This window comes from Rhodamnia argentea, chromosome 8, assembly GCF_020921035.1.
Source record: "Rhodamnia argentea isolate NSW1041297 chromosome 8, ASM2092103v1, whole genome shotgun sequence".
Lineage (NCBI taxonomy): Eukaryota > Viridiplantae > Streptophyta > Magnoliopsida > Myrtales > Myrtaceae > Rhodamnia > Rhodamnia argentea.
The window spans coordinates 1285267-1356175 of NC_063157.1; the positions used below are offsets into that span (position 1 = coordinate 1285267).

General features: G+C 39.6%; 6 protein-coding genes and 1 non-coding gene across 7 annotated transcripts; 3 read left to right on the plus strand and 4 right to left on the minus strand.

The window, feature by feature from the left end:
- Positions 1-4484: 4484 nt before the first annotated feature.
- On the minus strand, positions 4485-6850 carry LOC115738132 (gibberellin 3-beta-dioxygenase 1-like). The gene is made up of 2 exons (XM_030670664.2): positions 5500-6850; positions 4485-5329 (listed from the first exon to the last, which is right to left on the minus strand). The coding sequence occupies exons 1-2, from the start codon at positions 5973-5975 to the stop codon at positions 4702-4704; spliced, it is 1104 nt and encodes a 367-aa protein (XP_030526524.1). The 5' UTR covers positions 5976-6850; the 3' UTR covers positions 4485-4701.
- A 7978-nt stretch (positions 6851-14828) lies between these two features.
- LOC115737920 (katanin p60 ATPase-containing subunit A1) lies at positions 14829-18961 on the minus strand. Its single transcript, XM_030670335.2, has 7 exons — positions 18654-18961; positions 17564-18038; positions 16900-17097; positions 16237-16481; positions 15960-16118; positions 15734-15821; positions 14829-15319 (listed from the first exon to the last, which is right to left on the minus strand). Exons 1-7 carry the CDS (start codon positions 18773-18775, stop codon positions 15038-15040), a joined length of 1569 nt encoding a protein of 522 aa, XP_030526195.1. The 5' UTR covers positions 18776-18961; the 3' UTR covers positions 14829-15037.
- A 1475-nt stretch (positions 18962-20436) lies between these two features.
- On the minus strand, positions 20437-21849 carry LOC115737922 (auxin-responsive protein IAA1-like). The gene is made up of 5 exons (XM_030670340.2): positions 21458-21849; positions 21184-21365; positions 20980-21091; positions 20804-20865; positions 20437-20663 (listed from the first exon to the last, which is right to left on the minus strand). Exons 1-5 carry the CDS (start codon positions 21712-21714, stop codon positions 20626-20628), a joined length of 651 nt encoding a protein of 216 aa, XP_030526200.1. The 5' UTR covers positions 21715-21849; the 3' UTR covers positions 20437-20625.
- An 8443-nt stretch (positions 21850-30292) lies between these two features.
- TRNAS-AGA lies at positions 30293-30374 on the plus strand. The gene has a single exon. It is a non-coding gene; the product is annotated as a tRNA-Ser (tRNA).
- Positions 30375-35586: 5212 nt separating this feature from the next.
- On the plus strand, positions 35587-36853 carry LOC115737921 (F-box/kelch-repeat protein At1g80440-like). Its single transcript, XM_030670339.2, has one exon. It carries the CDS (start codon positions 35711-35713, stop codon positions 36779-36781), a length of 1071 nt encoding a protein of 356 aa, XP_030526199.1. The 5' UTR covers positions 35587-35710; the 3' UTR covers positions 36782-36853.
- Positions 36854-48597: 11744 nt separating this feature from the next.
- On the plus strand, positions 48598-50051 carry LOC115738114 (F-box/kelch-repeat protein At1g80440). The gene has a single exon (XM_030670633.2). It carries the CDS (start codon positions 48815-48817, stop codon positions 49883-49885), a length of 1071 nt encoding a protein of 356 aa, XP_030526493.1. The 5' UTR covers positions 48598-48814; the 3' UTR covers positions 49886-50051.
- A 630-nt stretch (positions 50052-50681) lies between these two features.
- On the minus strand, positions 50682-56026 carry LOC115737981. Its single transcript, XM_030670447.1, has 5 exons — positions 55728-56026; positions 54137-55256; positions 52410-53311; positions 51599-51655; positions 50682-51333 (listed from the first exon to the last, which is right to left on the minus strand). Exons 2-5 carry the CDS (start codon positions 55116-55118, stop codon positions 51094-51096), a joined length of 2181 nt encoding a protein of 726 aa, XP_030526307.1. The 5' UTR covers positions 55119-55256; positions 55728-56026; the 3' UTR covers positions 50682-51093.
- Positions 56027-70909: the final 14883 nt, after the last annotated feature.

The following is a 70909-nucleotide window of genomic DNA, read 5'->3' on the forward strand; positions in this document are numbered from 1 at the left end:
TGTCGAATATTCTCTTGTTTGCAATATTCATCAAAAGGTCCAATATACTCTTCCCTATTATCAATTCTGATGCATTTCAACTTCTTTCCAGTCTATCTCTCAACCGAAGCTTGAAATTGCTTAAAGACATCTAATACTTGATCTTTAGATTTCAAGGTATAAACCCAAAGTTTTCTTAAATAATCATCTATGAAAGTAACAAAATAAAGAGAGCTACCAAGTGATTTTGTCTTCATAGGACCACAAACATTAGAATGCACTAAATCAAGTATACCTGACTTTCTCGAAGGAGGGGAGCTTTTGAATGCAACTCTATTCTGTTTTCCTGTTAAACAATAAGCACACTTCTTTAGCGCTAAATTTTTCATTTTTAAAAGGAGCTTCTTCTTGGATAATATTGACAAACTATTCTCTTGTGTCATAACTGAACTATCTCTTTGTTGTCTACTGCATTAATTTTGTCTATGGATAATTTTGCTCGCATAATGTACAACAAAGAATATTTGTTGCCTCTAGCTACAACCATAGAACCTTTAATGAGCTTCCACCGACCATCACTGAAGGTATTGCAACACCCCTCATCATCCAGCTTACTTGTGGAAATCAAATTCAATTGAATATCGGGTATATGCTTAACATTATTCAACACTAACCCCGGTGCTATTGCTGGTCTCTAGGCACACATCACCAATGCCTACAACTTCAGCTAGCCCATTGTTTCCCATCTTCACAGATTCAAAGTCAAAGTCGTCTACCCCGTAAGATGTAAAGAAATCCTTACAAGATGTAGCATGAATAGACGCACCACTATTGATTACCCAACTAGACTCATGACATACAAGATTCGCTGCATCACCATAAAAAACAATGAGAAAATCTTTAGAAAGTGCAGTAACACAATTGTCATCGCTATTGTTTTCACTTTTCGTCTCTTTACTTTTCTCTTTCTGTTTCTCTCTTTTCAACCGACGGGAAAACCTCTAGATATATCCATTTTGATGGCAATAATGGCACTCAATATTTGCAAATTTGTTAAATTTGTCTCTGCTTTTACCTCGACTTTTATCGCTATTCCATGAACCTCGAGTCTCACTTCTTCCGCTTTTCTCAACAACCAAGGCATCGGAGTTTGAAGAGGATCCCCGTGTCTTCCTTCACATATCTTCATTCAAAACACCACTCTTGGCCAAATCCATGGCAATCTTACCATCCGGGGTTAAATTATACAAAGACGTTCGAAACATTTCCCACGAATTTTGCAAAGTACCAAGCAACCATAATGTTTGTATCTCATCATCAAACATAATTCCCATTACAGCCAATTGATTTATAATTCTTAAAAAGAATTTTAAATGGTCGGTCAAAGGAGTACCATCATGATATCTCAAAGCCATCATATGTTTAATCGGAAATAACTTGTTATTTCCAGTTTTTCGAGCATATAATTGTTCGAGCCTATTCCACAAACTGCGTGCATGTGTTTCTTCAATAATATGATTCAAAACATTATTATCCACCCATTGCCTAATACAACCACACACTTAATGATGGCATATAGACCATTCAAGATCAGATTTATTCTCTGGTTTCTCATCAGCAAACATAGGCAATTAATAATCCTTCACATATAAAAGGTCTTCCATTTTTCCTTTCCAGACATAATAATTTGAACCATTCAATGGAAACATCAATGTAACTATTCTACTCGTATCCGTTTCCATCTTTAACACAAGGCACAAGAATCCATCAATAACCAACGCTCCGATACCACTTTATTAGGAGATCAGCGATAGTCCAAACAATAACGAATTAGCGCAACGGAATAAAGAAATCTCTCTTCTTGTGCAAACCTAATAGAAAACAATATAATAGAGCAATATATATATGACAGAATATATAAACACCAAGCAACCACGAACACAAGGGAATTTTTATACGGAAAATCTCTCCGATGTGAGGAGATAAAAAACCACGAGATCGAAGTCCATCCAAAAACTTTACTATCAACAAATTGGGTAGACAATGTTCTTCTCTAGTTAATACTAGAGGTACATAACAGCAAATACATCAAGAACACCATTCTTGGTGATACACATGAATTCGCAAGAGATCAAGGATAAATCTCACCAAAACGCAGGTGTAGTTCTACCTACGACAAACCCAATGAAAGAATATCTAGGTGAAAATCAAACCAATCAGATCCGAGAGCAATGCGTCGCGAGCAATTGGACCACGAATCAACCTCTGATGTAAGCTCGATGAAATCCGGACGGCACCCTCTTCTAGATTTTCTTCACTCTTCCTCTCTTGCTACTCGTCTGAAAAAGAACATCTTTTGCAACTACGATACATAAAATAGTGAGAAACCCTGCTTCTTCATATATAGTATTATATAGGCTCAAGCCTACAGGCTTGCAATTCATTAGGCTTACTCCATATGGGAGTGAACCCAGCCAACAACTTATACGTAGATAACTTCTCAATCGCCACGTCAACGAATTTGAAACTGCAACTGATCGAAGATATTACGTTGAAATTCCGTGCAAAAGTAGAGGATCACGTCAGCAAAATTGGAATGTATAGGACCGTAAGGAATGAATTTTCCAACTATATCAGAGACCGAACGGCGCCACTGGAGCTTTTTGTATAATATTTTACGTTTTCGTCGAGCTCGTTGGTGAATTCTTCAGCTTCAGCAAAGTTACGCAGCTTCAAGTGATCTTCTCTCTCTATCTCAGCAACGTTTTGGGGTCGTTTCTGTTTGCTCATTTATAGACTTGGTATCCAAATTGTAGCTACAAACATCGGCTTTTCTCACGCACTCGGCATCGATTTTAATGCGTAGTTGCCTTTGTCTTCTCGTGATTGTCCGAACTATGTGGGCTCTGGAGTTAAGCTTTCCTCATTCGCTCCTTTGATTTGTCCGCACCTGCACGAGTATGTCCCCATGGAAGAATTGTTCATGATCCCTTGAAATTGATGTATGTAATGTGACTGCTCATCGTTCTGGTTTTTAGCAGCTCGAAACCGCATAATGTCAGCTAAGGTAAGGATCATATAATCGGTTAGTTTTCCCAGTTTTTGGTCAAAATTGGTTTCTTTCAGTTACCAAAATGTTGGGTGGCTAACTGAGTGGGGGATCAAAAAGTTGATGTTTTGCCATCGGTTGGGCAGGTCACAATGAGAAACTATCAGATGAACTGGCCAAGGTGCTTCGCGGTGTACATGATTGAGCAAGCCAAGCGAATTATGAGGATGAAATTGTGTTTTGTTCAGAGTCGCTTTGTGTTTGCTAGGCCGAGTCATGATTTATCTGCTGCGCTGCGGCATTTGGACATGGCATAGACACTCGGTCTGACATGGAGTTGATCAGGAGGAGCAAAAGCCTTTCTTGAGAACAAATTGAGCAGATTTGTTGGACAACAACGGGTGCGGAAGGAGCAGAACTCTCTTATTGTCCACATTGGAAAGAAATCAGTGGCCAAAACCACCACAAGGTTGTGTTGCTTATGACTTATGCTTCTCTAGTCATGAATAGATTCGCCTTTTTGAATAGCATAGCCATCAACCTCAGAAGTAGCACAAAGAAAAAACCTTAATGAATAATATGCAGAGGAATCTACTGTTTGTCATCAAAAGCCTTGGTCCTTTTTGAATAAGCTAGCAGAGAATACTTACATTTCACAGCATTCTTTTCAGAGCTTCTTATTTTCTGTGATATGCTATCATGGCCGGAGCAGCTGGCAATTTTCAATCTGTGGAGGATCAAGACTGAGACCCCTGAGCATGGAGAGAACAAGAGAAGGACAAGAATTCGCTTTCTGCGCCTCTATGAGGTACTTCTTCTCAGATTTGGAATCTGATGTGTGGTACTTCTCCTAGATTAGCAATGGCATATCCGTGTTCCTCGTTATCTTTTACCATGGTTAGCAGTTTGCTCTATGGATCTAGTAGTAATGAAATTCAGCGAAGTTCTCACAAACTCATTCATTTGGATGATGGAGTTAGTCAGGTAGATTAGGTGAAGGAAAATTTGAAAGCTTTTTGTTTCCGCGAGCGCAGCTTAGTTTATGCAGGTGAGAAACAAAAAGAACAAAAGAGTAGCAAAATGGTAAACAACTGCCTGATGATCTCTTGAGTAGACAAAATGGAAAATATTGCACATGGCTTCAACTTCAAGAGAAAGAGAGAGAGAGAGAGTCGTGATCTGTTGCTCTTGCTGTCAAATGTCATGGCCTCACATTCTCAGTTAACTTCTGATTGAAAAAATTGTCATTGGTCAAATTCCCCTTTGCAAGAAATACTTGTAATTATCTTCATTTGTCCAAGCTTCATTTGATGGACATTTCGTCCTACACTTTTTATCTTGATCTTTGTCATTTTCGTTGGGCAAAAAGCTGTCTTTTTCTTTTCTTTTTCTTTTTTTTTGTTCCTTGACCTGAATATTCAAATGGGCAAAAAAGCTGTCTTTTTTTTTTTTTTTTTTTGTTCCTTGACCTGAATATTCAAATGGACAAAAAAGCTGTCTTTTTGTTTGCATCTCGCTTTTATGATTCGACACAATTTCTCATTCCTTGGGGTCATTCTCATGGGAGCTCATCCGGTTCGTCGTTTAACTTACACACTAGAATCCTCAGGAATTCATTTCCTCTGATTTTGCCGACCAATACACACTTCGAGGTGCAATAGCTAGAGAAAAATTTAGCGGACTTTCACGGTACCATCACTTACATCAGGTAGTCCGTTTACAAGAGCACATAGCCGAACTAATGACAGTGCTTTGTTGAAATGTTTTGCCTTGGTCCCAAGGTACTCGCTCCAAGTCACTGGCTTGTAAAGTGGAGGATGATTAGAGTCTATTAGTTCTGGTAGAGGCGAGACTTGAACCCAACTCGGGGGTCCATATAGATACGCGACTGATAACCGGTGCTCTGCTCGGTTAACCATTGCTCGATGGAGGACACTCGGGTATAAGCCATTTGATAGTATGTGAAAGAGGTCCCCCACATTAACGACAAGTGCACCGGAAAGTGGAGGTACTGTGATCCATCCACTGCCCTCTTTAAGCACTTGCAAGCCACTTGTGTTATTTTGATAAAGAATTGTGAGGAGCGTGGAGTCTGTGTGAGCAGCAAGACCCATCGCCCTGTCTGGGTCCGGGCAAGCAGGGTAAGAATTCAATTGCAAAGCAGCAACTGCACCTGTGAATTCTCCTTTTGGGCCGCTCCATTTGATGTCTTCCTTTGTCAACCCCAAAGAGCCAAGCATAAGCCACATCAACCTTCCTGCTAGCTGCTTCATCTCTTGCTGGTACTGTTCAATCACATCACTGCAGCAAATAACGGAGAAAGTTAAGCACTTCAAAGATAGTAAAGGAGCTAGACAAATGAAGGTTAAACAAAGAGTGAACTGGGAGATTTGATCTTTAGACACTGTCCCTCAGTAGCTTGAAACAGAAAATTTGTGAGTTGCGACATGTACATGGTCATGGATTAGTACCAGAATAGGCTGTAACCCTGGGGCCAAAGTTGCCGAGCATGTTCCATTGGTGACCCCATAATGGTGAAACCTTCAGACCACATTTGCTTAGGGAAAAAGGTAGAAATCCGTGCGACTCCATAACCCGAGATGCCTTCTGGGGAACGAGATGCCTTGAGCTTTTGCGGCACCGGCAGAGAGAAAAGGTTCTTGGCAGCGCACTTGACATCGTGAAGAAGTTCCTCTGGTATGCCATGGTTCGTGACTTGAAACACGCCCCAACTTTTGCATGCATGGCCTATTAGCTTTAGGGCATTCGGGTCATTGAGATCGACGACCGGCAAAGTCTCTTTGCTAGGACAGTGAGAAGAAGGGTACTCATCAAGTTCTGTCCATGCATACGAGTCCGGCAATTCTTTCACTGAACTAAAGTCGACTTGTTTATGATGGGGTTCGACAGGGTACGCTCTGAAGGTATCTGAGAGCCTGGAAGGCATAGTGGGGAGAGGGAAACAGGGCAGAGTGCTTGCGGAGAAACAGGGTGTGTGTTGGATGTCGGGTTTTCGGTTGAGATACAGTTTACAAATGGACAGAGTAAAGTGAACGTAATTGTTATTCGATATGAAATGGTATAGTACTAAGTTTATATAGAGATGATGGAGCTCTGGTTTCTCAGTGCTGCGTGGTGCTGGGGCTATGGCATTAATTGGAAGGAGACAAGAAATGAAACAAAAGTGAGCATTTCACATTGGACAATAGAAAGAACAAAAATGGTGAGGACAGTCGTTGTCCTTTACAAACAATATAACTGAAGGAAAGGAAAGGCATCTTAACTTCCCAAGCCACAGAGCTTCCATGGAAGGGAGTCTCTCTCTCTCTCTCTCCATGTGCATTTGTTTTGTCCTCAAGTAGGAACACATGCACATCAATATCCACCCCCATTTTCGTCGTGATCGACCTTTTCCACCAAAGTACAATTCCTTCTATGACCTGGATATAACTTCAAATTGCCCTTCCACTTGCCCTTTTGAAGTCTGTGAAATTGGCTTTGAGGTTTATAGAGATTCTTGTCCTCAACTTGACCTGTTTAAACTGAATGAGTTCCTTCATGGAGGTGCACAACATTCGCTTGCAGCTTATTCTTGGTACTGCTCTGTTTCCATGAGTCTGACAAGGACATGGTAAGTCAGGTCTTTGATCAGTTGTTCTCAACTTGTTCTAGTCTAGAGATTGGCAAGGAAGGGCATTCTGGTCTGTCCACCAGTTAGTGCTCCCATTTATATCTTCACGTATATTCGATCATTTCCATGAAAAGCAATAAAGCCTCAGTGCACTCTGAGATTACATTAGTGTTTGATTGTCCTAGATGTCCCACGTGGGCTACCAAACACCCTTCAAAGCCACAAACATTTTGCATTACGTGAATGGGTTTCTGGATTTTCTGCTAAAGAATATTTGACTGTTGCTTGTGGTTTCTCCATTTTGCTTGTGGACGAGGTTGGATTCTTGTCCTCTGGGGAAGTATATGATGAAACTGTAGCTGATATTTCTGTGAAAAATACAAGTGTTTATTGGCTTTGGTTAGCAACGTTCCTGAAATATTAGAGCAGCATAGATGTCAATCTCGAACAGGAAGTAGAGATTTTCGTTTGGTCGGTTTTGTCCCTTTGTTTGGCCTTCTCTCTGTATTCTTTATGGTAGGCATCAAATGACAGAACAGAAACAACACGATAATTTCGAGATCATCATCGGGCGAAACCGATTGCAGGATTCATGGGATGAGCCTGACACATGGGACGAATGCGAAACGTGCTGTTACATTTGCACAATAGTCCTGCAAGAGTGCACTTCAGAGGAGACACACAACGAATTTCACATTATGGCTGTGGTGAAACTCTGTTAGTTTCGTGGAAATTGAACGTTTAACATTCAATATGCTTTCTCCCCGCCTTGCGAGGATGAAAGATTGAACCATCGGCTAGATTTCCAATTTCATCATTCTTCGGCTAGATTGGAAAAACCCGGGGATTGATTCTGTTTAGGTCTGTCTATGGTCAAAATGGCAGAAAGAACTTGATATCCACGTGATCTCCTGTCACAAAGCATCATTCATACTGTTTCATGTGAAATGTTTCGACAAATTTCTGCAACATAAGTAGGGTCCCAAGAGGGTTTTATGATATATAAACTGTCTTAAACTGTGATCGAAGGGGAATATAAAAGTGTGAAAAACATTGAAGGCTGTGCTGTGCAAGACTCTTGCTTTGAGTTCAGTTAAGGATACTCCAGCATCACTCCAGGGTCAGTTTTCTTATATAACCACTGTTATTTCAAAAGGTACTCAACAGTAAAACCATAGATTATTGCTCGATTCCGCAAGAAATGCAAGAAAAGACAAACTTGCCCACATAGATCTAAGAGACTCCAACATTTACACTTACATTAGAGCTCCAATTATATGTCGGAGGCGACATCATTTGCCAACATGGTAATCGAGATAAAAATCTTTGTTGAATCGATTACTTCTTCCAAAGGTCTCTTGTTGCAATAGGAAAAAGCCTGTAGGGGGAGCAAAGGAACTTTTCTACATCCTAATGAAAGTGAAGTTCAAACTGATTTACGTTCGAGAAAGCATGTAGCACTTACCAATGTGGGTCTAAGGAAGCACTTGTCGAAAGGATAAAGGAGATGGTTGACTCCCATCTTCTTCTTCTTCTTCTTTTTCACCTTTTGGTTAGTGGGTTTAATTGACGACGGGGTAAGACCTCAAATTTGGACCAACAAAATGGTACCCAAGATGCTACGCCATGTGAAAGAGCAGAAACTTTGCAAGACTATGAAGACATACATAGTGAAATCCCATGATGATGTCTGGACTTATTCATGCTTGGTTTTGTCATGATGTTCTCCTCCTTTGAAGGCCATTGGGGCTTTGTTAATCTCAACCGTGAAGAGAGTAAGTTGCGCCAAAAAGGTGGAGTGACTAGGTCACCACAAAACAAAACTTATTCTTTCCTTGTGCCAATCTGGGTTTAACAGGATTTCACACTAAAACCGAAAGACAAATATTCAGAATTTTTCATTTTTTCTTGCCCAATGAGGAGTTCAATGGAAGTTTCAATTAGAAATGGCGCTAAAAGTAGATGAATGCTACCTTTGGAAAGGGAGAATTATCAAAAAAAAAAATTAGTTCAACCCATTTTGTTCTTATTAAAGAATCACACATCGCTTGTCTACAGGGAAAATTAACAAAACAAGTCCTAAATATATTACAATTGTGCAAATTCAATCCTAAACCATTTTTTTTTTGCCAATCCTGTCGTAAGCCTTTTACATTTGTGCCAATTCAATCCATCCGATCAATTTTGGCTAGCTGGCGCCGACGTGAACTTTTTTAATAATTTTTTGAGTTTTTTTATAATTCCTTTTCTATTTTTTTTCTTTTCTTTTCTGTAGTTTTAATTTTTTTCTAGACTTGGGGCCGGCTGGGGTTGCCAGCCAGACCAAGCCTGGCCAGATCCGGTGAGGGCATCCCGACTCTCGGCGGCCCTAAGTTCAAAAACAAAATTACATAAAAGAAAAGAAAAACAATATATAAAAATATTAAGATATTATGTGAATGTTATTTAAAAAAAATCCACGCCAATACGGGTAGTGCCACGTCATTGCCGATCGGCCACAATTGGATGGATGGACTGAACTGAGACAAATGCAAAAGGTTTAGGATTAAATTGGCACGATTGCAACGATTTAAAACCCTTTTTTTTTTTTGTAATTCTCCCCTTATCCGCGGGACTTAATTTATTTTTATGTACATGGGGTCTTCATTTACCGGCTTAATTTAACATGTCAATGCTTCTTGTTAGATGTCTCGACGATAAACGTGTGTTTGCATATATATGCTGCCATCTTGTCAGGTCGCAGGAACTATAAATGAAAGGAAAAAGAGCTTATGCGCTTTGAGATTATAATGCTCCACTTAGATAGATAGAGAAAGAGAGTGAGAGTGAGAGAGAGAGGTTGTTTCATGTCACTCAAGCAGATTATGCACCATTTATTTGGGACACGCACAAGCTGAGATGAAATCCATATATATCCACATGATGACAAAATCCAAACTTGCCTGCCCTTCTCGTAATCCTCTTCAAATTCGTTCTTTTTTCCTAAATTTGCAATTGCAATGTTCAATTTCGGAATCATTCGTCTCCTTCAAAGTCAAAAAACATTTTTGCTCGAATTTGTCAAGTCAGTGGACTGACAAACCATGGTGGAAAGAAATCCATCCAACTGTGAGGTGCAAAAAACAGGACCAAGTGGTGAGAAGACGCTGATGTCCATTTCCCTTGGCCAATAGGATGCCCGTTATCGATTCCTATCAATGCTCTGGAGACAAAGCTACATGCACTAAGATGTGGTCAATCTTGTTTTATTATCATGCACAATGATTCTGAGGCTGCCACCCCAATTCTAGGTTGAATCATTAAGAGAGTAGAACCCTAATAAAAGAAAAGAGTCCCAATGATTTTGATATCACTCTTTATTTCGATTTACACATATAATTACATTTCCAATTTTGACATTCGTGATAATGACATCTATGGATGCTTATTATTCATTCAGCAAGTAGGGTATGAACTTGATGAGAGTAGATTTAATAAAATAGTGTCATCACGTTCTTTCATACTTATTTAATTGATGTCATATTTCGATACCATTACTGAATTAATAATTTCAAAAGTCATTTTAAGAATAAAGGGAAATGGGTATAACCCTAAACTATGAGGATATCTATGACTTCTATTTCATTCCTATTCATTTCGATTTCTCAATACGTTAGCAGATGAGATCAGATCAAAAGTAGTTGGCATGTTTGTCGTTTCTTCATCCAATTACAGACCAATCACATTACTCACAGGTTGGCAATATTTCCTGCAGGGATTATGAACTTTAGTATAGTCTTGGAGAAGATATGCAAAGAATTATTGACCCTTTGGCCAACATACTAGTATATGTCCAACTAAGATCCGGACAAATAGCTGAGTTGGCAGCCAAGATGTCCATGTCTATGTGCGTAGTTATGTATGTCCTGGCTATAGTTATTCTATTCAAACACATGCATGAAGCCGTGATGTTTTCCTTTGGGGTTCCCCACATAAAATCAATGATCATTCGCTTGAAACCCTAGAATGTAACAATTCGAAAAGATGGGTTTTTATAATGGGGATACTAGTGGACGAAGGCTGGCCGATTCCGATGCTTGGATTCATTCTTAATCTGTTTGCTCTTCCAACGTATGTTCAGACATTCTCCCGGTACTTGACAGGGAAATTACTCGTTAAGCATTCTTTAATCGGGGTTGCATGCGCCATGCAGATTTGTTAATCTCTCTCTCTCTCTCTCTCTCTCTCTCTCTCTCTAATATAATTTTATTGTTTGTGCAGCTGTAGATCTGTTTTTTCTTTTGTTTTCTGGATATGACGTTCTTGTTTCCCATGCTTAGGGCTTAGAAATATCCAAAACCAGTGACAAGTTGCACACTAAGCTCCAACATCCTTGACGACCGTGATTGGAACTTGGAAGTTGTATGCGTCAACACTCCATCGTTACTCTGAATTTTCAATATAAAACAATCTTTGGTTGTTTCAACCACCATTACATTGTCCTGCAAATTCAAAACAGAAGAAAACAAAAACGGTGAAAAAGTAGTTTGGGAAAAGAATCGTTGTAAGCTTCAAGAAATGTAAGAAAATTCTTAACCCCAAGAGGCCGGCCAAATAGCGGAGCGATGTGATAAGTTCGTGTTCGAATTACAACATCTCTCATTCAGAATAACTGACTACTTGGGGTGTCATGCCGACCACCTTGGTGGAGCATGTTTACTCAATGCATGAGGATGTGTGGGTTTATGAACATCTAGGATTAGCCAAGCGGTATGTTTGGGGAAAAATAATCAAGAAAGTCCTAAACATATTGCACTGGTACCAATTCTTAACATTTTAAGTAGACCGATTTAGTTCTAAACTCTTTTAGCATTTATACTAATTTAGTCCATCGGGCCAATCTTAACTGGAAATCACTAATATGGATGCAAGCCATCATCCTACATGACATGGTTGATACCGACGTGAACATTTTTAAAATAATACTTTAATGGTTTTTTGAATTTTTTGTAATTTTTGGTTTTTCTCTTTTTTTCTTTTCTATTATGTTTGCTCTTCTTCTTCTTCTTCTTCTTCTTCTTCTTCTTCTTCTTCTTTTACTATGGGCCCACAAGTCCGTCAGCCGACCTTCACCGGCATTGGGCAAGGGCCGCTATTGTTGGGGCTAATAATGCAACTTAGAGGAGGGTTAATAGGTTGTTTTGAATCTTTTTCAAATAATGCAGAAAACCAAAAGTGATATGAAAAAGATCCGATAAGCAAATATTTTGCTAAACAGTATATGAATGTGTGCAAGTAGAATAATAAAATAGAAAAGATTGGCATACCGGATATATAGTGGTTTGACTTCTATACCAAGCCTACGTCCATTCCACACAACTAACGGCCATGACACGTGCTGGAACACATTAATAAACTGCATCACAAGTTATAAATAGTTCGCGAGCTAATCTTTCATACAATAGATCACACTATCTTGATATAGCCTCAACACTCATAGATGTACACTTGTTTTTGCACGATTACAAGGCTACCAGTGATCGCAAGATCTTTTACACTTAAGCTTTTCAACTGAAATAAATTCTAGAGCAACACTTTGATATTCAATCAGTTTTTCCTGCCCTTGTATATCTTTGACCTTCAAGACATCCTCCTTTTACAAGCTTCAGCAATCTAGCCGTTTGAACATCCACGGAGAGTCAAAAGAGCTGTTGGAGTTCAATGGGAAATATTGTCCTCACATTGAAGCAGCTTTTCCCATGTCAGACTGGACTTGCCTAAAATAGTTCCTTAGCTGTTGTTCCACATTGACAACTTTTTGATGTACTCTAACACGACAGTGGACCGTTCCCTAGAAGATAGAAATCCTTCCGTTGGCCTTTTCCATCAAGCATGGACAACTTCAGCCGATCTTTCTCAAACATTAGCTCATATGGACTTTATACTCCTTGTGTGACATAATCTTTCAAGCTCCGATATCACATATCCAGTGACGAGATCTTTTAGAATCCCCAGCGTATGTTTACATGAAAGTGCTTCAGTCTTCACGTGATTTTATTTGATGGCCATAACGTGATCCTTAGCCATTATATGAAACATCTGCACACCAAAGGTAAATAAAGTACCAAAGGATAGTTTAGAAATCATCAAAATATTTTACGAGATGTTTCTCCAACAGTTGTGTCCTTACACGGCTTTACTAGCCAAAGCAAGGGCGTCACGGTCCTTTCCTACCCTCAGCCCTTAGCCTAAAAAAAAGTTATAAAACTGAAAAGAAAAGAAGAAATCAAAAAAATCAAAAAAATAGTAAAATATTATTAAAAAATGTCTACGTCAACTAGTTTTAACCAAAATTAACCCGAATGATTCAATTGGTACAAATGCAACAGGTTGATTAAGTTGGTCTAATTAAAAGTTTTAGAACTAAATTGATACTACTGCAATAGGTTTAAGACTTTTTTGGTACTTTTTCCATATGTTTGGGTACCCAATAATCTATATTGTTAAAAATAATTGCAGAAAAGAAAAAAAAACAATGTAACCTAGTGAACATAAAGACATTCAGATTCTCACTAGACATAGGTATGGACACATTCATCCATGATTTGATATATGGAAGCTTGATCTATGTTGCTCCGAATATCATGTCAGCGTCGCATGCCCGTGACGTTTCAATTCAATCTTGATTCCTTGACTTATCTCGGCAATCTATTTGTAAGACTAAAAGGAACCAGCGCCTGATTCAAGAAGTTCAAATCCACGGATCGTTCACATGGCATCCTAAGCGTTTTATTTTTCAATATTATCTATTTTTGTTTTTGATTTGGCGCTAATCGTTAATTAGTTGGTGTTTAGTCTTCCCCAAACTTTGTACGGGAAACTAGATTAATCAGGTCGACAACTGTTTCCATCATCTTCTTTGAGTTCTAACCAAAGCAAATCAGATGAACAATTTAGATTGGAAGAAAGAAAAGGGATAATAACATAAACAGTCCCCGAACTTTGATTCAATGTGATCCTCGAACTTTTAATTTGACCATTATGGTCCCTGAACTTTAGCCCAATATGTAATGTGGTATTTAAACTTTTAATTTGATCAATATGTCAGGGACTAAGTTCAACATGTTCCAAAAGTCCGAGGAACACATTGAATGAATTAAAAATTCATGGACCACATTGCACATTGAGCTAAAGTTCAGGGACCATATTAGTCAAATTGAATGTTCGAGGATTACATTGCACATTGAGTCAAAATTCAAGAACCATTTGTACCATTTTCTCAACAAAAAAAAATGGGGGGGGCCTTGCAAAAGATTAAAAAAATAAGTCGAGGTTTGCTGTGAGTACGTAACTGGATAAGCCAAAGATGGACGAAGCTGAAGAAGTTTAACATCGATTCATGTGGGACAGCAGAAGAAACAAAGCTGAAGGCAATCAAATTAGAGCATTTTAGAACATCAGCTTTCATAACCTCCGTCTTCAACATCGTTACCACCACGGCATGGTCATTACCATTATCCAGTAAATATGCGCGGCGAATTAATTTAACCGTTAATTGCGAGTAAAATTGAAATTTACATTCAGTATCAGTAGAGTTAATGTGAGTGCACGTGAAGAAAAACTTGCATAAACAGTCGATATTTATTAGCTTATTTTGTTGAGACCTTTTGGGATTTCCTACTAGTGCTGAGATCGCAGGGTAATGAACAATTGATGGAGGACCAGAGCAATCACTGTATATATCCTTCTATTTGCCGTTCTCCTTTCTTACCTTCCTCTCCAATCTCAGCCAGTTTTTATCAGTATTGCTCTCTCCAAATTTGTATTCTCTGCCCGTTCTCGATCGCTCGTTGAATTCTTTTGCTCTTTTGGGATCAAACAACTTCAGTATCGAAGCTACTGGAAACAAAAGTTCCCGCCTAGAATGGAACTTCCTGGAAGCAGAAAAAGAATGGTCGATCCTCGATGTTTCCCAAAGAACATATCCTATGAAATTAAGCTTCTGGAGATGATTGTGATCTCTTGACGAACTATTTGTTTGTCATACATATTGACCATTAGAAAGCAGACGTGAAAAATAGGTAAAGACGCGTTCTCTCCTCCATCGACGTTTTTCCATCTGGAGGCGTGAGATCCTCAAGCACTCCCAGCCAAACGAGATGGGCTAGAGTAAAATGTCACAACATAGGATACAATCAAGGAATGAACCAATGTAAGATTGATAAATGTTCTGAAGAACTGTCATAGTACAAATACATAACTGGTTACAAATCGAATGCACGTCACACCATTCGTGATGAAGTTTTTGACTCGATATATGCCAAATTCGGTGGACAGGGGAAGAACCATTAACACGAACACCAAGAGATCAAGATTTCTTTGCGATGCAGTGACATTCTTTATGCTGACCCAAATTCTGCAAACCACTTTTCGTGCTTCTCGATATCAGCTGCAGAAACACTTCGCTGTACCTTCACCAAGGCCTCGTCAAAGTCACACATCGCCACAGGGTCCTTCGAGATCTCATCCTTGGACATGTTCTTAATTTCATCCCGAGTCTTTCCAGCTATCTTACGCCTCATTCCATTCATGGAGGCATCCCGGCAAACATTCGTAAGATCATCCCCACTGTATCCTTCAGTTCGTCGAGCTACGTCGTCGATGTTTACATCAGCAGCCACCTGATACAGAACCATGAAGCACACTTTCAAAGTGATTTTGAGCCAATATAAGCAAACCTAGACGGCTCCTTACAAAAACTCAGTAACACAAATGGCTTCGAGCTAATAATAAGACATGGTTGCTCTTAAACACTCCTGCATGACTCAAATGACTCTTTTCGTACATTCTTTTTATGATGTGAAAAATAAGACACATAATCCATAACTCTTCTTCTCATCATATTAGGGCGCAGCTCTGTACGAGGCTCATACTGCAGAGCAAGTGAATAAAAAAAAAACTACAGGGCGCCCGTTATCATTCCCCAGCATCACTTCTCATATGAAATGATCTCAAGCAATATCATACATCAGTGTGAAGAGATATCAATTGAGTGTTTGACAAGTTAGTGATATGGCCTTGATTGAGTAGCTTACCTCGACGGTCTTCAAGTTGATACGAATAAGTTCCTTACGGCTTTCAAAGTTTGGAAGGGGAATATATATCCTCTTTTCAAGCCGCCTCCTGCAAATCATTAGGAAGAAGCAACAAATGCATGATAAGGAAACTTGAACAGCGACCATTTATGGAGAAGGGTTTTGTAGGTAATAACAAATTTCAAAATGCCACACAGCTAAAAATATAATGAAATACAAGAACAACCTGAGTGCCTCATCTATATCCCACGGGAAATTAGTTGCTGCTAAAACCATCACTATCTTGCGAGTCCCATCTTCATTTGTCGAACTATTGCTAACACCATCTATTTGAACAAGAAGTTCGGATTTAACCCTTCTGGATGATTCATGCTCCCCTGAAGCCCTGAACAGTGGAACTTTTGAAAGTCAGATACAAGTAAATGCCAAAAAGATTTGAGGGATTTAGTCCTTTTTCTGACATTAGGCTAAGAATCTTATCTCACTCCAAGTATCAAACTTACCCCCGAGCGTTGCAGAGAGAGTCGATCTCATCAATAAAAATGGTACTTGGAGCATAGGCTCTAGCAAGATCAAACAAGCACCGTACCATGCGCTCACTCTCCCCACGCCATTTAGAAGCCAACGTAGCAGATGAAACATTGAAAAAAGTAGTACCACATTCAGTAGCTACAGCTTTTGCAAGGAGGGTCTTTCCCGTTCCGGGAGGGCCAAACATTAGAACGCCTTTCCAAGGTCTCCTGATTCCCTGTGAATGAATGCATTTTAAGGATAGAGCTCATAGTACCCAGTCATAGGAATAATCCAACTTTTTAGACAATAATAGCAGGAACTACTCCAGCTTGATTACCCATTTCCCACCTAACGGACTCCCCCAGGCACCCGTCACCTTCAGTACCGCAGTTCTAGGCTCCTCAATCTTTGCTAACCCACGCTGTTAAGTACTTCTATAATGGCTAGTGGCCATTCTAATGCTTACTCTCTCCTTAATTTATCAACCAATTTTTCCTAAAGTAATAAAAGTGTACTTCAAATTCACACTTTTCAAAAGATAATTTTACAAAAACTTGGAAACTAAAATAACTGTTAGCATCATCAATATGTACTTGGATTCAGATCCAAAGCAAAGTAGCACATAGATTGCACTTCATGAGCTCAAGCAATACCTGAAAATATTCGGGCATCCACAAAGGAAGCACAACAGCTTCCTCTAAAAGTCTCTTTGCTTCGCTCAGTCCAGCGACATCATCCCATCTCACTCCTGGGGTAGTCTCCAAGACATCCCTCTCAAGCATTGCAGCCAAGTCCTGATCAGGTCCCTCATACTGTCCCTTCTTTGACTTTCCATCTTCAGCATCACCGTTCTAAAAGTTGCGCACAGTGAAAACATCTTAAATCAAACTCGAAGCAAACAGAGAACATCACATTTCATTCGAGAAATAATGTAAATACATAATCTCCAGAAGCTGAGAATAGTAAAAGGATAAGAATACAGTTTACGTATGACACAAACCAATTATCGATCAATTTTTCGGCAGATATGTACCGCAAAGCTTCTCTAGTGACTTGTCATTCATAGCTGCTAAGAAATTCAAATTAATAGAAGAATCCCCCCCTAAAAATTAATGCAACAATGGAGCGAAATAAGCTACGGCAATTCTTTAGCAAGAAACATGAAACTACAACAAGCATATGGGATATGCACGGAAGCATGCCCAAACCTACACAGTCACACAGACATCAAATTCCCCATAGATATCACTATATCACCAAGTACATACGGTTTACTTGATTTCACATTGTCTTGAAAGTTTCGTAAAAGAGAATTACCCCAGAATCAGCTTTGGCAGATTTGCCAGAACCAGTGCCTTTCTTTCCAAGAGAAGATGCTCGGATACCTGTATTACTCTTGCTTGAACCACCAGCCTTTGCCCCACGTGCAGAGGCACCTGTCCTAGCAGTAGCACCACGAGCCCATGTCCCATCTTGTGGCGACTTCCTCATGCCCACTTGACCAGCCCTTGCAGGTCTTCTACCAGTAGGATCCCTACTCGGTGGCCTCCACACATCAGGATCGTCCATGGTGGGAGCTCCAGAGGAAGTTGGGTATTCATCCAGCGGTTGGAAAACAAAAGAGGACTTGGCATTGATTGGAGGTGAAGAAGGGCGCCGACCACTGGGAGTTTCTTTGAAAGCCCTTCGCTCCGCATCTAATTGTTTTACAACTTCTGCTTCCTCAGATAAGGCTTTCTTCACGTTCATCCATTTTGCCCGAATAAAGGGATCATCAACCGTATTCAAGTGCCTAAAATTACAAGCACATTAGAATTTGGAGGAAAAAAAAAAAAGGGGACGCACTTTTAGACACCAATTTCTGGACGAATCCCCTCTGCTATCTACGTCTTTTGTATGGTGGAAAGAGTGCCCAACCTCACACAATGGGGACGCCATTGAAAAAACTCAAGCTTTCCTACATATCCTCCCCATTCATAATATGACACCATATGAATTTCAAACTAATAAATTGAATCCAAAGCTCAATTACATTTCCACAGAAATCATCAAAAACCGAAGCAATGGGTTAAAATTCTAGCTCAGCTCGAAACAAGTATCCACAGCTACAACAAACCTCGAGAAAATCCACTATTCACCAGACAAGCAGTGAGTAGCTACAAGTTATCATCATCTCGCGATTTACAGCCTCCCATCAGCATACGACCGCTTGCTCGATCATCCATAGATGCAGAAACTACAACGACGCATCAAATGACGAACAAGAAGATCCACGAATTCGAAGCACCTTTCACTTCGAGTGATGGAAGTTTTTCTTTCTTTCTTGTTTTCTCTTTTTCTCATCAACGAAATCGAGAGGCTTAACTGAACTGAAACGGGGGGGAGAGGAGAGAGAAAGAGCGAGTACTTGTTGATCTGAGCAATGGCACCGTCGAAGAAGATGATGGAGGTGTCGTAGAGACCTTCTAGGGCGTACTCCCTCGCCAATTTCAAGTGATCCTGCAATCCGGCGACATTACTTCCCACCATCCTCTCTCTCTCTCTCTCTAATACAATCTCTGCAACTCCAGTATTCGATCAGATTCACATCAATCTCTCTTTCTCTCTCTCTCTCTCTAGCCAGAGCTTCCAAGCTTCTCTCCCAAACAGTCGTGGCGAAGCAGGAAGAAGCCGGACGGCGACGTTTCAACGGTTAGGAGTCGAGGAGGGAGGAAGTGTGCGCATTGACTCGTTTGCCCTCGCCACTTTGAGCTATTTACTATCTCAGTCCGTAGGTTTTTCGAATTGCATTTGGGCCTTGGGAGGCTTTTGATCGTTTCACATAAAGAGCAAAAGATTGTCGACCGTTGGATCTGTAGGCCCCTAACTTCTCCCTTTTGCCTTTCGAACTGCTAAAGGCCCAGATCCATGTTTCAAATTCAAATCCGAAGGATTTACTTTCTTTTATATATAATTCTAGATTATAAAGTAAAATTGACAAAAAAAAACTGTTTTCTGAAGAATCATTTTTCAAATTTCTGATGTTTGGATGACGGAAAACTGGTCGATCTACAGAAAAACGTTTTTCGTGGGTGAAAAACTCCCAACTTAGATCAGGGAAAAACAACTTCCCTTGCTAGCAAGTAAGAAGCCACTTTTCCTGAACTACCAAACAAATGAAAACTAACCGTTTCCCTCGAAAGTTATTTCCAAGAAAAATATCTTCGTTTATCATAAAGTTTCCCTCAAAACGGATGTACCCTTAAATTCTCGATCAATTTCATTCGTCGCCACTTTGGTTTCTTTATATCAAAAAGAGTTAAAACTATGTCGGCATATAAAGTAATAGGTTATTGTCCCTAGTCTTCTTTTGAGTCTCACAATTCATGCACCACACGGCTCCGGTAAAGAGAGAATCCCCACGAGCTACCCTACTTTCGACACCTTAGGCCTTGATTAGGATTTCCTTCGTTTTTATGGAAAATGTGGATGGACAAATGTTTTATTTTCACGATTGGCATTGCTTTATTCATCGGGGGTCGTCATTGCACACAGCAAAGGAGAGAAGGAATAGCCTAGACGGCTTTGCTAATTAGGAAAATTTCCTTTTCGAGCAGGTCGCCGTCATAACATGAACAGGTAAAATGGAGTTTGCCCCCCTTGAGCTCGTCCGCTTTGATCCATTCTACCAAAGATGAATTTCAGCCCACGCCTAACCTGAAACAATTGGCTGAACACATCATGTTCGTCCACTTGGGGCAAGTGCTCCCACATTTCTAGAACGCAAAGACTAGCTCTTATCTTGGTCTACTGCGCCACATTAACTCGCAGCTCGTGACCGTAGTCTTCATGATGTGTTATGATGAAAAGCACGTGTTAGAGACTCCAATTTTATTTTTTTGTTTCGTCGTAAAGATATTCATAAAAGCGGAGAATTAAGAGATTCTTTACAAGAAGAGCCCCGACAAGGGGGCGTCTAAACGAAGAAGCTCCCAAAGGGGTCGTGGAGGTAAAGAGACTCAAGATACCGGAACACCGTTTACGCGGTGCGGCTTAGCTAACCAATCAGCCACAAGGTTTGTATTTCGACTGCAATGGGCCACCGAGAGGTTATCGTCTTGGGCTGGTAGAACTCCAATTCAAAACCCTAATTATGGAATTAAAAGAGGCTAAATGTATATCCGTAGTACAAAAGGCAGATGATCGGAGACAATGAACCGTGGAGAGATCGAAGCTCTCTTATTTTCTGTGTGTATTCATGTCATCAAAGCCCTCGAAATACCGAAAACTGTGGCATAATCCTAAACCTAGGAGCTGAGATCTAAAAAACCCTTTGTACATCAAGCATACATAATCCCAGGATGCTCTCTCTTGGGAAGCTTGCTGTCCACTCTTTTTTTTCAACTTGAACTTGTGCACCCGGACTGTGTCCTTAGACCTGCATTTGACACAAACTACGATCATCATAACCAAGAAAACTTATTATCTTAGAGGTATGCAAGGAAGACAAATTCGTGCATCTATCTTGTTAGTGTTTTCGCCGGGTTTCCGGTCGCGAGGAAGAAGCGTGTGGATTACCTAAACCGGTGGCGTCGGAGCTCTTCATGAACCGCAGCCGCTTGCACGATTCGACAAACATCCTGATACAGCGGAAAACGGCGATCCTCGGCTCAACACAGGATGTCTCAAATATGAACAGCAAGAAAGATGGAAAAAAAGAAAAAACCAAGGAAAATGACCCGAAAAAAACTCACTTCCAAGGCACGTCTCCAACCAGCATCCAGTCCCCATCTTTGTCCTCATAAGTAGGCAAAAATTCAACACCATTTGGCGGGTCAATGATCTTCCTCTCGCTTGCATAATTGCCTGCAACAGTTTTCCCAAGAACCCCCATTACAACTTCATCTACATACCCAGTCACTTTCTGGTTGCTGCAGTATAAAAAAGAAAAAACTTACAGATGGAGAAGCAAGAGAAGAGCTTCTCAAGAGCAGTCAAAAGCTGTTGGTAACTCTCGTAGGCCTCCAGATCCACCTTTCTCAGATACGGAGCTCCGTCCACAGCCACCTTCACGTACTTGCGGCTCTTCATCACGCTCTTCCTGAACGTTTTCACCGGTGGCCACCCCACAGCTTGCGTCCTGTATCTCGAATGGTGTTTTTGTGTAAAGGAAAGGAGAAATTATTGCTAAACATCAGTATTCGAGACAGGGGTCTGGATCAAAATTCTTACTTGGGTGCGGGAGGTTTAGCTGCGCCGGCAACTTCGTCCTTGAGCCGCACGCCCCCCGTGGTAGAATTTTCGGCTTCGTCGCCACCGACAGCTGATGCGCCGAGAGCGAAATCGACGGTCTGGGAAAATCCCCGTTTCGTGCCCGATTTCCCCCGGGTCTCGCCCGGCAGCCCTAGCCGGAGCTCGGTGATCTCCTCCAAGCTCATGTCCGGATTATCCTCAACTTCCGACGCCTTCTTCGCCTTCTCCGACGCCATCTTCGCTCTTCGGCCTCACAGGTTACGCTTGAAATGAGGATTTCTTCTTGTTGAGTCGCCTTCAGACAGCAGTACAAAGCATAGAGAGACACGAGATGATGAATTTGACTAACGCGTCTAGCTTATAATGTGAACTCTTTCGTCCCCTTGTCTAAGCATACATCATTCAGGGAAGTGACATGACCGGCAAAATGATGGAGCCATTCCCATCGGGACACGTGTGCCGCGAGGAGCGGCTGTGATCCGTCCATGTAGGCGACAAGACAACGTGTGACGGGCGAAGCGTGTGACTAGGATGTGAGTGGCACGAAAGTTTAGGGGCCTTTAGTTGGTCGGTTCGACCGGGTCGCTCTCGATGGGTTCTCGTGTCTAATCATATTTGGCTTTGCTTAAGAGTAGCTTTAGTGTTTTTTTGGTGGTTGAACCAACTTTAATGCTTGATATGTGGACTGATGGCATCCGGGTGTTTCATTCATCTCTTCAAGTTCCAACCAATGAGCACACATTAATCTTTTTTAACCATATGGTTTCAATTCACGATAGTAATAATCGAGGTAATTTCCTCTAGATCTTTGTGATTACGAAGCCCTCAAAGATCATTGTAACTTAGGAATAGTTCCACGTTTCTCTCCATGGAATGGACTGCAAACCTCGAGGATTATATTTTATGTCGGTCCGATGCCAACCCTCAAACCCCTCAATTCCCCCCAACTTAATTTTTCTTTCCCCGATAGGAGAGAAATACCATAAAGACTTATAAAAGCCTAACTTCCAGCTTTTCATTGAGCCCTTTAAGGACCAGCTAATGAGCATATATTAGCCTTGTTTTAGGCATCGCTCCAATGCACTTTAATCGTCTAAACCTCCCACTAGGAAACTTTAAATTTAATTACACATTAGTCTATATGTCATCGGTAGGTATTTGAAAAACAAAAGGATCTAGAGGCCCTTCTTCCATTTTAATCGCACATGAAAATAAGCTATACATGCCAGACACATGGTTAATAAGTGCGTTTGCTAAGCATACTCGATGCCGGATGATACAGATTTCGAGATATATATGACGTAAAAAGCCAAATAAAGCGAGTGCATTGAAAATTGTAAAGTTGGTTTCTGTTGGTTCTCCTTTTATTGTTGATGAAACCCGATATTTACGGTAACGTGTATTGCGCGTCACATGTTATGGTGGTAGCATGCGAAATTTCATGGTAATTCGTACTTGGTCCACGAATTTTTTCAGTTTGAAATGCCACTATGAAGCAGGCCATTAATTGAATGTTCTACTATTTCAGTGTACTGATACGGGCTGGTTGTACTATGCCTAACCTACCTGGGAAAGTCCACGAGTACTCGAACCGGTGTAATGAGTCTCCTTGGCCTCCTTCACGTGAATTGTTTCTCTATTTTTTATTTATTATTATTTTTTTTTTTGGCTAAGGGCAAAAGCCACCAAAGATTTCAAAATATGCCTTTTTATGACATATTTGCCCTAAATTTTTTTTCCGTGACATCAAAAATTTTAAATTTGTACATATGTAACACATTTACCCTCCATTAAAATTCTATCAATGATAACCGTTAAAAATCTGCTTACACGGGCATCGAGAAACAAACGGAGTTGACATGGCGCCCATGTGACTTAAGTGAAAATAAAAACGACGTTATTTTGGCTAAAAATTTATCTAAAACAGCCTTGATAGAAGGTAAAGGTGTCACATAGGTACAAGTTTTTGGTTTTTTCTTTTTACGTCACAAGAAAATGTTTACGATAAATGTGTCACAATAAGAACAATTTGAAATTTTTGATGTCACAAAAAAAAAATTAGGATACTATATGCGTCACGGTAAGCATAATTCGCGTTTTTTTTTTCCTTTTTCTAATTATTTGGGGTAAAGGAGGCCTAAAAGACCTAAAGTAGGACATTATCATTACATGAATTGTTTCTTTATTTCACTGAAACATGTAATTAGACATGCCGGAGGGAAAACTTTTCGAAATTCACGATGTTTACACCAATATAGCCGCCAATCCATTTAGTGCACACCACATAACTTCAAGTTGCCGTCGTGAAGAGAGTAGGAATTCCATATCTTGGTGCATTGTAGACACCAAACGATGAAACCAATATTCTCATAACATTGAAAAATCTGGTAGTTTTTTTTTAGTTTATTTAATAACCTCGAGCTTCATAGATCTTATGATTAATAATTAAAAAAATTAAAAGTTGGTTGGACATGCGTAATATTTTTTTCAATGCACGATCAACACAGTGAATATTCGATATTAAAAATCTCACAAGCACCTTACTTAGAAAATGGATTTCAACGATGTTGGAAATAATCGTCATCAAATAGCTTGGCTAAGTTTAGCTTTCAAATGTAGATGGAATCGAGTAAAGCTAAATTATGAGATCGAATCTCTCGTGGTAATCCGCAGTTAAATCGATTAATCTTTTAGTTTTACCTAGAAGATTTATATCCCATGGCCCAGAAAAAAAGGTTTATCAGCAGTCACAAGGTTCGGTTCGAATTATTACCTCCATTCATTAACTGCCCAACATATTAATAATAACAGTAGTAGTAATGATAATTATGATAATGTTCTGTAAAATAATAATCGTTACAAACATTATTATAACAAATCATCACTCGATATTCAGTGCTTGGAAAAAAAAAAAGGACTCGTAAGTAAAAGGACGGTGGGGTCCACGTGTTTGGGTTCTTGGGGAAAAGTCAACTTCATCCGCAAGGGAAGAAAATAGGGTACTGAAATGCTTTCTTTTTTTTTTTTTTTTTTCCCCCTTTTCTCTTTTTGTGGGGGAAACGCGGGTCCCACGTAGTGGCCATGTGATCATGTCGGCTTGTCGTCCAAATGTCGCTTTCGCATTTGTCCCTGCTAGATCTCGCGGTCGGACGGTTCCATCACCGGCGCGTGGCAGGTTTGACCCCGTCCGCGCACGCGGCTTTGGATCCTTCGTCCCACCGGATTAGCAGGTTCTTCCCCTCACGCCGCTCCTCCTCAAAAATTTAGAAAATTTCAAAATACAAATACATCGTGTGTAAAACTAAGGGGCCAATTCATGCTTCGTGAGAAATCCATATGTTTCCGATTTTGCAAAAGATGATGTACGAGCAGCGATATCCGAATTAAGTCAAAAGCGAAACTTATTTCGGATGGACTGATTAATCATGTTAGATTCAATAAATAAATGAAAAGATAGAATTCATCTTAATTAGCATATGATTATAGCATCCTCTGATTTTTAAAATATTAAACAGTTCAAAACATGATTATTAATATCCCGTATGTTATGGCCACCAAGTTAAAGAATGTACTTTCTATATTAATTTATGTTTAAAAGTGATCGGAGGATCCTACCCTCCCCACGTTTACATGAAAAAGAGATGTCATAAAGTGAATTTCGAAATTATAGAATTCTAGAATGGGTCGGCTAGATCTAAACGATTATATAACAAGACAATAAAATGTTGCGTACATCAAAATCTTCCAATTTCGTGAAAGGAACGTGTAAAAGGAAAAACATCTTGACGATGAATTTTCATAAGATATAACGGAAGACCAACTTTCTTGATTCGCCTAAGTCGTAAGTGAGTGAATATTTTCCTTTTATCCCTCAGTAACTAAATTGATTCTTGGGCAATTCGCCTATAACCAAAACTCCGATAATTCACTCCGGACGTAGGATATTACTATACTACCCTATCCGGCGGTAGCCATCCGAAGATGACATGGAATCTACCTTCTCCACCATTACCACTCTAAATTGAGAGAAGATACTTTCCTTCCCTTCATCCTAGGGAATACCCTCGAATTTTACGTCCCGAATTCGGATAAAACAGGTTTAAGAACTTTACTCATGTCTAGATTCGCCTGTATTATAAGTGAGTGAATATTTTTCTTTTATCCATCAGGCATATGTAACTAAATTGCTTCTTGGGCAATTGGTAACTTTAGTCCTCTGAAAAAAAAAAAAATGGGGATGAGAAGCCATAATCACCACTCAAATTATGTCTTGTCATGACTACGAATGTTGTGGGCGTCTCCCCCATTTTCATTAAACCCAACACAACCATATAACGACGGGCGCATGCTCAACTCAACTTTGTACAAAAAAGTGAACCGAAGATAGTGGCGACAAAACGTGCCATGCCATTCCCTCTTTTTTTTGTAATTACAGTCCGCACTCAAAAAGATTTTTTTTTTTTCCTTTTTTAAAGATCTGTCCTTTTGGAGCACTTATTAAGTTACCTTAATAAGGAAACTTTATTCCTTTGGGAATAACGGGTAGGCTCTGAAACCCGACTAAAAAAACATGATAAATTTCAGGTTTCAAAAATTAGGAATTGAATTTAACATGATAGATTTCGGGTTCCCGGCCTAGAACCTATCCACTCTAGAAGCAAGCGATCACCCCTGCCTAACACAGTGGAAAGGAGAATAACGTGAATTGCGATTTGCAACACAAGTAAAACTTGCAAACATGCCCAAAAGCTCAGCAAGCTCAGAACGCGCAAAGATAACCTCTCGATATTTTTCCCAAAATCCAATGTCGAAAGTGATGGCAAAACCATATTTTCCCCCTAATCTCGAATCTCGTAGTCGTAGCAAAATGCTATTAGATGACAAATCAAGCTTAATCCGCCATGGATTATCGATCCGATTATCATATTTTTCTGCAAAGATCCGATTATCATATTATCGGATCTGGTTTAAGTGTTTCACCTTATAATGAAAGAGCAGTCCATTGCCATTGGGCACATACACAGGCTCGTGGTCACGAACATGCATGTGTCTACCTCCAATGCAGCTGAAAATGTACTTCGAAGGCCATAACGTTATTCAAAAGTCAAGGGTTTCTTCTTGACCCGGCAGGTGTTCCCTTCGGTTGACAAGGCAACTTAAGATTCAACGGCGCACAATTTCTCTTCCTCCTAAGACTTTGTATTAAGCCTCGACAAGCCCTAAGTTGTTGGCCATATGATGAATATTCAGCTCAACTTCTTGACGCCAAGTTCACGAAAGATCAATTCCACGTGAATTTTATCAATTCCGATGCGAATGAACCGCCTTTCAAACATATCGGAAAGAAATTTGATTCAAAAGGTTTAGAATGAAATTGGCATAGAATAAAAGATTTATGACTGGATTGATAAATAATAAAAAAGTTTATGATTGAGTTGGCATAATTAAAATGTTTAGTCTTGAATTGACCACCGTACAATAGCTATAATACTTTTTGGATAATTTTCCCTTTAAACATATCGAGAAGGACTTGCCTAGCAAGATCGACGACATAATCTTTATGGAACCAGATCATGATACACGACTGATTCCCTCATATAATACCCGCTAATCTCGACAAGACACGTTTGCCCTTTGAGCGGTTTGATACGACGCACGAAAACCAATCCACAAATGTCAGCTCGGACCGCGACACGCACCATCGTTGGTCCGTGCCATTTAAACCGGCGGAGAGGGATGGTGGGGCAGAGACATTGGACACAGGACGTCGACCCCATTACGCGTGTGAACAACACGTGAAAACTACCCGAAGAGCGCCCTGATAGCCCTGCCGCATCAACCGGGGCGAAAGAAGATAAAGATGAAGAAGGCCTTTTCACTTCTTGCCAACAATTTTCTCGGATTTTTCTTCCCCCATGCCGCAATCGAGTTGAAGAAGGGCGGGGCCACGAATCGTTTTCTCGACAGATTCCCGGAAAATTCAGGTGGTTGCTGTTCTAGAAACTTGGTTGTTGCTAGGGTTATCTCTTTTGTTATCATCACGTGGAAGATGGGCGTGTTGTTGGTAAGAGAAGGAGCAGTTCCAGCCGATGCAACGCGTGGAGAGAACAAGGTCGGAACAAGACAAATCGTTTTAAAAAAAATTTGGTTCTAGTTTCCTTGGAATTGCATAACAAACTTCAACTTATTTTCATCAATGTGTTTTTCCTTCTACCTTTTGACTTCTTTCTTCGTCGAAATCGGACTTTCATTTGACATTTAGCATGCTTCAAATCTTTTTTTAATTTTTCTTTTTTTTGCATGGAGATGATGGGAAAATTGTCTAAAAAAATCTTGTACCTATTGCACTTTTGTCAATTTAATCATAAACATTTTAATTTTCTTAGTACGATTCTGTCTCTACTCATTTTCGTGTTTTGCCAATTGAGTCTGTTCGGCCAATTTTGACAAAAAACCACCGACGTGGACGTCGGCCATCCTACGTGGCTCGGCTTGCGCTAACGTGGATAAATTTTTAATAATATTTTTTCCGAATTTTCTTTTCTTTTCTTTTCTTTATCCTTCTTCCTTTGCTAGTTAACATCCAGGCCTAAAAACCGACAGAGGAAGAAGGGAAAAAAAAAGAAAAGAAAAAATCAATGAAAATTAAATTTTTATAGAACATATTATAAAAATTGTCCATGTGAGCGCTGGTCAAGCCACGTTGGACAATCGGCGTCCACGTTAACAATACCCGGCTAAAATTGATATGATGAACTTAATTGAAAAAAAAAAACTTAAAACTGTTTAGAACTCAATTGATATAATTAAAAGTCTTGAACATAATTGACAAAGGTACGATAAGTATAGGACTTTTTCGGACAATTTTCCTTTCCTTTTGGCATGGATTCAAAAATGGTTTTCTTAATTGGTTTATGCCCCACAAAGTCAACCGTGAATGAGATGTGTTATCATGCCTTACTAAGGGAAGTTCAACGTTAAAAAAACAAACTAATTGCACACGTCAAAAAGTAAAAATTAATACCTTGAAAATCCTAAATTTTCCTCATTTCGTTGTTATAAAGTTCCTTTGTAAATACCCTGATGTTTTTTTTTCCTTTTTGTTCCTTTGTTGAGTCAAAAAGAATGCATGGATTTCTATGCTCCCCCACATCAACGATTCCCCAAACAAAGGCGAGTTTCTAGAATAAAAAGGAGGATAGAAAATTCCTCCTCGTTGAACCGAAAAAAGGGACATGGAGGGCACCTATAACTTTCCGAAAGTAGCAAGAAGATTAAAAAAAAAAAAAAAACAAGAGACCGGCGTACGTAAAAGCTTACGAACAACCACCAAATCAGCAGATTTGATTCCGCGTAAAAGAGATTTGTGGTTGGAAAAAAGTTGGACCCAAAGAATAATTCCTAGTGCAACTTTCTGCCGTGCAAAAAGACATGGGAACGAGATCTAAGCCACGAAAGGCGATGTCTTCGATGGAGAATTCCTTAACCCGACATTATTGTCTCTGTCTCCTCGAAAACGTGGAAAAGCAAGTGATTAGCAAATGTGGTTTGTTAAATTGATGTTGAACCTCATAGGATGCGCACTCTTCTAATGAAACCACTTAAGGTACTAAACCAAGACGTCTTCGCCGAAAGAAGGAATTCGAAGGGGGTCCGAACCCCGTTCGCGACGATCGATTCTTCGCGGAACTTGCATGATCTCGACCGGGCTTGAAATGCCTCGGTCGAACAACGGACATGCTTGCTTGGGTAAAAACGGGGAAAAGCAACAAACGCCCCCCTTAATGGTGGCGATAATAGAGACTTAAGTAGATGAAAATTATAACATTGCTCGGGTCGTGTTTCTCATTGTCAATGCCTTTCGTCTTGGGGTGAAGTGTTCCCTCTCGGGGAGACAAGAATGAGCGGTGAAGTCGAGGAAGCTTCGAAGCCAATAATGTCGTGCAACTGCTACGTGTTGTAAGAAAGTGGCTGGCAACGTGTGGTTCTTGAATCTTCCCTTGGCAGAAGTTATGAGGCCAAGTCCATCGGTTCGGATCTTACATGGGTGGTGGCCAAGGGCACCGATTCGTGGCAGCTTGCGGAATGCTCTTTCTCCGCAAGTTCGCTCTCTTTGGTTTTTTCTTCCTCGAAGTGTGATGCATCCTAAAAGCTAGCTCAAAAGATAAGGCGTAATTTGTCTTAAGTGGTGTTGGGTCTCTCTCGTCCAAAAAAAAAGAGACTTGTTGGTAATTTGAGTTTCGATATCGGTCTTAGATGGTCTTGGCCCTCGCTCCTCCCAAAAGCTATCTCAAAGGATGAGGATTTGCCTCACACTTAAACCGATCACCAGCCCCCTCCACAACCGATATGGGATAATCCCAACAATTTGTACATGTATTTACATTTATGACTTATTTGTAGCTACTCCTAATCCTGTCACTCTGAAGTCCGAACTAGAGGAGAGTTTGACCGAACAAAATAAAACAGAATAGGGGAGAGTAGCTTGTTATTGTGTACATTCACAAAGGGTCGGTCGAAGTAGCTTGTGACTTTATACTCCGATTACCACTTAGTAGTTAGTACCCATGGAAGGGGGACCGCGAACATTTTTTTAGGTGTTCGAAGAGTTCCGAATACCAATTGAAATAAAAAAAATAAAGGGGCATGCCTCATTGGGGAGGGGGACTGTTCTCAATTTGATGATTGGGCTTCGCGGGGCTGTCTAAGGCCTAACAAGGCCCAAGGAATATGTTACCCAAGTAAGGCCCAGCCCACTCTGCGATCGAATTTAAATCTTCAAAAAGATAATATTATCGATACTGTGACAGCTCGGTGGACGTGCCGGAGTGGTTATCGGGCATGACTAGAAATCATGTGGGCTCTGCCCGCGCAGGTTCGAATCCTGCCGTTCACGTTTTATTTAGCTTTTTCTTTCCCTTTTTTTTTTTTTGGAAAAAAAAAAATTAACCTTCCCTCTTTGTTTTCTTATTGGGAACCCCTCCTTTGCCTCCGTTTCTTTGTTGAAGTCTCGTCATTAATAGCTAGAGTCGGGTCGATATCAGGGTACGATTGATTATGAATTTCTAAGTTGATGCGTACATCTCTCGTCGAACCGATGTGTTTAATTGGTCACTGGGCACTAGACCTTAGACAAAAAATAAAATCTTAGCTGCATCCGGTACATATGAGCATTGTCATTCATTCCATGTGAATATTAAGGTAGAAACTCATTAACATCGATGTGCTTGAACCCTCCGCAAAAATATCGACATTGCAAGTTTGCATTCTTTACTGCGTTCCTCTGCATTAAGAAACTACAGACATTTGTTTTTTTTAGGATTTGCATGTTCGCATTGAATACAAACCTAGGTGGTTTCTTCGATTTCACTCAAATTAGGCTCTTATCTCATTGAATTCTTCAAAATTAGCTCATTTGAGCCCCGTCCAAAACTATGCACTTCGGCCATTCTCTTTTTCTTGGCCTCACTGAGATTTTCATTATGTCGTGAATGCGTCATGCATGTGCTATGCACATTGTTGTTGGCTAACGTTTAAGGAGGCTTCTATCAAAATCCTAATTTGGACCTAGATTAGGGTTAGGATTTCCAAGGCTAATGTTTTAGAGGTTACTTTAAGGTCAAGACAGGGTATTTAAGAAAGAAGATCCCGCTGTCGAGCTTCATGGTCGCAACCATATTCATCCTAAGAGGATTCCCCGGCCGAAAAAGGATTCCAAGGCAAACGGAGCCCATCGTGCGGTCATTGGATTGTGAGTTGAGCTCACAAGACCCGGGTGCAATCGGAGTTGGATCAACTTCTCAGCCTTGGGGCTCGTCGGATTATCCTTTTCGATAGTTGGTTCAAGGTCAAAATGCGCATTCGATGCCAAGTTTGTAGTGCCGTCGAGGCATTTCTGTTTCTCTCCATGCCTCGGCGAGGACAACGGGTGGATATAAAAGAATTTAGTAGAAGGCAAAAGAAAGGAGGAGACGAGAGAGAGTCTTTTCTGGCTATTTGGGTTAAATTGAATGTGAAAAAAAAAAAAAAAAAAAGAGCTTGGTGTTCTCACGAATTACCCTCAGTGACATGCCACTCACATAACACAGACATGAAATAGGACATAGCTAATTATCTCGAAATATTCCACTATATAATACTCTTCTAATCCCAAGTAATTATCGCTATAACCCGGGGAAAATTACTAAAATAGTCATAAACTTATTACAATTATATCAATTCACTCTTAAGCTTTTTTTCTTTTTTCCTTTTCAATTGAGTCATAACTATTTTTGCATTTTTGTCAATTCGGTCAATCCGGCTAACTTTGGCCTACCGACGCCGACGTGAACATCAACCGGCGTTGACGTGATAATTTTTAATAATATTTTAATATTTTAATATTCTTTTTCCTTTTAGTCTTTTCTTTTTTTTTTCTTCTCCTTCTCCCTCCAGCCCTGTAAAAAGAAAAAGAAAGAGAAAAAGAACGAACTGGAAAAAAAATAATTTCGGTAGTAAAATTGTTCACCTCAACGCCTGCCAATCAAAGTTGGCCGGATGGACTAAATTGACATAAATGCAAAATGTTTAGGACTCAATTAGTAAAAGGAAAAAGGTTTAGGGCTGAATTGATATAATAACAATAGGTTTGGGACTTGTTCTTGTGAATCCATACGCATAACGTGTACTAATTCGAATTTTCTCATCTAATGCTCTCATACAACCTTTTGAACTTATGGATCAAACATTGAGTCATCTAAAATTATATGTGTATTCTTTTATCTTATACGATATGTTATGCTATTCGGAGGTGTTACTATTAAGGGTAAATACCATCCCAAACTATTACACTTGAGATAATTTTATCCTAAATTATTTGTTGACCACAAAAAATCTCAAATTAGTACACTTTTGATAAATTTACTCAAAACTAATTTTTTGACCATAAAAAATCCCAAACTAGTACATGTGACAAATTTACTTTTCGTTGCTTTCTCATTAAGTTAGATTAATACTATGACAAACGTAAAACTGGTATACTTTTAACAAATTTATCCCAAACTGATTTTTTGACCATAAAAAATCCCAAACTAATACACCTATTACAAATTTGTCTTTCGTTAGTTTCTAATTAAATTGGTTTAATACCACGAAAAACGTCTAACTGGTACACTTGTAACAAATTTATCCCAAACTAATTTTTTGGCCATCAAAAGTCTCAAACTAATATACTTATGACAAATTTATCTTTCGTTAGTTTTCAATTAAATTGGATTAATGCCATGAAAATGTCAAACTGGTACGATTGTGACAAACGAGAGGATAAGAAATCAAAGCGGTAAACTCATCAACAGCCACGTATCATCTAACTCAGCAATTTGATGGTGAAATTTAACGGACTAATGGAGGGTAAATTTGTTGTAAATGTACAAGTTTGAGGTTTTTGGTATTCAAAATATTAATTTGGTGTAAAATTGTCACATATGTATCAATGTATCAATTAATGGTCTTTCGTAAGATTAACCTTAGGAACTGAAATTTCTTCCATTTGCCTTCATTATGACTTCTAATGGAAGAGACAGATAACCTGTTCCATCTAAATACCGAATCCCAAAAGTGTAACCCTAACATCATGATTGCCTATTCTCAGTTATTTTTTCTCCCTAGGAAGGTGCATGGAAACTCATGCCCATGCACATTGCCTTCTGTGTTTTGGCACATGAAAGAGTAAGATCGAACCGTGATTGTTCAATGCTTTTGGGATGATAGTGGACTTTCTTCATCGACTTCTCCAAGGCATCCCCGTCTGTCTTTCTCGTTTGCAGGTTTTCTTTAATATTCCCAACTTCCTTCACTTCCTCTTGAATTCCTCTTCTTGCTGAGGTCAATCAATAGTAATTAAAAAAGATGCTCTCCTGTGCATGCAACTAGGGTTTTTCCTTCTTCAGTTTCTTTCACGTTTAGCTTATCCAGTTCCCCTTGCACATCCTGCTCAATGAGAACGATGTTAGACTCTCTGACGAGGAAAATTCCTCGTCAAACAAGACGACCTGCTTTTCGCCGGCAGTATCATGGTTGAAAAGGTCTGCGGCATTGGTTTATGCAATGTTCAAACCGTCCTGATGTTGTTTGCTTGCTTGCTCCCACCGAGAGGTCCAAAGAAGACTATAATTAAATCGGCATTGTCGTCAGCATCAGCATCAGCATCGGCACTCCCGTGACAGTGACATACCCCACCATCTCCACATGCCGGATAAGGTTTTCCCTTTCGAAGAAAGAAAAGAAGAGAGCAAAGGAGATAGGGGAGAGAAGGTCTTTTGACTTTGGCTGCCCCTAGTATTTACACATTCGACTGTATAGCTTGCTGTTAAATTTGATGTTGGGTGTCAAACGTAAAGCACATGGATGAATTGTTGGATTGAATATGATTTAGCTGGAGAGGTTAACTCTTTCGTTGATCCAATGGGAATTGGACTTGTGGTTAGAGCAGAGGATTAGGGAAGAGAATGACTACAATGGCAAACAGTCGAAACGTTCCGTACATTATGTTTAGGGCTGAATTGGCATCTATACAATAATAAGTTAAGAAATTTTTTGCTAATTTTTCCCACCTATAAAGAACATTCTCGCCCTTTCAAAAGAAAATTAATCATCTTCTTATTAAGCACATAATTGAATAAAACGGACAATAACAAAGGCTAGAGGGCTCTTACCAAGCTTTTTTCGCTTGGAAATTGGATTTATCCCAAATTGAAAGCGGTCACGTAATCTCTTTTTGACTTGATTAATCAAAGTAACATACAATTGGATCGGTTATCCCTTAGACTCTAATTGCGTCAGCCTTAAACAAGGGTTTTCCATAACCGATATTTGTGCCCATATTCTATAGGATAACTATGAGCTAAGACACTTTCTGGGGGAGTTATCATAGCCAAGTTGACCGGGAATAAATTGAGAAAAAATCATAGCACCACTAAAAGCATTGAAAAATGAGTTATCACGTGTCACCCTTTCCACACGAAAGCTACGACGTTTCGCTGGCTATCGATTAGTCATTATAAGGGATTTAAATATTGGAACCATGCTTTATTTTGTTAAATGGACTCTATTGGACAATTTTCTCGCGGCTGTTTTGCCTTAAATGTTTTTCATGACGAAATATCTTTCGCCGAAAGTCATTTTTCGGCTTTTATTGAATAAAATAGGATTCCCGAGCCAATTCCGGACAAAAAACGTCACAGGTAGAGAAACAATTATCAAGTTAATTCACACAAGAATGTACAAACACGAACCGTGCTAGAATCTAATAGATCATAAGGTTCGGCGATACAGACTCGATAACGTAACCGAATTGAAAAAAAATGTTGAAACTTAAATGATAACACAATTTGAAAATGCAAAAGTAACATGTTGAAATTTAATTAACGACGCAATACTCGGGAAAGAGATACACACCGACCTTTAATCGATGACGTGAATCTGAAAGTTACAATTACGAAAGTTAAAGTGCGATACTTGAAAAGCAAAGATGAAAATAAATTTGCTTGATTTGTGTGGGAGGGTCTCGGAAGAGTACGATGTGGCTATTTAAGGATGAAATTTATGAGATGGCATGAAAAATCGTTCTTGTTGGGATTTTTTTTTTTTCGGGCCGAAAAGAATTGGAGACGAGGAAAATTAGCAGTCAACTTTGGAGCGTAGGAGGAGTGCCATCTTATCCTTCATTCACGTGGGCCCACATGCGCAGTTAATCTGTTGATCAAGCTTGCTAATTCAATCGATTTGAATGCGACATTCTCATCCGATCCTTCATTCTCCTCCCTCAAATCTAATTTGGACACAATCAAACCAATTAAATTACTCGAATCAATCAGCCCCGCAGATTTGGTGCTACCACTAATTTATTTTCTAGTCAAATTCTAACGCGTGCTTTGCGGCAAGTGGGGCGACATTACCATCGACCGGACAAAGTATTTAGGAAAATTTAATTTGCGGCGGCTCCTGTGGTTTCCTAAACCAATTGTCTCATTAATTAATTGAGTTTAAAGAAACAGAGAATTAGGGTCCATTTCGTGGAACGTCGCATCTATTCAACCCCGGTCTGGAACTCTTATCCAAATCGTATAAAAAGCAAACATCGTATCCCTTCGTGAAAACCAAGACACTCGAGCAACTCTCCAATTCATCTGACTACTGGATTTCCCTCATCTTCTTGCCCGAAGATCGCCATCTTGCTTCATTCTTCGTTAACACATGGAGTTGATTCCGGGTCTACCGGACGACATAGCCCGAGAATGCTTGATCCGAGTCCCCTATGCCGGATTCCCCGCCATGGCGTCCGCGTGCAAGGGGTGGAAGGCTGAGATCGAACTTCCCCAGTTTCGGTCGCATCGCAAATCCGCGGGTTACAGCCAAACGATCTTGGTCATGGCTCAAGCCGTGCTCGACCCAGCCCGGAGCATCGGATTCGCGAACCTTTGCCACGTCCCGGTTTACCGCCTGACCACTTTCGAGCCGGTCTCCGGTTCTTGGAGTGAGTTGCCGCCGCCTCCCGAGTTCTCCAGGGGCTTCCCCATGTTTTGTCAGTTAGCCGCCGCTGGGTCGGACCTTGTTGTGATTGGCGGGCTCGATCCGGTTTCGTGGGAGGCCTCGAGTTCGGTCTACATCTACAGCTTCATAACCGCCACATGGCGGCGCGGGGCCGACATGCCGGGCGTACGACGCTCGTTCTTCGGCTGCGCGTCAGATGGCGACGGCATGGTGTTCGTCGCCGGAGGTCACGACGGGGAGAAGAACGCGCTTAGGTCTGCAGTGGCGTACCTCGTGGGGAGAGACGAGTGGGCAGCTTTGCCCGACATGGCGAGGGAGCGCGACGAGTGCAAGGGGATCTTCCACGGTGGCAAGTTCCACGTTATCGGCGGCTATGGCACCGAGACGCAGGGGAGGTTCGAGAAGAGCTGCGAGGCCTTCGACGCCGCGACGAGGCAGTGGGGCCCGGTGCGGGAGGACGCGTTGACGGCGGGCACCTGCCCGAGGAGCTGCGTGGACGGCGACGGGGACGATCACTTTTACATGTGCAAGGACGGCGATGTGTTGGCGCTTAGAGGATCCACGTGGCGGGTGGAGGCTAAAATACCCGGTGACGTGTGCAATCCCAGTCACGTGACAAAGTGGCAAGGGAAGTTACTGGTGATTGGGTCTCCGACAACCGGCGAGCCTCAAGAGGCTTACGTGTTGGACCTGAGGACGTGTGCTTGGACAAACGTGGAGTTGCCAGAAAAGTTTTCCGGTCATGTTCAAGTTGGCTGTTGTGTGGAGATTTAAGAGGAACAAGACTCGGAAATAAAAAGCTTGGTGTGTACAGATTCTAATATGACATTACTCTTTAATATGTCACTATTTAATTGTACTAGGCTAGGGTTTTTTTTTTTTTTTTTTGAGACGTCGGCAATATTCCACATCATGACATGCAAATTAGCGAGTTTTGCGCGGAAAACTAAACAAAAGAAAATGATTTTTGCTTGATTGGAAGTTGAACATAGGCAGGCTTTGCTAGTGGCATTATTTTTATGTCTATTCGCTTAGAATCTCGATCATCCTTGTCGCCTTTTCTTGGGTGTATCAAGAGGGTTTCATTCATGTCCTAAGTTACAACATCAGACGACTTTTTCTAACATAAACATCAGTCGAGGTCGAGCCCGAACTTACTCATCCTTGAATAACTTGTACTCTAATTCTGTCCTTTCTCATCAATATGCGACGCACATCTTATCCACAAGTTGATGCTTGACCGCCTACCCTTCCATGTCATATTTCTTTTTGCCAATTGAGTTTTAGATCTTTTACATTTTTGTCAATTCAATCCATTTAGCTAGCCGATATTCATATGGCACTACCGACGCCGATGTGAATTTTTTGGTCAAATTATGATTTTTAATATCAATTTCATTTAAATTATATTCAAAAAGTATGGTTAAGAGAGAGAGAGAGAAGTAGGCGAGGAGGGCTTCAACCCCCCTCCCCGCCATCCCCCATCATCCCCGGCTTTCCCGGCAATGTTGGGACTGCGGCGGCGAGGGCTTGTGGGCCTCCCTGCCTAATTCTCTCTCTCTCTCTCTTCTTTTACCATACTTTTTGAATTTAATTTAAATAGACTTTATATTAAAAATCAGATTTGGACAAGAAAAAAGTCCACAGATTAGTGCGGCAGGCCAAATAGATTGAATTGGGATAAATATAAAAGGTTTAGGACTGAATTGGTAAAACAAAATGTTTAAGAGTATTGCGACATATTACATAATTAGCATACACATCTACTTCGTGAGCTACAAGTGGTCATTGGGCACCAGACCTAGTAGTGGGAAAAAATCCTTAGCTGCATCCGTAGCATATGGGCATGTTGGACGAGTTGGGCCTCACGTAATACCCACGAATCTGACAGTTGCCATCAATTGGACTCGCGTGATAGAGGGGATGGGATTGGCTACTCTTAGTTCTTTTTCTCCTTCGGAAGGTGCATAGAAGAAGATCATGCCCCCACACACACAAGCCTTTTCTTCTTTGCACACGAACGATCCAAGATTGTTTAATGCTTTCCGACAATGGGTGGAATCCTAAAAAGCATGAAGAGCCGACTTCCTTCATCGGTTCCCTCCGAGGCGTCTGCCCTTTGACCATTCAGTTCTTCATTCACACGCTCCAATCCTTTGTCCGTTGCAAGTTTTCTTGTAAATTACCCCTTAACTGCTTCCACACTTTCCATTCCATCACTTTTTCTTGGATTAGGGTTTTCCATCTTCTACTGTTCATCTTCTTTGGAAGTATCGGGCTTGATTAGAATATCGTTGACACTTTGAGGCGTAGAATTAATTTCCTGGTCAAACAAGAGGGCCAGCTTTTCGCCGAAAGCTCGAATTTCCTGCATACGATGTATATACTCAATCGAATCTCCCGATTCGTGTTATTTTGCCCCACCGAGAGGTCAAAAGAAGATAATTAGGGTTTCATTGTCGTCAGCATCACCATCATCACTATCGTGACAATGACATGCACCACCATATCCACACGCCTTAATAAGGTTTCTCTTTGAAACGAAAAAGAGCAAAAGAGATTGGAAAGACAAGGGATTTGCATTTTTACATTTTTTTTTGGGGTGGGTTCCTATCCAAACATTTACTGTATAACTTGGTTTTAAAATTGGATGGTGGTGTCAAATGCAAAGCACATGGGTAAATTGTTCAATTGAATATGATTTAGCTAGTTAACTTTACTGTTGATCCAATGTAATTTGGAGTTGTGGTTTCGTGAGCTTGTGAATGAAAAGCTAGCTTACTTTCCGCCAAAAAGAACAGGGTTTGAGGGAGAGAAGTCAAGCTCAACTTCTTCAAAAATTGAGACTTTATTAAATGCAAGATATTAGAGTAATGAGAAGTCTAATACTAAAACTTAAGCAATTAGATGAAAGGAAACTAGTTATATACAAGATACTTCAGAATCATGTATTTAGATGGTGTGAGATTACAATCAACATAAAGAAATCCCATTACCATGTTATTTTTAAGCATGACATTTTGATATGTGAACCATGTTAAAGCACCTCATGATAAGTTTAAGTGATCATACAAGCAGTGTGTGCGCCTGTTTTTTTTTTTTTTTTTCCTTACTCTATGCTTAAAAATTGAGAATAGTTATTCTTTATCAAATCGAACCATATTATTTGATATCTCACCTTTTGCGAAAATATTCACATGGCTCATTCAAAGCTGTAAATTATAGAAAAAATAGCAAAAAATTCCTATGTAAATTCGAATCCTCACCGCTCCTTTTGCTTCTTTCGTTCTCGCCCTTTTATTAGAACCCTAAGTGCTCTTCTTATCAGAACATAGCCTGATTAACGCGGACGATCACTTTTACAAGTGCAGGGATGGCGACGTGTTGACGCGTAGTGGATCCACGTGACGCGTGCAACCCTAGTCATGTGACAAAGTGGCAAGGGAAGTTACGTGTTGGACATGAGGACGCTTTCCTGGACAATCGTGGAGTTGCCGGAAATGTTCTCCGGTCACGTTCAAGTTGGCTGTTGTCTGGAGATTTAGGAGGGAACAAGATTGAGAAATAAAGCGGGTTGTGTACAGATTACATATGAGATTGTTCTTTGGTTTTCTTGGGGACGTTGGCAAGAATCGATGTCATGAGGTACAAACTTGCGAGTCTTATGTGGAAAACAAACGAGTAAGATGTGTCATGATTTTGGGGTCCAAGATGGGCAAAGTACTCGAAAACCGGAAAAATGTCAAAAAAATTTCTAAACTTATTGTATTTGTGCAAATTCTGTCATAAATATTTTATTGGTGTCAATTGAGTCCTAAACCTTTTACATTAGTGTCAATTAAGTTAATTCAGTCAATTTTGATCAGAAATTATTGACATAGACCTCGATAGTTCTACATTACATGGCTAGCGCCGACATTGATTTTTTTTTACTATTATTTAAATATTTCTAATAATTTTTAATTTTTTCCTTCTTTTTTCTTCTCCTTTTATTAGGGGCCGACAACCCTTGCCGGCTCCCAACCAAAAAAAAAAAATGCAAGAAAAAAGAAGGAAAAAGGAAAAAAAAAACAAAAAATTATTAAAAATATTTAAAAATATACATGTAAACACCAACCGTACCACGTAGGACAACCGACGTTTACGTCATCGCTTTGGGGCCAAAATTGGCATGATTGACTCAATTGGTAGTAACACAAAAGATTTAGAATTGAATTGGCACTAATAAAAAGTTGAGAAAAGTGTCAAAAAAGTCCTAAACCTATTGTATTAGTGTCAATTCAGTCATAAACCTTTTTTTGGTACCAATTCAGTCTTAAACCTTTTGTATTTGTGTCATTTAAGTCCTAAATGTTTTATTAGTGTCAATTCAGTCCTAAACCTTTTACAATAGTGCCAATTTAATCCTAAAAATTTTGTATTTATGTCAATTGAGTCAATTCGGTCAATTTTAATTGGAAATCACTGGTATGGACGTCAATTATCTTACGTGGCATGGTTGGCGCTAACGTGAATATTTTTTAATATTTTAAATAATTTAAAAAAAATCAAAAAAATGCTTAAAAAATTATTTAAAATATTAAAATAATATTTAAAAAAATGTCCAAGTTAACACTAGCCGTGCCATGTAGGGATGTCCACGTTAGCTATTTTTTTTTTTATCAAAATTGGCCGGATTAACTCAGTTGGTATAAATATAAAAAATTTAGAACTGAATTGACAATAATACAGAAGGTTTAGTACTAAATTAGCACCAATAAAAGGTTTAGGACTTAATTGGTACAAATGCAAAAGGTTTAGGACTGAATTGACACAAAAAAAAAGATTTAGGACTGAATTGACACTAATGCAATAGGCTTAGAACTTTTTTGATACTTCGCCCATAAAAAGTTTATGACTGAATTTGCATCAATTCAATAGGTTTAGGGCTTTTTCAACCCTTTTTCCCTCGAAAACTAGATATATAAAATTACGGACAAAATTCGTGTATGTCATGAAGACCACACATATGTGTTTATACTATATCCATATGTTAAAAAATGAAAAATCTAAGATTGCAACATACTCCAAAATCGGTGTACAAAACTATTATGATAATATTTCCTATTACCACCACGAATATAAGGTACTTCATCCTCAATCTAATTTTATCGTGCTAGAAGTTTCATAGAGACCGTAAAACGTGACGTGAATTGTCGGCACAGCATACATAGTTCATTTCAAGAAAACTAAACCGTGGAATGAGACTTTTCTTGGAAGGAGACTTTTTGGCTATAATGCAATCCGAGTTTAGAATGATGGGGCCATTCTAAAGTATTCCCACGTGCAGCAGCATAATCAAACTGAACTTCCTTATGTTGCCTTCTTATTTCCCAATTGAATTGTTAAGGAGAATCTCTTAACATCATAACAACTTTCCAACTCAGTGCCTAATCAGATTTTCAAATATGTTAAGCTGCCTGACTCCCTCCACTTCCATTTGTTTTTGGGTTTCTTTTGGAACTCCTCTCTTGGTGGGTTGAAGACCATATTAAAGCTCCGTTTGTTTCGCGAAAAATAAATGATTTGAAAAATAATTTTTTTAAAAAAAATGATCACTTATATCATGTACATTAATGAACGAACGAATGAAAAATATTTTCATCATCGACGCTCATTTTTAAACACAAACGATTGTCGGTAACGATAATTTTTTCATTGGCTAATTATTTTAAGTCATAATATGATATTTTTTAGGAAAATATTTTCTAAATTATTCATTATTCGCGAAACGAACGGAACCTAAAAGAAGAAAGAGAGAACCATTAGCATGGATATTAGAAGGGATATTCCTTGTTCTAAAACCTGGAACAGACCTTCCTCTGGCAGTCACATGCAAATAATAATGGTTTTCATGTGTTCTTAGCATGTTGGTCTCCCGTACGTCCAACGGTGCAATATAAATTTATTATACTTTAAACCGACGATATGCTTTCTCCTCTTGGGAACATTTTTGTTTAAGTTATTATTTTGACCTGGAAATCAATTTTAGTCAACCTTAACCAACAGTTTAACCTAGGCAAGTTAGCCAAAGAGACTGGTATATTCTGATGGGATGCTAATCCACCAAGAAGAGGTCAAAAGAAGACATTAGAGGTTAATCTTCATTTGACCCTGCACATATAACTAATGAAGTACATGTAACCTGGCTTTGAAAATCGCTTTCCATGATCACCACGTTTCTCTTGGTGTCCATTCGTTCCGCGAAAAACGAATGATCTTGAAAAATATTTTCCAAAAAATAATTGCTTGTATTTCTTACAAAAATGGTGACTGAAAATTATTTTCATTGTTGACGAAAATTTTTAGATATGAATTACCGTCGCTAATGAATATATTTTCATTCAAATGATATAAGTAATCATTTTTAGGAAAATTATTTATTTTTCGCTAAATAAACACAATGTCAAATGGATTGTTGCGTATATAAATGTCAAACCTGTAATATCTAACATCAAATGCCACATCTAATCTGAGATCTATATATAATCGATCATTAACAACATGAAAAATGGACATGTATTTATGTGGCATGAATATACGTAAATATACGTAATTAGTTTAACCCATGTGATATATATACACACACTTATTTGTCTTAAATCTAATGCATTTGTATCAATGTAGTTCTAAACCTTTTAATTTATGTACTTTAGATCTAAACTTTTTTACGATTTGCCAATTTAGCCTATCCCACTAATTTTGATCGAAAATCGCTGATGTGGACTCCATCCATCCTACGTGGCACAGCCAATGCTAATGTGGATGATTTTTTTTTTCTTGAAGATTTTTTTAATTTTCTCTCTCTTTTTTCCTTTCTTTTCTTTTTTCTTTTTCTTTCTTATCTATCTGCGTTCGCTGGTCGCCGGGGCCTCCACGACGCCCTCACCTGTGGCTAGTGATCTCTCTCAACCATTGCCGAGGCCCCAATGATCAGTGGAGGGAAATAGGAAAAAATGAAAAACAAATCACAAAATTTGAAAAAAGAAAATTGAAAAAATTGTCCACGTCAGCGATTTCGACCCGAAAGGACTACGTTGGAAAATCCTCCGAAGGTTCAAAACTAAATTGATCAAATTAGAAAGTTTAAGATTGAATTGTCTATTGTAGAATAAATTAATGATTTTCGGACTATTATTCCTTTTGTTTATATTAACATTTTGACTTGGAAATTAACGCTAGTCAATCATAACCAACAGTTTAGCCGGCGGAGATAGCTTTTGTTTAATCAACCTAAGAAACTTGAATCCTCAAATTCTACTGCCACAAAAGGGAAAAGAAATGGTAATAGATTGTGATATGATGCTTTCCCACCGAGAGGTCAAAAAGTTGATATTGTATTGTCATCACTTACGTCACCACTCTAACGTGCTATTACCTTAGTTTTTCACCTTTGAATACCATGTCTAGTGCAAGAAAATATCTCCATTGTATATATAAATATAATCAACCCCGCGGGTACCAAAAACTTAGAAGATATAATTAGCGATAAAACTATATATACAGGTGAATTTATGATTTTTTATTTTTTTTCTTTATGAAGCACAACGAAATATCAAAAATAATTCATTTTGCGATCTTCTATTTTGGGCGACATATGTGGTATAATTATTCTTTCACGAATGCAATCTCGAGCCATGTGATTCATCTCTTCCCGTTGAGTCCGCACTAGACGGTTACATTGAAAACCAAGAAAAAGAAGAAGAGAGACGAGAGATTGAGAGAGAGAGAGAGAGCAGAGAAGTAGAGAAAGAACATATGTCACACTCAGCTCGTCACGGGCAAACTAGTTGCAGAGCTCACGGGCAATCCCTATTTGGGAATTCGTCACGTCGTAGATGATCCTCATGTTCTGCTGCTGCAGATTGGCTACGACATTCAGCACCGAGTTCACATTGCTGGGCGCCGCAGCCATCGCCAAGCACGATAGCGATCCCGAGCTGCTGTGTATCAAGCTGTTCTCCAACGGCAGCTTCCAATCCAAACCCGGGAAGTGGAACGTGATCACCGGCGCCGTCGCCTCGCTGGAGGCTGTGAAGCACGTGCCGAAAGCTCCCAGGCTTGAGAACGGCCCCTGCACTTGCTTCCGGAACTCATCCCGTGTGGCGTTGTACAGGGGCTCCACGAATCGGGTTATGACCGTGTCCGAGTCCATTATGGTCCCCGCCCCGGTGTTGGGGTCGAAGGTGAGGAATTTCGGGTCCACGGGTGTCAAGACCCTGCCCACGCTTATGCCGGTGAGGTTGACGTAGTAGAGGGACGGCCGGTGCGGGTTATGGAGGAGGGGAGTAGTCCGGACTCCGGATGCTCTTGGGTTGGCCGACGGGGCCAAGTTTGAGAGAGCCCGAGAAGTAGTAAGATTTGAAACTGGGAAATATCAAAAATAATTCATCTATGCGATCTTCTATTTTGGGCAACATATGTGGTATAATTATTCTTTCACGAATGCAATCTCGAGTCATGTGATTCATCTTTTCCCGTTGAGTCCGCACTAGACGGTAACATTGAAAACCAAGAAAAAGAAGAAGACGTCTACACTCATTCTAATTAAAATCGCCTAATAATCGACCTCTCTTTTCTCATGTACGAAACATGCAATTCATAGGTCAATGAGATCGCATGTTAAATCGACTATAATGCCCATAATATTCAATTCAAAGCATGTTCAGACATTATCAATTTATTTCACATTTTATTAACATGTTCAATTGTCACCACATTTCTCTTTAAGTCAAAGGATTGCTCCGTATATAAATGTCAAATACGAAATCTCCACCATCAAATGTCATATCTTATCTACCTAAGGTCTCCTCGATGACAACATGAATTGATGGGTTATGCCATGTGGCATGTATATATAATGAAAAATTGTCCAAAAAGCCCGTAAGAAGGTTCAAGACTAAATTGACAAATCATTATAAGGTTTAGAGCAAAATCGACAAAATTAAAAAGTTTAGGACCGGCTTTTTTTGCTGCTCACCGACCTTTTTTTTTGCTAAAAAGTTATTTATTTTGAATCAGCCTTTACAATTAATACTATATACTAGTCGAATATTAAAAATCAGTTCTTGATGTATTCCAATAGTGAAAAACCTTTTAACTAGAATATTATGGAAAACTCCGTCTTCCATGCATTTATTTTTGGCCAAACCTTCGTCATAAAATCTGCCGACGAATGCACCACATCACATTTCTTTAATTTTACATTGAATTTTCTAGTGAACCAACATTAAAAATCAAATTAAATGTCTAGTTTCTGGCCATCGTCTCGTACTTGCAATGTCAATACGTGTCTTGTTTCATTTAAACTTCGTATCAAATGTAGATGGATAAAGCTTCTGCGTTCGAACTAACTCATTCATGGCGATACGAATGTATTTGGACTTCTACCTTGACTTTATGCCCTGTTCCTGCCGGTTTTACTATAAACGAAATAATGCCTTGCCATTTATAATGCAAGTTCACGCACCCCATTCCTTGGTGTAAGTTCTTGAGAAATTAACATAAGATAATGAAATCTTTTTTCTTGGAAAGCCATTTTCAGCTACGGCAAATTGGGATTTGAAAGCACAAATATAATCAAGCCTTATGAGCAACGTATTTGCTAGAAAGCACTAGAATATATATATATATATATCGCTGCAAAAAGCTAGGAATTTGGCGGGAAACGCTTTTGCGACAAAAAATTGGTCGTGCAAAATTGGTTGCCCAAGTTTACTCAGCATAGTATTTGGCGATCCATTTTTCAGTTTGGTTGCCGGAGGACATCTCTTGTGACCAAAGTTTGGGTCGCCAAAGAGAACCGGGGAATTCTTCGAAGTCATTTCCGGCATCTAAGGGCATGTATGCTAACCATTCTAATCCGAAAAAGTCATTCTGATTAAAATGACTTTTTTTTAATTCTGTTCCCTAGATGTGTTTTAGTGAATCAAAACGCGTTTGGTAACTGTATAAAATCTATGTTCCTAGAACAAAAACGCGTTTGGTAAGCGCACATAATTTCTTTTGTTGAGAACAATTGCTCTTTCCAAATTTTGTCATTTAAGTCAAATAATTATGTAGTTATATTGTGAAATTTCATCCTACATTTTGAATTAATCGAAAATTAATTCATATTGATTCTCTTAATATAAAAATAAATACAATAATCATCATAAGTCATTTTCGCCATTTATTGTGGGTTTTCATCCAACTATTTTGAGTTACCGGACAATCGATACGAGCAACATCCTCGTTTTTGCAAGGAAAATGTAATACACTGCCTTGCATTGGTGTGCGTTTTTGGTTCTAAGAAATTAAATCTCAATCTTAATTCATCTAAAACTTAAAAACGAGAACTTGCTAAGTGTTCAAGCTGGTTATTTTTGTCCTTTTCCAAAATTTTCTAAAATTACACTACGTTTAAAATACATAAACCTAGGCAAATCACAACTAGTAAAATCAAGTGCACAATCAAGGAATCATGGCATTAATAAATTGCATCATAAAGCCCTAGCAAAGCTCTAAGGTTTAGAAAAATGTGGTTCGGGTTTAATTTTAAAGGTGCTTATGATTTTCCTAAAAAGAATAAAATCTATGAAATCTAGGCACAAATTTATGAAAATGAGTTCAATCTAGACTAATCTAAGCTTCTTCTATTTTTAAGGATTTTTTGAAAATTTTCTTTTTTTTTTAGAATTTTTTAGAAGTTTTTATTTTAATTTTATTTTCTTGTATATTTTTCTTTGAAAATGAGACCTCATTGCGTTTTAAGTCAAGGAAAAAGTGAGAGATATTAGATTTCATTCTGTTTTATGATTCTCAAAAGTTATTCTTTTTTCCAGAATCAACTTTCTTTTGTTCTACTCCAAACCTATTTCTGGGAATAGAATTATAATTAGAATTAGTTATATTACCAAACATGATTCTCATTTTTTTTTTAATTTCAGGAAATAGAATCGGAGAACCGGAATGGTTACCATGCAGGCCCTAAATCTTTGGTTTTCATAAAACGTTTCTGTCGACCTGAAGAATATCTTTCGGCAAACAAAAACTTGTAGTGACCAAAATTTCTGGTCACCAGTGAAAGACCATCTTTGGCAACCAAATATTTGGTAACCCAATACCCTAAAAAACCTCCAATTCTAGCTCATGTCCCAATTGTACCTTTTGTCTCATAAATAATCTCCAATTTTAGGTACAGTCCCAATTTTACTCTAAACCTTTTAATTTTGTCCCATAAAAACTCACAACTTTAGGTCTAGTCCCAATTTTATCCTATGTTTTTGTCTCATAAAATACTCTCAACTTTAGGTCCAATATCAATTCTACCATGTACATTTTTTCGTACCATAAAAAAATCGCAGCTTTAAGTCCAGTTTCAATTTTACTCTTTTTTTTTTTTGGTCTTATAAAAGATCACAAACTTTTACTTGAGTTTTAAATCTGCCTCTAGCAATCATCCGTCAAAATCTCCCTTAGTGAATTTGCGTTCGTTTTCGATCTCTCATATTTGGGAATGTTTCATCTCTTGCGGGTGGAGAGCTCGCGCTCGTAATGCTCCTATAGCTTGTGATTGGGTGTTCTTCATTTGTCAATTGCCAATGAGAAATTTGGATTGCGGATTAACGGGGAAAGATATGTGATTTAAGTAAAAGTTTGTGACTTTTTATGAGACAGTAAACGTTTTAAGGTAAAATTGGGACCGAATGGTAAAAATGGGACAACATCTAAAGTTGGGATTTCATACGGCAAAATTTTTTTGTAGGGTAGAATTAAAATAAGACCTAAATTGAGAATTGAGACTAAACTGAAAGTTGAAGATTTTTTCATGAGATAAAAGTTAATATTGAGCTGCGAAGTAAAAGGGCAGCCAAAGACCAAGACTTGGTGGTGGAGAGGGTTAATTCATTTCAATCCGACATCCATTGTTCATCGTGCCAAAGGGGGATATCTTGAAGTTCTCTCTCGACAGAACAATATGATAATGACAGCAGCAGGACAAGTAATGCAGCTCCTAGCCTATACTCCTTCACTATTAAGGCCAAGAATCCCTCTCGAACCTGTACCCATGTTGATGCACAAGAACAATCAGAAACTTCTGTCATCTTCTTGTTAGGACCGTTGATTTCAAGAGAATCGCCTCTGTTTCTCTCCATCCAATCCCCACATGGGGTACCACATGCCATTTCGATCTGGCAAGACACGGAAGACAAAAAGGTGGGTTCGTTAGTGGTTTTGAGCGTGGATGGAACCGCGACCGTCGATCGATTGATCAAAGCCCGCGACAAGAGTTACAGATTTGTTCGCTCCGAACCGATTCCCAAACGATGATGTGATTGATTGGGATGTCATCGTAATTGTAAACCCGATTAAACAATGGGTTGTCCTCGAGGAACCCCCTTAATCAAATCGCGCTCGACAATTGACGAAATGCGAAGACGTTGTCCGTCCCTGATGGCGCCAACCATTAAATTCCAGCAAGCGGTGCTTCAGGGTTTGAACAACGGCGGGTTTTTCTGTGGTCTCCCCTCGTAAATACGTCGGTCTGCGCGTCTCGAACGTCGCGTCGCTTCAGACACGCACGCACTCCTGCTATAAAAGGGGGGACAGCACCCCCACCTTTTCCGAAACCTCAAAGCGCCCAGAAAAGCACCGAAACCACGTCCCAATCCTATCCGGAACTTGATCCAATCCCAGAGCTTTCCTCTTCTGATTCTATCTTCTGGGTCCTCCTCATCTCTTCTTGAGCCAAAGATACGTTCTTGCTTCGTTTTTCCTGTTCAAATTATGGAATTGATTCCGGGTCTGCCTGACGACGTAGCCCGAGAGTGCTTGATCCGGGTGCCTTACGCCGGATTCTCCGCCGTCGCGTCCACGTGCAAGGGCTGGAAGTCCGAGATAGAACTTCCGCAGTTCCGGTCGCAGCGCAAATCCACCGGCCGCAGCCAAACCATCGTCATCATGGCTCAGGCCGTGCCCGACCCGGCCCGGAAAACCGGGTTCTCGAAGCTTTCCCACGGCCCGGTCTACCGCCTGACCACCTTCGAGCCGCCGTCGGGTTGCTGGAGCGAGTTGCCGCCGCCTCCTGGGTTCTCCGGTGGCTTCCCCATGTTTTGCCAACTGGCGGCTGCCGGGTCAAATCTCGTCCTCATCGGCGGGCTCGATCCGGCTTCGTGGGAGGCTTCCGGTTCGGTCTATGTGTACAGTTTCATAACCGGCACGTGGCGGCGCGGGGTCGACATGCCGGGCGCGAGGCGGTCCTTCTTCGGGTGCGTGTCGGACGGGGATCGGGTGGTGTTCGTGGCGGGCGGGCACGACGGAGAGAAGAACGCGCTGAGGTCCGCCCTGGCGTACCACGTTGAACGGGATCAGTGGGTCCCGTTGCCCGACATGGCGAGGGAGCGCGACGAGTGCAAGGCGATCTTCCGCCGCGGCAAGCTCCATGTCGTCGGCGGGTACAGCACCGAGATGCAGGGGAAGTTCGCGAAGAGCTCCGAGGAGTTCGACCCGGCCTCATGGCAGTGGGGCCCGGTGCGGGAGGATCTCCTGGCGGCCAGCACGTGCCCGACGGCGTGCGTGGAGGGCGACGGGGAGGATGACTTGTACATGTGTAGGGACGGCGACGTGCTGGCGCTCAGAGGGTGCACGTGGCGGGCGGTGGCCAAAGTACCGGCGGACGTGTACAATCCAGCTCACGTGACGAAGTGGCAAGGGAAGTTGCTCGTGATTGGGTCTCCCAGATCTGGCGGGGCCCAGAAGGTTTATGCGCTGGACACGAGTTCAGGCAGTTGGACCAGCACGGAGTCGCCGGAAAAATTCTCCGGCCATGTTCAGGCGGGGTCTTGTCTGGAAATTTAGGGGAATTCAAGTTGAGTGCGGGAATCATGTACATAACAACCTGTAGATGAAAACTTTCGTTATGGTGTGTTACTGTTCATTGTATTGGACTCGTCACATCTTTGCGAAATCACGTAATTAGCGATTGTCAAGTGACTGCAAACGACAGCACTTGTGATTTTTCTGCAGATCATGTGGATGATCTTCTTTACTTGCGCCACATGATCGGAGCATATCCGATATCAATTGACGTATAGTTGAGGCATGGCCGTGCATCATTCTCTCGTATCGAAGCAAACTCCAATTCAAACGAGCATGTCGGTGTGTAGAAAACGATTGGCATTAGCTGCCTCGTGGGACATGCATGCCGAGGTTGATTGACTTTCCTAAATGGTTATGGGTACCGACCATTCTGACTTTAAGGAAACGAGTATAATTGCCATTCCCTTAAAGCAACCATGTGCGTATGCACGTTTAAGTGATAAGCCTAAAGCTTGTGTGTCGTGCTCGGGCATGTTTGCTTTACTTGGTCAACGATACATTCCCCTTTCGCAATCATACGGCCGCTTCTGATCCCGCCAATCTGCTGGTATTGCACTAGGGCTTAGCCTCTGCGAACAGTTGACCTTTGCGATCATCTTTTACTTGCTTTGAGAAAGCAGCATGGTCAACTGGCCACGTTCCCTTGCACTTGGTCACAAAAGCAGAGGACTCGCGGTAGCATAAGATTTTAGTTGGAGCCGCTTGATAACAAGTTGAAGAGGAAACAGAATGAAAGGAGTCAGAAAGTAGAAAAGGCGTTCGAGTCAGAAAGTTGGTGAAGATAATAAAGCCAGTAGCTTCATCTCTCATTCACCCTCTTAACTTTTTGCCAAATTGGCATGATTCGTTCCAATATCAGGTACTACCTACTCAACTCAAAATCAAGCGACTTGCTTCTAAAGGCCGTGTTGGGAACACTAGACGCACATTGTGAGATGAAGTATTAGCCGGCATCCACGTGATGACAGCGAATCCCTTGGGAGATGAATGGTAAGTATCGATGACAATTCGAAGAAAACAAATATGGAAGAGGAAAAGAGATACCGACTATGATCACCACACCTCTTTATCTTCTAAAATGAATGGATCATCGATCAATCATTGGCCAAATAGTTCATACGGCATGTGAGCTCTTAGAAACCACTCGCCCTGTGAAAGAATTTGGATGTCCAGTGGTAAATGATCCCTCATCTCATGCATCTGGAGAGAACCACGGCGAATTTCTTGTATATGTGGTGTTTCAAGTACATTTTCTCCACCTTCTTCCTCCCCTTCATCCCCATTTGCTCCCTCAACACTGGTTCTCTAAGCAAGTACTGGATGTTTGTCGCAAGCGCTTCAATTCCTTGACGACCAGGAGGGTGAAGAAGGCCCGTTTCATTATGATCGACAATCTCTTTTGTGCCTCCTGCATCTGTTCCAAGCACCTGCTCCATTTTAAGTGCAGTGAGCAAGGCAATATCTTGTTGATCATCCCCGTTGAAGTTGGACACAAGGTACATTTCTCAATGCACCTTCTTTAAAATGGTGTAAGATGAAACTAATTAAACGCATTCAAGACAAAAAGAAATTTCCCTCCATAACTAAAACAAGAAGGAAAGAAACTAAAAATTTCTGCAGGTAGAAGCACAGCCAATGTTTGGCGCAAGCAATCGACTCTTAATGTACTAGAAATTTGGTCAATAATCATACCGGAATGCCAAACGCCATAGCTTCAATTGTAACTCTTCCAAACGTTTCTCCCATGCCCTGCACAAAAACTCCAAAATTGATTGCACAACGACAGTAAACAGAACCAAGCCATTTGAATAAACAGAACTAAAAATCTAAGTGGAGAAAAGCCATATGTAAATCTTATGCACTTGCTGCAACAACCCTGAATTCATTCCAACTTCTCACACCTGCTACTGGGGCAACTGCATGCCCACCAGAATGGTTTTTACATTTTATTCTTAACATTTTGGTTCCGTGACTTTAGACGATTGGACCATAAACCAACACCTTGTTACTTCAATTAAAAATTATCCTAGCCAGTGATATCTAAGAATTCGCTTAATTAGAAACTTCCACAGAAAATCATCCAAAAATCTTCTTTCTAAAGTTTCTTTATCAACTCAACACCTGCTTTATTGCTACATAGCTGATTTACAATTAAGGCTAGAGATTTGGAGCACAAGAAGAAATCAGTGTGCAACAAAAGAGCATTCCAGATTTTTATGAGTGTCATGTGCCAATAAGATCCCTTTAGCAGTACAAGAAGTATGTATACGCAACGACAGCTTCTACTTTTTTCAATCAACTCAATTAGAAGAAATATATTCAAGTGTGGATACAAAATAATGAGAACTTATCCTTTTCCTTCTAATTTGAGTTCATAATTTGCACCAGACAATTGTGTATTTCAACATAGACAAAAATAAATCTATTTTATGCGGATCTCCCTACCAGATACTGTAAGATGCTCATTAAAATACCAGAAGTCAAAAAAAGGAAGATGTTTCACCTGTGAATTGATGACATAAACATCTGCAGCAGAGTAAAGTGAGGCAACTCGAGTAGTTGCTGGCGTCCACAGAACGGATCTTGACAAATTTGAATGCACGGACAGAAATGTCAGGGTTTCTTTCATGTATTGTACTTTATTGCTTTTAGATCCAACTGATCCAATGAGCACTTTCAGCACCTGCTGTGACTTCCTTTCACTATCAGACAATGTTCTTCTTCTTTGAGCAATGTGCTCAGAACTTAAAGCATCTATCCCATGCTCCCTTATTGGACCAGGCAATGACAAAGTTTTTCTCTTAGGGTTTTTCAAAGAATCAAAATAGCTGGGTAGTTCACTCACTGGTTCAGAATTATACCCTTCCTGAAACAATGCTCTCAAATGACTGTTTACAGTGGAGTTCAATTCCCCCTGGGCCTTGCCAAATCCTGCAGGCTTTTTAACTTTAGCACTAGGCCACAAGGAGCCATTATCTATCACCAAGCATGCCGATTCAAGAAGCAGAAGCTGGCCTTTTCCAGGGTTTATGCTACTCAGAGATATCAAAAGCATGTCGTTTTCCATTAATCCCATCTCTCTTCTGACGGAATCCCTCAGCAACATCTTTTTCTCCTTCATCATTTCGGTGCTGAAGGATGGGGTGTTGAGTGAAGAATGAATTCCAGCAACAAAAGCCAATTCATCATTAACAGATAATGGGACTACAGAAGGTGGATATCTCAACTTTATTTTTTCTTCTTCACACCAAGTTAGCCACTGTTTAGACTGCGACTCTGAAAGAAAAATAAGCATCTTCACTCGGTTGAGTACAGGTTTTGCACGATCAAAATACTCTCTCCTGTTCTCCATGATCCACCAAGAGATCTGACTCCCACCAGCCGGAAAGTGCTCAATGTAATGATCTGAAATAAGTCATGTCCCATGAGAAGAGACAGCAATCAAATAAATCCATAGAGTTTCCCTAGTACAATTAAGTAGGTTTTGTCAATTAACTCTAATTACCCGGTCCAAATTCAGCCATGTGATAATAGACATCAAGATAAAGCGACACAACAACATCATTTGAATCCAGTCTTATCCAGAAACTTCATTATTGTCTACTCCTATTCCTACATGAGTGGGAAAATAGGGTAATACAGATAGAACCACAGTGTTAGCAAGAAAAAAGTTGAACAGAGCTGATTAATCCGTTGGAGGAGACATGTCGGAAGGAACATTGCTTAGAGAAATAACCGACTAAGCTATTTTACCCAGATTAATCCGATGAGCGCAAAAGTAACCCCACATTCGAATATTGGCAGCAACATAGATGTGTAAGAATCATTTAGGGGAAATTCTCGAAAGTAATCTGCAGTCTGCACTTTCCAGTGTTAAAAATGTACCAGTCTATGATAATGCAACACAATGGAGCAATATTATGCACGAAGGAATGGTGCACAAAGGTTTGGTCCTATCTGCAATCCTACAAATTGCAAGTTTGGCCAAATAAATTTCTCCAAATAGATGAGGCTAATCCTGGTAAACCAGTCAAATAATATTAGCCATGAGAATGTTGATCATGCTCAAACTTAACACTCAATTTGCATTATTTTCACTCATATGTCAAGATACTTCCACCGTTTGAATGCCGCTGTGCTAGTCATATTTGATGTGCTCTCTTACTGAAGAACAAAACCATTGCTCTACAGAAAAATAAACCAAATACTTTCAATTCAACAACATCTCACCAATCCATGAAGCACAGACTGCTGATCCAGCGATCACAACATCAGATTTCATCCCGACTTTGAAGCTGAAGTCTGCTTTGTCTTCAAGCACTTTAATTCTTCTCCTAACAAGTTCTGGCATCAATCCTCCCTTCCTGCTAAGAACCACAGCTGAAACTGTAGCCCCACAGCTCAGTAGCTCTGTCGCAAGCTCCATCATGGATAGGGGAGCACCAGTCATGGAAAGCTCATGGAAAATCAACAGAAATCTTCTTGACCAAACAAGGCGAGCAAAATTTCCCTTCCTGTCACAGGTTCCTGAGCGTTTCTCAGGACTCCATCCCAATACTCTGTCCTCTGTCATGCCAAATGGACCAACAAGGAGACCATAAGTAGTATTTTTCTTGGGTATTTCGGGTTCCTGCTCTTCCAACTCTGTGCTCTCAACCTCCACCTTCGGTGCCTGTTTGCGCGCTTTACCCCTTGATCTACGCGACGATTTCTTATTCTTTTTCCTAGCAACACTTCGAGGAGATGAACCCCCATTGCCCTTGTTAGCCAACACCACACCTGTTCTTTTATTTTCTGTCATCCTTATGTGAGTCTCATTTTTTATTGCCATTGTACTGTGGTTGGCAATCAAATTTCTCCTTTCACTGTTATGAGAGTCAGGATCATGATTTCTTGGTTTATTTCTGAAACCAAGGAAATTGTTTCTGTTCTCACCATGAGCCCATCTGGACTGGAAATAAAATCCAAGGTAAGCCCATAGAGTGATCAAAAGCAACCAATACACCAATCTGTTACTGCGGAACCACTCTAAACTAACTCCACCAGTTCTACCTTCTCTTTTTGGTGTTCGGCCAGAATTCAGTCTACGAAATGTAGGAGAATTCCTAGGCGATCTGCCCGACAATGTGGATTTATAGGTGCCACCCTGTCTTAGCGACGATTGCCTGACAAAATTTCCTTGAGGGTCTCCTCTATTTAGCCCATCCTCCATCAGTCTCTGTTTTGTTTCCAAACTACGCTACACCAAAATTCAATCTGCAATACTTAGAGATGCCCTGACTCCACGAAGGACAAAGTACTTGAAATTATATGAAATCCTTCACCAGCACGCTCCTTTAATTTTTCCATTCTATATGAAACAACAGAGTAGAAACCAATATTATGATATGCGAATCTGGAAGACAACAAGGCACCAAATAAGGAATCCTTTGTTGAGTAGCAGTCATAAAAATAGAATATCATCCGTGATTGAAAGATACTGTCACCATTAGAAGTTACTAGCAATCTACTCGGCAAAAACACACCGGAAAAGGAAACATCCATCCTATCGGCTAGAAAGACCATAAGGCAAGACATTCTTAGCTCAATATCCCTCATTTTCTGAGGAACATTCCCAAATAAAGGCCAAACCGAGATGAGTCGAGAAACCAACACACGTAAAACACGGAATCGGCATCAATCACACTAAGATCAAACAACGTTCTAGGAACTTCTACTTCCGTTGACCCAATCACCATCGACATTGTCTCTGAAACTCAAACAATCACAAGATCACAATCCTCAATCCAAAACGGGAAACGAGATGCGGACGAGACGGTACCCATCGGTTCGAGCTCAAATCCGCGAAGCCATCAAGCCACGGGATTGACGGCTGAACCGGGGAACAACTATTAATAGACAGAGATACAGCTCGGAAAGGTACCGCTCCATGAGCAGACGACCGGAAACTGGAAAGTCTTCAGATTGCTCGCAGCGCACGGGCGAATCTGACTTGAGCTCACGGGAATGAAGCTCTTAGCGAAGCTCAGTGAGAGAAATAGAATGCTTGGACTCCAGCAACTGCAAGATCTTGGAAGCGAAAGCGACTTCTTCAGCTTCAACTGATTGAGAGCAGCTTCAGACAGACAGAGAGAGACAGAGAGGAAATAGACGAGAGTAGAAAGAGAGAACAGAGAGAGATGGGAGCAAAAGCAAAATACGGCACGTGCGAGTCCCACTCGTGTCAACGAAATTGGCATATGATACCCGACGGCGCAGGATAGTGTTCTCGGTGTTGCTGTGTCGTCGGTGGTGTTTAGTGTGGAGGAGCAAGACGGACCGGTCGAATCGGAACTATAAGGATCGGGTTCGGTCTTGTTTCGGATTTTAATTTTATGGAATTGGTGTCTTTCGGTTCGATTCCCTATTTCAGAACATCAAATTGCGCGAACTGGACTGATTATTTTTTATTTTATTTATTTGTTTATTTTTTAAACGTAAATTTTTATTTATTTTTATGTTTTAAAATGAAAAACCAATTTAATTAATGTGTTAAAAATTAAAGTTTCTGTTACTTACCCTTACTAATAATCCATTAATTTCATTTGACTTCCGGGGAACCGAATCGGATCGATCCCACGGTCCGATTCTCGATTGTAGGGCGGGATCCGATTGGACTAGAAATCGATCACCCCTAATATTTAGCTATTCTATCATGACCGTTCGATTACATATCTTAGTTTCCCAATCAAAGTCCAAGGCCTTTTTTTTTTTTTTTTTGTGTGGCCATTTTGAAATAAGAAGCTAATAATTCGACCTTTACCTTTTCTTTTTTGGATTTTTGTTCGAGAGAACAACTGTCGATTTTATGCAAGAATATTATAAAACACACCATATGATTATTACATTATTGCACCTAGTACATTACATAGGAGGCGACGTTCGCCCACTTAACTCCGAATTTATACTATGTTGAAATGGAATGAAATAGACTAATAAACAAACTATAATTAGAGGGTAATACAAATTGCGCTCCATTCAAAAACCTAACTAGTTAACAAGAAGATTTTGACCCAAAAAAAAAACAAAAAAAACAAGAAGATTCTCGTCGTCGACAATGGCCAGATCTTCTCCGTAGCTTTGTAGCGCAACATGACCCTCCCGCCGACGGGCATCGAGACTCGAAAGTTTGGACTAGAGGCATCGTAAACTTATATATAAAAGAAAGGACGAGAGAAAGCAACTTATTCGAAAGTAACTCGCCCATTTTCCAAGTTATTATTATTATTATTATTCGATGTATGGATAGTAGCTTACTTTAAAAGATAGTGTTTAAGTTCGGCCCGGTCCTCAAACTTTATCAATCAGTAAACAAATAATCTTCAAATCGGATTTTGCAATCTTGAAGCAGGACTCGAGCTCCACGGCTCTGCCCACGGTCCGTAGAGAACACCTCGAGCTGTGTCTAGGCAATTGAAGCAGTCGGATGATGCCAATGCTCCGTTGCATACTCCATGGCGGTAGCACGCACCGTGATTAGAGTAGTAATTGTGATCGTTATCTGGTGTAAGATTGCATAGATCCGCCATAACAGCACCTTTGTCAAAGCCGTAGGAGCCCTCGGAATTGTATGTCCTCGCACTGCATATCGTGGGTAGCGGGAGAAGTGTCAAAAAAGTCATAAACCTATTACGTTAGTGCCAATTAAATCCTAAACCTTTTTTGGTGCTAATTCAGTCATAAACCTTTTGCATTGATGCCAATTAAATCCTAAACCTTTTATTAGTGTCAATTCAATCCTAAACTTTTTGCATTTGTATCAATTTAGTCCAAAATCTTTTGTATTTATGCCAATTGCTTTGATCCGGCTAATTTTGGTGGAAAATCGCTGACGTGGATGTTGATTGTCCCACGTGGCATGATTAGCGCTGACTTGGACATTTTTTTTTCATATTATTCTAATATTCTAAATAATTTTTAAGCATTTTTTGGTTATTGTAGAAAATATTTTTTAAAAATTATTTTAAATATAAAAATATTTAAAAAAAATATCCATGTCAGCGCTAGCCGTGCCACGTAGCACAATCGACATCCACGTCAACAATTTTCAGCCAAAATTAGCCGAATTGAAGCAATTGGCATAAATATAAAAGATTTATGACTAAATTGCAACTAATGCAAAAGTTTTAGAACCGAATTGACATCAATAAAATGTTTATGACTTAATTGACATCAATGCAAAATGTTTATGACTGAAGTGACACTAAAAAAAGGTTTAGGACTTAATTGACACTAATACAATAAGTTTATGGCTTTTTTTGACACTTTTCCCTATGGATAGCAATGTTCTGTCAAAACCGCACTTGACGACATTGCAAGAACAAAGTAACCAAAAAACAAAGAGCATTCTCATATTATGTCGTGTTAATGTGTTCGTGGTTTGACACTCTACGCCCTCACCTTCCTCCTTAATGTTCCTTAAAGTTTGAGTAGTTGTGTATATATAAGAGAAACTTCATCCTCCTTACCCAAGGGTAAAAGCCTTGAGAACGTCAAAACAACTTATTTACTGAATATTCCTTTTTCTAGAGCAAATCGCAAGATCGGTATTAAAGGCAGGACGAATTTATTGACATCGGTACTCGCGAATTTCTCTAGCTTGGACGTTTGATCTTCATACCCGGGGCGCAAATTTCAAGTTCAATATTAAAGGCATGACGAATTTGTTGACATCATCACTTACGAATTTCTCTAGATTTGACCATTGATCTTGTAACTCTTGGCGCAAATTTCAAGTCCAATATTAAAGGCACGACGAATTTTTTGACATCATCTCTTCCAACTCTCTCTCTCTCTCCCATATGAAAGACAAAATTTTCACCATTGTTTTGTGATTACCAAAGGCATGGAGGGCGTTTATATATCTAAAACAACTGGTTCATTAGAGTCAAGCTTGATAATCAAGCAAGCTTTTATTATTTAGCTCTATTATAGCTAGTGTAACAATTGATGGGATTGATAGAATGAGTAATTTGCTTGGAAGGACCTGTTTGTGTAAGGAAAATAGATCGCTCAGAGAAAAACTCGTAACAAGTTTGCAGAGATCACTTTGCAGAAGCAGCTTGTGTCATAGACTATGTAGATAATTGACATACGAGCCTCTATACTCCTAATGGAAAGATGCAGACTCTTTAATAATCAGTTTGAATTCATATTGGTGTTTCCAGAGCTGTTTTCAATAATTGGAATCTGCCTAAGCAACCTGGAGAATATCAGGACGATTTTCATCGTTTTTGTGAATGTAGAAGCAGAATGCTCCTATTTATGTGAAAGGGACTCGGCCCATTCTTCAAGTTATTGCGATTCAGATTACTTTATTTCTGTGAATATTAGCTCATTCAAATGCATAATCAAAGTCTGAAGAAGGGGGAGGAGAAGGAGTCCTCAACCCGCAACAGATAGAGGATGACTAATTCAATCACGCAATTTAGGATTCTAAAATGTGGCATCTTTGGGGTCTATTTGATTGTATCAAAAGGCCCAATGCATTGGAGTTTCCCTATTGGGCTAGGTCATTTCGAGGCAAGCGGATCATTTATGGTCAAAAGGAGGAATTTTACTAGAATGATTAGGAGTTTTTGCAAAGTGGTACCATACAGTACTAGACACGAGATAGATCTTCCAAAGAACAAGTCACATTGTAAATGGGGTATAATTACGCAGTAGGACTCAAACTTAACCACTCAGTAGATGGATAATCTTCGCATATGATTCTACAATCTTAAAGCTGGACTTGAGCTCCACAACTTAAGTCACACACTGTTCATAGATGCCGTCTTGAGCTCTTTCCAGATAAGTATAATATCGGATTGTGCCGTTGCCAATGCTCTATTGCATGCTGCTTGGCCTTAGCATCTTCAATGTTTAGGGCCTGTTTAGTAATACTCCAGATTCTCTGATTCCTGTTCTTTTGTTCTTGGGAACAAAAAAAGAATAAAATTCTGTTTGGAAATGTAAATTGATCTTTTGTCCCTGGGAACAGAAACAAGAAGCAAAAAAGGTAGCTTCTTTTTTCACAGGAACAAAATCATAAACAATATCATTTTAGAAAGATTCCACCGCCGGTCACTGCCCTCGTTGTCACCCATCGCCGCTGCCGGTCCTACCAAACGCATTTATGTTCTTTTTCTATGCGGAGAATAGAAATTGTATGCAATTACTAAACGCATTCTTCTACTCATAAATTGTTTCGAGAAACAAAATCAGAAAAAATCATTTCTAATCAGAAAAACGTTACCAAACAGGTCCTTAGAGTAATAGCTGTGATAGATTTTGATGTATGTTCGCATAAGTCATCCAAGACAATACCTTAGTCAGAGGAACATGTTGTCCACGGTATTGTACGTTCTTCAACTGTATATTTTGGACACCAATCTAACATCAGGACGTTTGAATACCCTGCAAAACAATGAAACCACAAAAGGAGGAGATGTTTCACAATATGGTGTGATAATGTATTCACGGTTTGGCACCTTACACCTTGACTTTCCTCCTTAAAATTTCTTGAAGTGCGATAGGTCGTGTATATATAAGAGAAACTTGCATTCATAGGTTTCTCCATCAACTCTTCCTTAGTCTAGGGCGAAAACCTTGAGAACGTCAAAACAAGTCATCTGTCAAAATCTTTCCCTCTTATTCATTTAATTTCTCTGGCTTGGACGTTTAATATTCAATTCCCTAGTTCAATCTGCAAAATCAATGTTGAAGACACGACGAATTTGTTGACATCATCTCTTATTACTATGTTTCAAATGATTCTTTGTACAATGACATTGTGAATATTGGAGAAGTAAAGCGCTTGCAATCAAGGTTTGCTTACAAAATGATTTGCGAATATTGGAGAATTAAAGCGCTTGCAACCGAGGTTTGTATTTTCTTCGCTTTCCTAGCAATTTAATTATTGCTTTGTTTTATTGAGTGTTCATTAGTGTTTGCGCACCCGCATGATCACCTCGCATATTAGTTGCTAGGTAAAAATTTAGTCCAAATTGCATGCATGAATATTTTTTATGAAAAGAGAATGTACGAAAAGGGCATTAGAAAAATCTAGTGTAATCAAATCCCAGTGCTTATAGTCTCTAGTTCGTAGGAGTAAAATACTCCCGTATTTTTCTTAGGTATCTGATCAATCTATAAAAAATGATTAGTTGCGAATGCTAATTTAAAAGTATTTGCATGTTAAATACGTACTTGAATCATAAGTTTTGATTTGGTATAAGCTTGGGAGAGCATGAGCTGCGGATGGTCTTAGCAATCCATTAGCCAAAACCCCTAGGGCGATTCGCACCTTCAGGGAGGTTGCAACTGACCCGACCTAATATGCAAATGATATCGTAATTAGGTTGTCTTAAAGCACGTAAAGACTCTACTTCTATAGAAGGAGAACAAGCTATTAGATGAGACGCGTGTTTAAGTTTAAAAGGTCCTTTGTAGAAAGTCGACAAGTTGTAAAAGGATAGTTCGTCGAAGCTTGGAGAAACCAATAGAAGGTGAACAACTTATAGGACATAAAGACGTTAATTTGCTTGGAAAGACCTGTTTGTAGAAGGAGACTCACAAGTGCAATACTAAAAAGAGATTATGATTTCAATCTTGTATGTTCTTTAATGTCAGTTGACAATTGCTCTTTCAATCTTTAGATAATCATTAAGTGTGACACTTGTGGACAAAAAAAGTTTAGGGTAAACGTGTCACAAGGGCATAGTTCGGGATTTCTTATGTCACAAAAAAAAAAAATTCGGGGTAAATGTATCACAATGAGCATAGTTCAAGATTTTTGGTAATATTTTTCCTTTATTTTATTAGGCAATTTCTTGCTTTCCTTTTTTCTTCAACAGTTGTCGGCTAAGCTACTGATAAAAAGTCAACGTAAATTATGGTAGCATTAGATGACACTTATTTCCCCGTCAAGTTGAAAACATAAGCAGAGCACAGACATAATTGGTGTCAAATTCCCGAATTTTGAATTTGGATGATACTTTAGCTAGTACAAATAGTATTGTTAAACTCTTCATTACCTATCATACAATCAAAACCAAAAGCTGAGTAAGAGTTGGGGTCCATTTGTTTCGCGAAAAACTCAAGATTTGAAAAAAAAAATTTCAAAAAATGAATTGGTTATATCGTTTAGAAAAATTAGTCAACGGAAGATGTTATCATTGACAATAATTTATATATAACTATTTTCGTGGGTGATGAGAATATTTTTATTTGTTCATTTTTATAAGCGATGCAAACTATTATTTTTTGAAAAGTATTTTTCAAATGTTAAGCTTTCCATGGAGCAAACGCATCTTTAGGGGCATAATCTTGTTTGAATAACGTAAAATTGATTTTGAGCACATTTGCTGTAGTTTTTAGATTTGGTTGTTGATGGCCTTGATTCATTATAGGCACCAGGAAATGAGAATGAATATAGAAGACGACGAAGGATTCCTACGGCTATTGAAGAAAAACTATTCATGGATAGTGAGAATTATTCATGAATAGTAAAAAGACAAAAAATACTATTTGCCATAAGCGAAAGCCGACTGCTATTGACTTTCTTTAGCCACGCGAGGCTCCTTTTATGCTTCGTCTTATCTTTTTCCTTTGACTTTCTTTACGCGTTTCAGATTTCTCATCTACACCAACCTCTATAAAGGTTGCTTTGATCAGTTTGTATAATACGATCGAAGCCACATAACTCCAAGTGCGCTTTGAGTTGTAGTACGATTATTTTGCATTTCAATAAGGAACTTCTCCCTTCAATTTGTATTTGCTCCCTTGTTCTAAATTTCCAAAGTCACCATTATTATTTTGGTTCCAACATTTAGTATTAGAGCTAGAAATGACATCCACTAGTTCTGTTCAATTGCAGCTTCCAAAGTTGAACAGAAAGAATTTTAACAACTGGTCTGTCCGGATGAAGGTTCTTTTCAAATTGCAAGATTTGTGGAATCTAGTTGAAAATGGCTACAACGAAGTGGCCCATGTCGAAGCATTAGAAGCTTTAAGAAAGGAGGAGAAAGAATCATTGGTGGAGTCCTGAAAGAAAATCTATTAGCATTGTATACGATTTTTCGAGCCGTAGAAGAAATGATATTTGAAAAAGTATCGAGTGCGGAGGCTGCAAAAGTAGCATGGGATACTTTACAAAAATCCTACAAAGGCGATGATCGTGTTAGATGGGTGCGACTACAAACACTTCGAGATGATTTTGAGACATTACACATGAACGACTTTGAATCAATCTCGGCATATTTGGATCGTATACAAACCATTGTTAACCAATTGAGGGTTAATAATGAAGAACTCCACGATGTACGTGTCATAGAAAAAATCTAGAGGTCTTTGACTAAAAGATTTGATTACGTCGTCGCAGCGATTGAGGAGGGGCAAGATGTGTCAATCCTAATGTTGGAACGGTTGCTGGGTTCATTGTGCTCGCATGAGCAAAGAATGAATCAAAAATTTGTTGGTTCAGTTCCGGAAAGTCAGGCCGCTTCATCAAGTTGAGAAGGTTATCAAAGCGGTCGAGGTTACGAAGGACGCCGAGGTAGAGGTGGAAATTCAAATTTCACCAGAAATTTTAAACATGTGACAAATCAAAAGTCAAGTGTTATAAGTGCAACAAGTTCGGACATTACAAATCCGAATGATAGGTAAAGGCGACGTACGCGCAAGCAGAGCACACACATACCACCGATGCTGAAGAATACATGGTGCTAGCATGTAAGAACGACGACACGAGCACCGTAGACAGCAACATATGGTGCCTTGATACTGGTTGCAACAATCATATGTTTGGCTAGAAGGAATTATTCTCGCATTTGGATGAGACGAGTCGTGGTGAAGTCAACTTTGGGAATAAATAAATAAAATTCGTGATGGGCAAAGTTAACATTAATATCAAGTCAAAAGATGGTAATAATGTTGCTATTGCAGATGTTTACTTTGTGCCAGGACTTTTTTGGAATTTGCTAAGTGTTGGGCAACTTTCCAAAAAAAGGCTACAAAGGTCACATTGAAAATGGAGTTTGCATCATCATAGGTGTCAACAATAAGTTGATCACGACGGTGTAGATGACGAAGAACCGAATGGTTCCCATGACTCTTCAGACGAAGAATCTCTTGAGTTTTCAAGCGATGATGAAAGACGACAACCGGTTGTGGCATCTTCGATTCAGGCATCTAAATTTTTGTGGACTAAACTACTAGTCCAGAAAAAGATGGTGACCAACATGCCTTTAATTGATTGTCAAAATCGTCCATGGGTAGGATGTTTCATTGGAAAACAACATCGAGAATCATTTTCACTTGGGAAAGCCAAAAGAGCAAAGCAACCTTTGGAGCTGGTACATATAGATATATGTGGTCTTGTTGAGGTTGAATCATTTGGACAAAAAAGGTACATACTAATTTTTGTGGATGATTTTATCATAAAAAGTTAGGTATATTTCTTAAGAGAAAAATCTGAAGCATTTAGCAAGTTCAAAGAATTTAAATTCTATGTTGAAAAACATAGTGGCTTTAATCTGAGTCATTGAGATCGGATAGAGGGGGAGAATTTACCTCAAATGAATTTGACAAATACTGTAAAATGCATGGAGTGAAATGTCAATTGATTGTAAGTTATACTCCTCAGCGAAATGGTATAACAGAAAGAAAAAAAAAAGGATAATTTTTTAAATGGCAATAAGTATGTAAAAAGCTGAAAAATTGCCCATGAAGTTTTAGGCAGAAACCGATGCTTGTGTTATATCCATACTAAATAGGTGTCCAACAAGGAGTGCTCTTGGAAGAACTCAGGAAGAGGCTTGAAATGGCAATAAGCCAATTCTTTTGTTCCTTTGAGTATTTGGGTGTGTAGCATATCCTCATCTACCGAATGAACGGAGAAAAAAAGTTGGATGACAAAAAGGGCGAACTACATCTTCATTAGCTATAGCGATAGAACTAAAGGTTATAAGCTATATAACCCAGATTCTGAAAAGGTAATCATCAGCAAAGATATCTAGTTTTTTGAAGATGAAGCCTGGGATTGGAACCAAAAAGGTTATCGGGAAAGCATCGCCATCGAAGATGATCCATTGGAGAGAGAAACAGAAGAACCTCCATCATCTTCTACCAGTGGTACATCTTCGCCAGCAACTCCAAAACCACCACTATGGCATTCATGACGACTGAGGGAGACGCTAGCTAAATTCAGGGATTATGTCGTCACAAGAGACGGTGACAATGATAGTAACGGAATCACCGATGAAACAATGGCAAACTTTTGTTTATTTGCTGAATGTGACCTTGTAACCTATGATAAAGTAGTTGCAAAAGAAAAGTGGATCAAAGCAATGGATGAAGAAATTCATTCCATTGATAAGAATGATACATGGATGCTAACTTCTTTAACACCAGGAAAGAAACCCATTAGCGTCAAGTGAGTGTACAAGACGAAGTACAAACCCGACGATCGGGTGGATCGTTACAAAGCTAGACTGGTTGTAAAGGGCTACAAGCAAAAGCCAGGTATTGATTATTTTGAAGTATTTGCACTAGTGGCCCGAATGGATTCCAGTTAGATGTTCTTAGCACTTGTAGCTCAAAACCGTTGGAGGATTTATTAAATGGATGTGAAGCCAGCATTCCTTAATGGTTTTCTTGAAGAGGAAGTCGACGTGCACAGTGTCATGAAAAGAAAGGGCATGAAAATCAAGTTTGCAAGCAGAAAAAGACATTGTATGGGCTAAAAACAAGCACATCGTGCTTGGTACACGTGGATCAACACGTACATGTTAGAGCATGACTTTCCAAAGTGCCCATGTGAGCATACAATGTATGTCAAGTCAAACACTAATGGTGACAACATAATTGTGTGCTTTTATGTTGATGACTTCATATTTATAGGAAATTCTAAATTATTGTACTGACAATTTCAGTTTAGTAGGGTACACATATAGTGATTGGGCAGGTGATACCAAGACTTGGAAGAGTACTTCTGAATATGCTTTTTTTCTCAGATCAAGAGTGATTTCTTGGTCCACAAAAAAATAGCAAGTTTTTATACTCTCGACAGTTGAAACAAAATATATGGCGTGAGCTTCAACGGTTTGTCAAGCGACATGGCTTCTTAGGATGCTTTATGAATTAATGCATGAACAAACAGGTCCTACTAAAATGATGTGTGACAATAAGTTAGCTATTGTATTAGCCAAGAATCCAGTTTTTCATGGTAAGAGCAAACACATTGGCACCAAGTATCACTACATTCATGAGCAAGTCAAAGATGGTGAAATTGAACTTAATTTTTGCAGATCAGAAGATCAAAATGCAAATATTTTGACGAAACCATTAAAGGTAGATGCATTCGGAAAGTTTAAAGAAGATGCTTGGTGTTGTTAAATTCAAAAATCAATTTTAAGGGAGATTGTTTGAATAACACAAAATCGATTTTTAGCATGTTTGTTACAGTTTTTAGATTTGGTTGTTAGTGGCCTTGATTCATGGTAGGCACTAGGAAAGGAGAATGAAGATAGAAGAAGACGAAGGATTCCAGTGGCTATTGAAGAAAAACTATTCATGAATAATAAAAAGACAAAAATCACTATTTGCTGTAAAATGAAGCCCGACTACTAGTGACTTTCTTTAGTCATGCGAGACTTCTTTCTGCTCCGTCTTATCTTTTTCCTTTGACTTATTCTTGCGTTTCATATTTTTCATCAACACCAACCTTTATAAAAGGTTGCTCCAATCAGTTGTATAATACGACCAGTGCCACAAAACTGCAAGTGAGCTTCGAGTCATATTATTAGTATATTTTGCATTCCAATGAAGAATTTTTCCTCCGATTTGTATTTGTTTCCTTGCTCTAAATTTCCAAAGTCACCATTATTGTTTTGGTTCCAACAAATCTTAGGAGAAATGGAAATGAAATTGGGTGTAAAGGTGCGTGCTGCTCCATATGCGCCGTGTAGAAGATGCCTATGCCGCGTTACGACTTAAGATCCGAATAAGCATCTCGCCTAGTGCTTGGAAGTACCTCAAGCAATCTTCAAGAGACATCGACGAGTGATCTCTGGCGGCTCCATTTGACTCCTGGTGTTCATAATCTAGTGGTTTTAGAGAGAGGAAATTCTCTATGGTGATTTTTTTGGGAAATATCGTCCAAAAAGTCCTAAACTTATTATACTTTAACCAATTCAATCATAAACCTTTCAACTTTACCAATTGAGTCGCAAACCTTTTAATACTTTGCCAATAAATCCATCCGATGTCCACGTAAGTGATTTTCAGCTAAAATTACCTGAATTGACTTATAGGCAAAGTGTCAAAAGATTTATGACTCAAATGGCAAAACCGAAAAGTTTATAACTAAATTGACCAAATTATAATAGGTTTAAGACTTTTTGTACAATTTTTCCCGCTTTTTGGATATATGTTTTGAGCAAGATCAAGCTCATCAATGAAAGTGTTCCATATTGGCAGATCACGAAACCATCACTTCATATTTTTCTGAAATCCCGAGCGACATGTGGCACACGTTACAGCTCTACATGGCACGATAGCATTAAGCGTTTGCATGGAAATTAGCAAGTGGCTATGACGATGAATTGCGAAATGGGGCTTCATTTTCCTCCCGTAACAGAATCATAGATGAGGCTCAAGCAGCTTTTGTCTTCAACTAGATTCAATGTAATGCTACATTTCCTAATATCTAACTAAGAAAACCGAGAAAATTATAAAAAAAATATTCAAAACATATTGTACTTTTGCTAACTCAGTCTTAAACATCTTAATTGTGCCAATTACATATTAAACTTTTCAAGTATTGTCAATTGAGTACATCCGGACAATTTTAGCTAAAAATCGTCAATGTGAATGCTGACCGTCCTTCATGGCACGGCCGATGCTGAGTACGGATGTCAACTCAGTACTTAACTTTTCAATTTTGCTAGTTTAGTCCTAGACCTTTGCGCAAAATTTCAATGTAGTTATTTCGGCCAACTTTCGCTGGAAATCACTAGCGTGATCGTGTCCCACATATTGTACTATGGCCAGCGAGCTCCGGCAAGAGTCAATGGAGTTGCCAACCACCGGGCGAGGGCCGAGAAGCCCTCGTCGATCGCTGGCGAGGCCTTCGCAGCTCCAGACCGGCTATGCCTAGGCCCGGCCAGGGCTTCGTAGCCCTCGCCCAATGGCCAGCACCTGCGGCAACCCTTGCCGAAGCGTGCCAGCCACGGTGTAGTAAGATAGGGAAAAGAAAAGAAAGAGAAAAAAAGGAAAAAATAAAAATATTATTAAAAATTATCCACGTCAGCACCGGCTATCAAAGTAGACTGAATTGGCACAATTGCAAATGGCTAAGGAATCAACTGGCAAAAAAAAAATGTTTAGGATTGAATTGGCACAATTGCAATAAGTTTAACTTTTTTGGTAATTCTCCTGCAAAATAGTTTGTACTCCAACTTTGGAGATTGCCACTTTTTATTCTATTGAATAGTGTATATCAATTTCTATCTATTTGGAATATTTAAATATTAAATTAAATTTTCTTCTAGTAGCTCAAACTTTTTAGACAGAGTTAACATTGGTCCAACAAAATTTCACGTACTATCACATCGGGAGATCTTGAGTTTAGATCTTCCATGCTCCTATTTATCTTCCCAATTAAATATTCCCACCTGTAGAGTATTAGGATATTCAAATATCAAAACACGCTTTGTTTAACTGCTATGCTATTTTCATATATATATTTATGTTTATATGTACACATGTATATTGTAAATTTAAGTGATGGTTGTGCATACAAGTATATTCTAGTTCGTCTTTTCTCTATGGCACATTTCAATAATGGTTATCAGTAAAATCACAAGTAGACTACAAAGATTTTCTAGAACTCTAGTTCACTGTTGGTACATCATGAATGGTTTAGATCACGTAAACAATGATGATCGGTATGCTTCTTATTAGGAGCCTAATATTTGACAATGTTAGGAAATTTATCATCTTTGGGAACTAAATCTTGATGGAATTGAATAACATTTTAAAAGGCATAGTTTGAGAAAGAAAATTTCACTCGTACCACCATAAGCAAAGAAGGCTAGAGATAAAATTTCAAATGACATGATGTGAGATCATTTTCTCAAAAAAAGGATTTAGACTAGATAATATCTCAAATAAGGGTCTGAAGTGGTCCGGTTTTCTAAAAAGAGGGTCTAGAGTGGACCTTGTTTTAAATAAGGGCCTCAAGTGACTAACTTAATTTCAAATAAGGTTCCTAGCTCACCGGCCGGGCAAATCTTAGTCACATGACTTGAACATGCGACTCACGTATGACATGTATGATTCGCATGCTTATTCGGGCACCACCGTCAAGAAGCTAAGAATCACAAACACGGTGGAAAATGGAGATTTTTTTTTCTTTTTGGGTCTGGGAAATGGAGAATTTAAGCCGTTGAGATTAGAAGGAAAATTTCCATAAGAAGAAACCTCTAAGAACCCTTGTTTTTATTTGGAGCTTCTTCAAATGGGGCCCTTATTTGAGACTAAGTTGAGCACTTTGGACTGTTATTTGAAACAATGCCTACTCTGGACTCTCCTTGAGAAAATTGTCCCCTAATTTGAAATTTATCAAGGTCAGGTTGCCAAATAATAGAAACCTTAATCAAGCAGAAGTTACGTAACATTGAACATATATATACACCTGAATTAAGTGATGGTTGTGCATACAAATTATATTCTAGTTCGTCTTGAACTTTGGCAACACTCGTAGCTGTTCAGCAATTCCTAGAACTTAAATTCACGAGTCATTACTCTAGGGAGTTTGCTTTATTCAATGAGGCCGACTTCTGGATTTGGTTTTTCTTTGCGATAGTGGTACTTCGACAACCTGGACAACCTGCATTACAGCTCAATTAATTTAATACTTCCTTTAATACGAGGATCTGCCTTTTCACGACAATTAAGTGCAAAATAAATTTCGGGTTGCATGTTCTTACTCGATCCATGTGGTTAATGGAGTGTTTCATGGCCCAAGCAGGAGAAATTGCTTCTGCAAGACCATGTTTCATTTAGAAGTCAAACTTCACGAGTCGTTACTCTAGGGAGACTGCTTTTATTTAATGATTGCCTAGTTCTGGATTTGGTATTTCTTTTGCGATGATGGTGTTTCCACAACCTTCATCAGATTGGCCTCTCTATTACGTATTAATCTATTTCGCATTGCCGTCGACATAGAATTTGCCTTCTCGCAATATTCATCGGTGCTTCATCGGGTTCTTCCCCCACCAAAGACAGCAACATGGACAAAGTGAAGCCTGTTTTCGTACTCTGTCTTGTGCTGGGGTCGCTCCTTGGGCAGGCCAGCGCTGGGGCTGGCCACTTTGTGAAATGCTATGCTGGTTGCTTCCTTCTGTGTGTCGTAACACTGCCAGCGCTGGGGCTGGCTACTTTGTGAAATGCTATGATGGTTGCTTCCTTCTGTGTCTCATAACACCCCCTTGGACTGGAAAGCATGTGGAAGAAAGCGGTTTCCTGTGCTTGAAAAAATGTATTTCCCCTTCTCCGGCGATCCTCGATGACACGCACTACTTTTGCGAGTTTGGATGTGCTCTCTCCTCGTGCTCCAACCTCAGTTCTGAAGATAACCCAAGTGATAACTCTCTCTCTCTCTCTCTCTCTCTCTCGGTCGCTCGTGTGTGTGTAAGCGCTCGTGAGAAGCTCATGCGTCTTCTTGTTTATTTCTGCAGATGAAAAGGCGGTCGCCGGATGTGAGGATTCTTGCTCGGAGACATGTACCGACCACGTGTAGCTGAGCGTGTCATACGTTTGGTTTTTGTTGTCGGCGCAATGTGTAATAATCTGATCAATGAAATCAAAAGAAATGTTATGAGCAGATCTTGAGCAAACTTTTTGCCAGCAGATTTATTGCATTCTTTCTTATGGGAGATGAAGAGGTTTATTCGGATTTCCCCTTAGAAGTGCCAAAAA

What these genes read in the sequence shown, in the direction of transcription:
- LOC115737981 (XM_030670447.1), bottom strand. Translation starts at nt 55,118, where the DNA reads ATGGAGGATGGGCTAAATAGAGGAGACCCTCAAGGAAATTTTGTCAGG. An exon ending in AGTCTGTGCTTCATGGATTG is followed by an intron (nt 53,312 to 54,136) that starts GTGAGATGTTGT and finishes GACTTATTTCAG; the next exon opens with ATCATTACATTGAGCACTTT. An exon ending in TTTATGTCATCAATTCACAG is followed by an intron (nt 51,656 to 52,409) that starts GTGAAACATCTT and finishes GTTTTTGTGCAG; the next exon opens with GGCATGGGAGAAACGTTTGG.
- LOC115737920 (XM_030670335.2), bottom strand. Translation starts at nt 18,775, where the DNA reads ATGGTGGGAAGTAATGTCGCCGGATTGCAGGATCACTTGAAATTGGCG. An exon ending in GGATGCCCGAATATTTTCAG is followed by an intron (nt 16,482 to 16,899) that starts GTATTGCTTGAG and finishes ATTCATTCACAG; the next exon opens with GGAATCAGGAGACCTTGGAA. An exon ending in TCTCTCTGCAACGCTCGGGG is followed by an intron (nt 16,119 to 16,236) that starts GTAAGTTTGATA and finishes TCCACTGTTCAG; the next exon opens with GGCTTCAGGGGAGCATGAAT.
- LOC115737922 (XM_030670340.2), bottom strand. Translation starts at nt 21,714, where the DNA reads ATGGCGTCGGAGAAGGCGAAGAAGGCGTCGGAAGTTGAGGATAATCCG. An exon ending in GCTAAACCTCCCGCACCCAA is followed by an intron (nt 21,366 to 21,457) that starts GTAAGAATTTTG and finishes TTCGAGATACAG; the next exon opens with GACGCAAGCTGTGGGGTGGC. An exon ending in CTTCTCTTGCTTCTCCATCT is followed by an intron (nt 21,092 to 21,183) that starts GTAAGTTTTTTC and finishes AAACTGTTGCAG; the next exon opens with GCAATTATGCAAGCGAGAGG.
- LOC115738132 (XM_030670664.2), bottom strand. Translation starts at nt 5,975, where the DNA reads ATGCCTTCCAGGCTCTCAGATACCTTCAGAGCGTACCCTGTCGAACCC. An exon ending in CAGGGTTACAGCCTATTCTG is followed by an intron (nt 5,330 to 5,499) that starts GTACTAATCCAT and finishes TATTTGCTGCAG; the next exon opens with TGATGTGATTGAACAGTACC.
- LOC115737921 (XM_030670339.2), top strand. Translation starts at nt 35,711, where the DNA reads ATGGAGTTGATTCCGGGTCTACCGGACGACATAGCCCGAGAATGCTTG.
- LOC115738114 (XM_030670633.2), top strand. Translation starts at nt 48,815, where the DNA reads ATGGAATTGATTCCGGGTCTGCCTGACGACGTAGCCCGAGAGTGCTTG.